Consider the following 70,457-nt stretch of genomic DNA (forward strand, 5'->3'; position numbering starts at 1 on the left):
ATGCACCAAGTCAGTTGTGGCTGGTTCCCAACAGTGTGTCTCCACTTCAGTGCTCTGTCAACTCTGCTATGTCTCCTAGTCTGGATGTTGATGATTTTTGAGAGAAGGGTGAAATACCGCCTGATTTAGAACTCACTATGCTGTCCGCACTTTTGTTCCTCCTGCCTCTGCTTCCCAGGTGCTGGGAGTGGAGACGTTCCTAATATTAAACTTTTTTTCCATTAATTTATTTTTTACATTCCAATCCCAGTTCCCCCTCCCTCCTTTCCTTCACTCCCTCCTCTCCCCCTCCTCCCATCTGCTCCATGGAGAGGGTGAGGCCTCCCCTAGGAAGTCTACTAAGTCTGTCCCATTATCTAGTTGAGGCAGACCAAGGCACCTCTCCACCCCACACCCCTGTCTAGGCTGGGCAAGGTATCTCTCCGTATAGAATGGGTTCCACTGAGTCAGTTTGTGCATTAGAGTTAGATCTTGCACCCACTGCCAGTGGCCTCGTAATGTTAAACATTTTACTGTTCTTAATGTTGTTAGCCCTTCATTCAAAACCCTTTTTTAAATTATTTCTAATTAACATACAATGTATTGGATTTCCATAAGGCTTTTTCATACATCACTAGTTTTGTTAACTCACCCCTACCCCGCCCTCATCCCTACTGAAACCTTTAACTCCCAGTATTCTCCCCTGTGCCACTATCTACTCCCAGTACTGAGGCATCGTTCCCTCCACCTCTAGCCGGAGCTTTCTGGCTTACTGACGTCTACGGACAATCCAAATAAAGACATAAATATATAAGTTTAAAACTCAGATCCACACTGAGAAATAACACGTGGCATTGGTCTCTCTGGGCTTGGGTTACCTCACCTAGCACAATATTGTACTGTTCATTTCCCTACAAATTTTACTTTTCTTTCCAGATGAATAAAATCCCATTGTGTATGTATACCACATTTTCACTGGCCATGCAACAACTGATGGACATCTACTCTGATTCCATTTCCTAGCTACTTTGCGTAGAACCACAGTAAACACAGGAGTGCAAGTGTGTCTGTAGTAGAGTATGGAATCCTTAGGATATATGCCCAGAAATAGTATAGCTGGGTCATACAGTAGTTCTATTTTCAACTTTTTGAGAAACCTCCACACTGCTTTCCACAGTGGGTACACCAGATTACACTCACATCAACAACAGAGAAGGATTCCTTTTTCCACATCCTTGCCAGAATTTGTATTTTGTCTTCTTGGTGAATAGCAACTCTGAGTGGGGTGAAATGGAATCCCAAAGTTGTTTTAATTTTCATTTCCCTGGTGGCTAAGGAGATTAAGCACTTTTCAGAGTATTTATTAACCATTTGTGGGTTTGGTTTTTTGTTTTGGTTTGGTTTGGTTTGGTTTGGTTTGGTTGGTTTGGTTGGTTGGTTTTTCAAGACAGGGTTTCTCTGTGTAGCCCTGGCTGTCCTAGAACTTGCTCTGTGGACCAGGCTGACCTCAAATTCAGAAATTTGCCTGCCTCTGCTTCCTGAATGCTGGGATTAAAGGTGGCCTGGCTCCATTTGTGTCTCTTTAAATTCTCTATAGCCCATGTATTGATTGGGTTGTGTGCTTTCTTTAGTTTATTGAGTTCTTTGTGTTTTCTAGATACTAATCATCTGTCAAATGAATACCTTGCAAGGATTTTCTCCCAATCTATATTCAGTCTCTTAATTTGGTTATCAATTTCCTCTGCTCCTGCTTTTAATTTTATTAAATGGCATTTATTGATAATTGGCCTTCCTGGGCAATCAGAGTCCTGTTCAGAAAGTCCTTGCCTATGCCTATATCTTGAAATGTACTCCCTGATTTCTCAACTATGCATTTCAGAGTTTCAGGTATGATTTTGAGGTTCTTGGTCCATTTGGCATTGTTTTATGCAGGGTGAAAATAAGGATCCAGTTTCATTCTTTTGCATGCAGACATCTATTTTTCTAAGCACCGTTTGTTGAAGAGGCTTTTTTCTCTCCAATGTGTATTTTTTTACATCTTTGTCAAAAATCAGGTAGCTCAGAGTTGCATGGCCTTGTTTGTCTGGCCCACTTCTGGGTGTGAGCACAAAATCCCATCAATCCCTGGGCTTGGCTTGAAATCTCTACCCCGGAAATCTCTACACTGGAAAACTCCTCCCTCCCAAAAAAACCCTATATAAGCCTGCCTCCTGTTAAGTTCTTTGCTGCTTCTCTCCCAAGCAGAAGCAGACACCCTCTTGTGTCTTTTCCAATAACTGTCTTGTGTGAGATTTGTTGTGTGGGGTGACTTTATGGTATTCCTTGGCTCCCAACTGCCAGGATACCTTTTCAGAGTTATAACACATAGGAGAAACCTCTCACCTCAGAGCTGTAACACTTCCATTGGGGAAACATCCCCCTCGTCTCCCCACCCTCCCCCCAGCTGAAACGCTTTCGCTGAGGAAATCTTCCCCCTCAGATGGGTGACACATGCATTGGGGATTTCCCCTCAGAGCTACAATACTCATATTAGGGAAAACTTTCTCCTCAGAGCTGTAAACCTTTACGCTCTATTTTATTCCATTGTTCTACATGCCCAATCTGTGCCAGTAGCATGCTGCCTTTATTATTGTAGCTGTGTAGTATAACTTGAAATCAGGCATAGGGATACTTCTAGAAGTGTTCCTTTTACTCAGAATTTCTTTGGCTACTTAGTCTTTTGTATTTCCATATGAATTTTAAAATCATTTTTTTTTCTATTTCTGTCAAGACCATCCCTAGAATTTTGATTGGGATCACATTAAATCTGTAGACTGTTTTTGGTAGATGGCCATTTTTACAATGCTAATCTCACCAATTCATGAACATGAGAGCTCTTTCTAGTGTCTCCCTCAATTTCCTTAATACAATTTCTGTATATTAAGGTTTTCATTATAGACCTCCTTGGATAGAGTTGCTCCAAGGTGGTTGGTATGGTTTAGTTTGAGACTACTATGAATGAGATTGCTTCCCTGATTTCTTTTTCAGTCTTTGTATATGTCGTGTATATGTATATGTATTTGTCTTTGGTATATGAAAAGGATAATGATTTTAGTGTGTTAATTTTTTACCCCCCATTTTGCTGGAAGTGCTGATCAATCCTGTTTCTTATGTATGGAATCATGATGTGCTCGTGATGAAACTTTGACTTCTTCCTCCCCTATTTGTATCATTTTATTTGCTTCTCATAGGTTACTACTCTAGAAAAGACTCCTAGCTCTGTACTGAGTAAGAGTGGAGAGAGTGGACACCTTTGTCTTGTTCCGGGTGTTGGTAGCAAAGCTTTGAGTTTTCTCTCCTTTATAATACCGGCTATAGATTTTTCATGCTGAGATAATTTCTTTCTATTTTGAATATGTTCAGGACTTTTTTGAGGGGGGGTCATAGAGAAAGGGCTCCTCTGTAGCTTTTGGCCTATCCTGAAACTCACTCTGTAGACCAGGCTGGCCTCATCCACCTGTCTCTGCCTCCCGAGTGCTGGGATTAAGGGTGGGCACCACCATCGCCTGGCTCTTTAGGACTTTTTAACATGAAAGGATGTTGGATTTTGTCAAAAGCCTTTTTCTGTATCAATAGAAGTGACCATGTGATTTCTGTTCTTGAGTTTCATTGTGCAATTTATAACATTTATTGATTTGTATCTATTGAACATCACAAGCTGGTTCAGTCAGGCTATCAACATCAAGGCAAAACTTCCACCAGCAAAAATACCATCACTCGCTGAAGGCAGAGGTAATAGTTAACAAGTTCTTAGTAAAGAATATTTTAATTGAGACATATACAATGTTATTTGACACACAATGCTATTATTCCTGTAACACACAGCACAACTTGTATACGTACTGAAAGCCAAAACAAGTTGTGAGACTTGCTTTCCTGCAATATACACTTTCTTGAAGCAGAATGGTCTGGAACTAAGCCTGCAGTATCTCTGAGGTATGAGTGTTCATGGCATCTGAGAGAGACAATAGGCACACAGTAAGAAAAATAATCCAACTCACAGAGATCTGCCTGCCTTTGCCTCCTGAGTACTGGGATTAAAGGCTGTGCCACCAATTCCCGGCTGCTTGATACATATTTTAAGTCCCAAACAATTATATGGACAAAGTAAGTCCCCATCCATCCTTTTCAGGGTCCTTCCCATCTTCCTGTAGAGGCAGGTTCCAGTCGCATTTAACATTTTCTCTTTTTATTAACTACTTTCCACTACATTGTCATAACTCAGCCAGGTACTAGCAAGCTTAGAAGTCTGTCAGGCATGCATGCATTTTTATAGAGACCATGTAAGACCAAAAATAACTCAAATATAAGATAAATGGGCAACGCCAGAATCAAGTTCACATGCAGGGGAAGAATTTCCATGCAGGTCTCTCCAGTCATACCCATGTTTGCTGATAGCAGTCTTACATTCTGGATGTACCCAGTCCTGCTTTAGGCTGCAGCTAAATTAACAAAGACAAACAGCAAATAATGCCAGGCCTTTTGAGCTTGTAGAAAACTGACAAGGGAGTTTCTGGGTAGGCAAAAGGTACTTAATGGGTCCAGAGGGAAATAATTAAACGGGCTCAGCATAATTACACCCTCTCCAAGAAGATGCTGGAGCAGTGACTTTTCTGCAGAAAGAGAGCCACACAAAAAGTCAACATGACAAATTGGAGTATGAGACCAACCAGAAGATGTAATCCTAACTCTATGTCACTGTATATAAAATTAACACTTTGCTAATCAGAACACTGCACTTGAGTGTGGCCTGCCAGACAAGATCCAACTGCAGTTTCCCTCTAAAACATAGCTAAGTTGATCCAGGAGGTAGGATGATGGACAAAGAGCTATGAAAATGGCCTATTCAGGTAACTGTTAGATGTTCTGTGTATTTAATCCTCATAAAACATTATGAAATAAGAACCATCTGCATTTTGCAAGAACATATATGTTAGGAGTGCTCTCCCTGCAAACAACAGAAAAATTCAACTAGCAGTGGCTTAAGCATAGGTTTTGGCTTTCTTATTACCCTGCAGAAGTGGTAGGCAGCTGCTGGCATTGGTTCCGGGCATTTCTCCATGGTTGCAGGAACAGTCAATGGCTCCAGAAATTATACCCAAATTCAAGGAAGAGAAAAGAAGGGTCAACAATATCAGCTGTCATTTCGCCAACATAGAGTTTCCTAGAAACTTCCCTGGAGCATGGGCTCCATCCTATTGTAACTAAAGGATTTATTGATTAGCTGCTAGCTGGATGAACTGTCTCTGAGCCAAATTTGAGATTGCTGTGAGAAAGGGGTTGAGGAAGGCTTTTAAAAGCCAAAAACTGCAAGAAGACCTTCAGTATCTACACAAGCAAGCAAAAACTAGCCTGTTCTGCCAAGTTAAGAGGTTAAATCAACTCAAAAACAACCCTTGGGTATCTGTATAAGCAAGTCACAGAAGGAAAAAAAAATCACCGTTAGTCGTATGACAAGTAGATAGTCACGGCTATTCATTTTTGGGTGGGGGTCACTGAGTCAGGGTTACTAGGAACTTATTCCAGGGACTGGAGTCAGAGACAAATGGCTGGTGGGTACCAAGACGGATGCCTGGCATAAAATGGAGCTTCTTAAGCCATAACAGTTTTCACTGCGTCACTCACCAGAGCACTGTCACACGGCCTCCTCTAGACACAAAGAACGCTGAGCAAACAAGCTGAAGTTTCCAGGAGATGCTCACAAATGTGTAAGTTTAAAAACAAAACGAGAGGTCCAATCCATAGGGTCTGCCATGTTTCACCCTTGAACTGTATCTGTTCAAGCACACAAGGCCTCCCCATGCCAGTGTTTCACACAGAAAGCATTCACAGACGGCTGAGTAAGCAGCTTATCTAAGCCTCGGCCAGCCGCTGCATCCTGCTCCGTCCGGTGTCTGCAATCATCTCCACAACTCGTTCTCTTTATTCCTTCTGCTTCTCCCTTCCCTTCTTTTCCGTGCTGGGGACCAACCTGGGGATTCACACCTGGGGTTACCTCAGCAGCAGTCCATCCGAGCCACACCCATGCCCCAGAATCTGGTTAACCACCTGCCCTTGAAAACTACTGCAAAGGTACTCTAGGACTCGGAGTTGGAATCACTGTGTGGGTGTGGGTGGGGTGAGTCCTGGAAGCACTGCAGTGACCACTCCAGTGCGCCAGCCCCGTCACTCCTTGCCTGAGCCTTTGTTAAAGTAAGAGAAGGCAGAACGTGTGTCACATGATGCATGAACTAGAAGCTTACAGAAAAATTTTCACTCACACTCGGGCCATTTCAGATTTCAGTGTCTTCCTGCTTGCTGGCAATGTTTCCACCTTCAGCCGGGCTGGTGCTCCACACCTTGAATCCCAGCATGTGAAAGGATCTCTGTGAATTCAAGACCAGCCTGGTCATCGTAATTCCAGGTGAGTTCAGCCAGGACTACAGAGTGAGACCATGTTTTTAAAAAAAAAAAAAAAAAGATTACGCGCACACACACACACACACACACACACACACACACACACACACACACAATCCCTTCCACCCTGAATACTCTCTCCCTCTGAACTCTGGGCAAGGCAAGCATCCTGCCCTCCATAACACCTTTCCTCTCTACCACACCGTAAACAGCTCCAGGCACTTCTGGAGTCTTTAGTCTATAATGTGTACTGTTGCTCTCATTCCTTTAGGTGGCAAACTTCTTGAAAGAATTCTTTGCGAGCTTCTCTCTCCCTACTTATACCCTGAGGGGGACGAACTGATAACACTGCAGCAAAGCCCTGGCCTGTTAGCTCTCACAGAAGGACAGCTACTGGATAAGTTTGCTTCCACAAAGGCAGCCAGTGGTGGTGACACACAACATGTAGTTATAAAAATGTGAGACATGAGTATAAGTTGAGTTTGTTTCTTAAAGCCCCATTGGGAATAGACCTTAAATGCCTGAAATTAGGCCTCGAATATAGTGTTAGCCCTGACTTGTCAATACTACCTACTGACATTTTGCAGTCTGAATTGTCACAGATAGCCATGTTGTCTTGTTTTGAAGGGAATGCTGTGTCCAAGACTGCATGAAATTAACACAGAAAAAGTAAATATATTCCAAAAAGGAAAATCTCTTGCTTTTAACTTATTTGATTCATACATGCACACATCTTACATTATAAATTAAAACCAAAAGTTAAAAATAGCTAATTTCCCTTTTCTTTCTCTGGCTCTTTCCCTTACTTCACAGTCTTAAGGAAGGAAGATAGGAATAGGAAGATAGAAAAGAATTAAGGGGTAGGGCACTGGGAAGACAGCTCCATCAATAAAGTTCTTGAGGATCTGAGTTCAATCCCAGACACCCCATTTAAAAATCTGGGCTTTGTGGAGTGTGCAGTACCTTCAATACCAGTGTAAGGGAGGCAGAGACAGGACGACCCCTGAAGCTTACTGGACTGCCAGTCTAGCCTCAGCAGTGAGGCCCAGGCCAACAAAGGACAAACTAGGTTTGGGGCAGGGAGTCTGGGTGGGAATAGTACAGGTCTTTAATCCCATCTCTAGAGAGGAAAAGGCAGGTGTGTTTCTGAGTTCAAGGTCAGCCAGGGATACACCATAAGACCCTGTCTTTAAATAAAAAATAAAAAAAAAAAACATCTGGATCTGAAGAGATGGCTTGGCAATTAGAAACTCTTACTGTTCCTGCAGAGGACCCAAGTTTCATTTCCAGCACACAACATGGGGCAGCTCACAGCTGCCTGTAACTTCAACTCCAGGGGACCCAATACCCTCTTCTTTGTTTTTTTATTTTTTTAAGATTTATTTATTTTATGTGCATAGGTGTTTTGCCTGCATATATGTCTATGCAAGGGTGTTGGATCCGGAACTGGAGTTGCAGACAGTTGTGAACTGTCATGTGGGTGCTGGGAATTCAACCCAGGTCCTCTGGAAGAGCAGTCAGTGCTCTTAACCCCTGAGCCATCTCTCCAGCCCCACAAAACTTTTTTTTTTGGTGGGGGGGTCGAGACATGATTTCTCTGTGTAATAGTTCTGGAAGTCCTGGAACTCACTTTGTAGACTAGGCCAGCCTTGAACTTACAGAGATCTGCCTGCCTCTGTGTCCCAAGTGCTGAGTGAGATTAAGAGTGTGTACCACCACTGCCCGCCTACCCAATACCCTCTTCTGAATCAAAGGGCACTGCACAAATATGCTCAAACCCACTCTGATATAAACATATACACATAATTAAAATTAAAATAAATTCTTGTTAATTTATTTTTAAAAAAAAAAATAAGCTGGGCATGGTAGCACAGGTCTTTAAACCACTGCTAGAGAAACAGATGCATGCATATCTCTGTGAGTTTCAGGCCCAGTCTGGGTTATATATTGAATTCTAGGCCAGCCAGAGCTATATTGTAGGAAGCCGGTTCCTGCATTATAATGCTGCCTGAAGACACCAAGGTGTGAATTACTTCACAGGCGCCGGGTTATCTCCATTCCTTTGATCTCTGCCTATCCCGTGGCTCATTTTTGCCTGAGGAGCTGAAGCCATTCATAGGGTAATACGTCCCAGGCGGCTGGTCAGCCTTTTATAAGGGATGGTTTTCTTGGTTCAATGTCTCTGCTCAGTCTCTGCTCAGTCTAATGCATTAAAGCTTGTCTGCAGAAGGATCCGAGTGTCCTGCGTGTATTTCTTGCTGGCGAGGAATACAGAGCGGGCGCGGGACATATGGTGCCGAAACCCGGGAATTGTTAACATCTCCAGCACCTCGGAGACCCCTTGGCTACAAGGCGGATTCAGAACTGCAGGATGGTAAATTCGGAGAGGTATGATTTTTCTGGACTTTGGCTACAATCTTAAAGAAGTCCAGAATTACATATCAGAAACCGAATGTAATGAGAAAAATTCGGAGAGGTATGATTTTTCTGGACTTTGGCTTGGGAATGTTGCTATTGTGGGAGGTTAATATAGAGGCTTCTATGCTTTTACTAGGAATCTTAAAGAAGTCCAAAATTACATATCAGAAACCGAATGTAGTGAGAGATGGGGCGCGCCTAACAATAAAATATAAGAAAAAAGGACCTCCCGGGATGTCTAATGACATGGGAGTATATGTAAGAAGAGAAACTACAACATATAAGAAAAAAGGACCTCCCGGGGTGTCTAGTGACAAGGGAGTGTATACAGCAACAAATAAGAAAAAAAGACCTCCTGGAATGTCTACTGACAAGGGAGTGTATAAAGCTTTAAATCTTGATAGCTCTGATGACTCTAAAAGCTCAAGAGATAAAGTTTTAAAAGGAACAGCTCAGCTGGATGAGGGAGAGACAGAGAAGAAGAGAGAAAGAATGGGAAATAACCGGTCACACCCCGATAAATTTAGGAGAGATGAGGAACCTAGCCTCTGCCCTGCAACGAAACTGGAAGCCTTGGAGCTGAACAGCTCAGACTCTGAGATTTTAGACTCTAACAAAAAAGCAGAGCTAGAGGAGGAGCTGCCAAAAGTAAAAACAAATATGAGGCCATCGCCTATTAATTCAGCGGGTGTACTTCTATCAGCACACCCACTATTTGGAACCGACTCCTTCTTACCATCAGAGGAGCGGAGAAAATTACAGATGGCTTTCCCAGTCTTTGATAGGGGAAAAGGCCATGCCTGCTATTCAACACTTCTTAAAGGCCTGGAATGCCTGGGGCTTTAAAGCCTCATTTACATTAACGCTGGGGGCCATACCGAGGCCAAGCGTCTCACCTCAAAAACTAAAAGGCCAAAAGGAAATGGTAAAATGGAAAGATATCTTAACTGATTTTTGGAAAGGCCCGGATCCTATTCTCATAAGATCCAGGGGAGCGATATTGTGTTTTCTCACAGGATGAAGAGAATCCCCTGTGGATCCCAGAAAGATTCAACCTAAAGAGCCTCTACAGACCTTCAAAAGTCGAAACTCCACCCTCTACCCCCGGGAGTTGAGAGCCGCTATTGTTATCCAGATTAACTCCTGCCCTTGGCGGAGCGATTGTCTCTACTTAAGGGGTGGGGGTAATTGTTCGATGCAGCCGTTTACAGATTGCTGTTATTTTTGGCGGGTCTGTGAGAAAAGGGGTGGATATAATTGTTTGATGCAGCCACCTGCGAAATGCTGTTACTTCTTTGGCTGGCATGTAAGCTCCAGGGCTCAAACCAAGAGATCATCCAAGCGCTTATATTTTGGCTAAGCGATAGGCCGCCGGCCAGACAGCTCTTGCACACCCGGAGCCTAGGCTCACTGCACAGGGTAGAGTGTCTGGTTTGTGCAGCCCCAAAGAGGGATGCTGAGCATAGGCATCGCACAGAGTTGCCTATTATACAGGCTTCTCTGGGAGGTACGTTGACCTGCATAAGGGTTACCTGCCCCAGTCCCCCTTTCCCAGAAAAACGGCAGAGGACAGGTCGGGAGTACTTCGGGTCAAACTGACAGCCTGATGGTGACTCTCGTACACAGTCTTAATGTTTGATTTTGGGAAGGTCAACCCCTGCCTCTATCCCTCAACATATGGGTGACCTATTTGCTTGTAATAATATAAAGCCTTTTCATTAATTAATAAAAAAAGGGTGATATGTAGGAAGCCGGTTCCTGCATTATAATGCTGCCTGAAGACACCAAGGTGTGAATTACTTCACAGGCGCCGGGTTATCTCCATTCCTTTGATCTCTGCCTATCCCGTGGCTCATTTTTGCCTGAGGAGCTGAAGCCATTCATAGGGTAATACGTCCCAGGCGGCTGGTCAGCCTTTTATAAGGGATGGTTTTCTTGGTTCAATGTCTCTGCTCAGTCTCTGCTCAGTCTAATGCATTAAAGCTTGTCTGCAGAAGGATCCGAGTGTCCTGCGTGTATTTCTTGCTGGCGAGGAATACAGAGCGGGCGCGGGACACTATATAAGACGTAAGACACAAAGCCTTGTCTCCAATTTTTTTTTAATTAAATAAGTAAAACAAGGTGGAGCTCAGCTGCAAAAGTGTAAGGACCTGAGTTCAAATCCCCAGAATACAAGTAAAAAGCCTGACGTGGTCACCAGTGCTGCCAACTCTGGCACTATCAAGGAGCAGAGAGTGGGCAGTCAGTGGGGCTTGCTAGGAATCTGCCCTATGCTCTGTCTCAAGGCAATAAGGCAGACAGTGATAGAGCAGGACACTCAGAGTCCTCCTGTATCCTCCACACACCAGTGCTCCTGAGCACTCAGACATACATATCACATTCATCACCACACTCGTTACTTACACACACACACACACACACACACACACACACACACACACACACACGTACAAAAAGGAAAACAAGAGCAACCAGGATAGCTATTTAACAATGACATCCAAAGTCAACCTCTAGTCCCCATACACAAACCCACGCACTCTCAAGCGTGACACACCAAAAAGAATTGAGGGCACATGGGAAGGAAAGAGTCCCTCATCTCATCACTGGGACCAGACTTTGGCCTCTGGTGTTTGGAGTTAAAAGTTACAACACAGCCCACAAAAAATTGATATGCCCACAGACACCACTCTCATTTCCTAACAGTATCGCAAACAAGATTATGAAGAACCATGCGTGGAACCAAGATACATGCTTTAATCTCTTTATGTCATGGATGTATAGTCATTTTTTTTATTTTGATACGTGATGTCTCAGTCATGTATCTTTCTCAGGTGTAAACCCACCAGCACCCTTACAAATCACCTTGTGGTTTTATTTATTTAAAAGCAGTTCTTGAGCCGGGCAGTGGTGGCGCACACCTTTAATCCCAGCACTCGGGAGGCAGAGGCAGGATCTCTGTGAGTTCGAGGCCAGCCTGGTCTCCAGAGCGAGTGCCAGGATAGGCTCCAAAGCTACACAGAGAAAGAAACCCTGTCTCGAAAAAACCAAAAAATAAAAATAAAAAATAAAAGCAGTTATTACAATGAGGAAATGAGGGCACCAATACTTCCTTCTCCCTGGATCTCAGCTGTAGAGTGACTAAACAATGTAATTCCGAATTGCTTACAGCTCTGGCTGAGGCGCTTGGGTTCATTTCTGCCCTCCCATCTGCAGCTGGTCCTCTTCAACTGCATCTGCCCTGTTGTGAATCAGTGACCTTCTAACTTTGCTTTACTCTGATTGCCTCCGAGATCTCAGCTGCACACGCACTGAGGTCCCAAGCCATGACCTCAGTCTCACGCGCACAGAGGCCTAAGGCTCAGCAGCTCTGTGAGGAGTCCTCAGGCTTCACAGCTGGCTAGCAATCAACCTTCCCTGTTTCCCATGACCTGTGAGTTTTGAATGACAAACAACTGCCTTCAAAGATTAGTTCATAGCAGATCAAGTTTTGTTATAATTATCAGCATCAAAAAAGTTTCAGTGTTTCAAAAAAAACTTCTAGGCTCTGTAACATGCCCCAGTCAACTGGGTTTCTATGACTATGATTTTTTTAAAAAAGGGGGGGGGGGCTTGGATGAGAGAATTTGGAAAATTCCTTTGAGAAATAAGATTTTATTTATTACATAAAAGACATTACTGACTCTTAAGTTAAACTTAACCATAGTGCCAGGAATGGATTATGTTTAGTTGAGTCATTGGCCAAAGGGGCCCCAGGGGAAACCTCAAATAACCCAGGCTATTCCAAAGGATATTGGTCTCTCCTGAGAAACTGACAGTAGGACCCTGCTGCTGGAGACAACACGTACATACCTCATTGAACACAGAGAAGTAAAGCTGGTGCCTAACTAGAGCCTTCATCCCCAATGACTAGTGTTCATGGTACTGAACGGTACCCTGCATGCTACCAGAGGAGAAAGCTAACCAACCCAGTGGCAAACCCTGTGGTCTCAAAGGTGATCTGCCTGTATGATATGATGGTCCAATAGTGGTATAAATGTTGTGGAAACAGCCAATTACCATCTGGTTGGATTTAAGGCCCATCCCACAAGATGCAATCATTGACTGACACTGCTAAGATGCAAGAACCTGAGATTTAACAGGCCATGGGCCTAGGGTAAAACCCATTACTATTGTTCTGCTAAAGAAACATAGCAATAGCCAGGCATTGGTGGTGCACGCCTTTAATCCCAGCACTCGGGAGGCAGAAGCAGGTGGATCTCTGTGAGTTCGAAGCCATCCTGGTCTACAGAGCAAGTTCCAGGACAGAGAAGCCTGTCTCGAAAAAAGAAAAAAACAAAAAAATAAAAAGAGAAAGAAAGAAGGAAAGAAAGCCGGGTGTTGGCGGTGCATGCCTTTAATCCCAGCACTCGGGAGGCAGAGGCAGGTGGATCTCTGTGAGTTCAAGGCCAGCTTGGTCTCCAGATCGAGTGCCAGGATAGGCTCCAAAGCTACACAGAGAAACCCTGTCTTGAAAAAAAAAGAAAGAAAGAAAGCACTAAAATGGCTTCTAATGAAATTCTGCTACACCCATAGATCAGTGCATAGCTCGGCCATGATCAAAGAAGCTGCCTCTTAAAATAGATGGAAACTAACACAGAGACCCACAACTGGAAGTTTTGGAACACTCAGTCCTAAATGGGATATCTTCATCATACCCTCCCCTCAGGGCTCAGGGAGCTATGCAGAAAAGCAGGCAAAAAGATTGTAAGAACCAGAGGGGATGAATGACGCCAAGTGTTTTCCTGACACAGCAGGACTGAGGCACATATGAACTCACAGAGACTGTGGCAGCATCCACAGGGCCTGCACAAGCCCGAGCTAGACAGGGTCCCAGTGCTGAAAAGGAGATGTGGACAGAGAGTTCCCGTCACTAACCCAGGAGCTATCTCCAATTGACATCCATTTGCAAAGAAATATTAGTTCTCTCCAATGGAGTCTCGTTGGCTACATTAACCATTTTCAGCATTTTTATAGACTTTTTAATCACATATTACTTTGTTTGAGAATTTTTTTGTCTTACTGGACTTTTGCTTGATTTTGTATTTTTATGGATTTTGTGTGTGTGTGTGTCTGTGTGTTTCTTGTGTTCATCCTTTATTTCATTTTTATTATGTTTTGGGTTTTTTGTTTTTGTTTTGCTGTTTGCCTGTTTGTTTTCTAAAGAGAGAGAGAAAGAAAGGGTATGCAGTCAGGTGGAGAGGATCTGTGGGGAGTTGGGGGAGGGAAAACTGTGATCAAAATACATTGTCTGAAAAACTTTTTTCAATAACAAAAAAGCCTTAATCTGTATTTATTAACTTTCTTCGACTCTTGGGATTTTTTAATTTATTTTATGGATGTGGATATTTTGTCTGTATGCATGTCTATGAACCATGTATATGTGTGATTCATGAGGCTGCCAGAAGTGGGTGTTGGATTCCTTGGTACTGGAGTTACAGGTGGTTGTGAACCACCATGTGGGTACTAGGAACACCTCTAAAAGCCTGACTTATTAATTACACAACTATAGCAACACTGAATAATGTCAAGTCATTTATTTTACTTAATTTCTTTTATAGGAATAAAATCTATATCATATTAGAATGCACTTGTTTTCTTGTGTAAAGTAATTTATGTGTTGTAATTTTTCTTGTACTCTAGCAACCTTTGCTTTTTGCATGTTTGGGGAAACTAAATGGCCAATATTGAACTTGAAATTATTATTTCTTCATCCCGCAAATGTCACCATTTACCTGTTTTGGGTCCACAACTATCATCTCCCATGGCCCCCATATCAGATGATAAAATGATGAATGAGCACTGTTGTGTGCTGGGGGTTCGGATCTGGGTGGCACTGCCCAAGTATTAGAGTCTTAAGATATGGAGCCTATGGGGTTGGAGACAACTGGGTCATTGGATTACTGCCCTCAGAAGAAATCAAGGAATTTCTCTTAGGTCCCAGGGAGAATGGCTTGTTATGTAAAAGAGCATGCCCGACACATCCCCACCCCAGCTTCCTGTCTTGCTGTGTGAACTCTTCCGGACACACGTGCTCCTCCCATGGTTCCCTACTTCAGGATGTGGTGCAAGCCAAGGGGGCCCTCACCAGAGACGGCAGGTGCCCTTGAACCTCCAAAACTAGATAGACTTTTCTTTATGAAGTGCCCAGCCTCAAGTATTTTACTACAACAGAAAGTTGTGATGCGCTCTGTAAAGAGGGAAGCAGATGCAGGGGAACAGAGTGACGTGGTGAAGGGTCACAGGTCAGGTGAGGCGGCAGCTGGGGTAGATCCCTGGAGGGAGGAAGAGAGTCAGTCGAGCAACAGGGCTCCCTCCAGCAGACTAACCGGTGCCTCCTTATTCTGCCGATTTTAAACTGAGAGGTCCTCGTGGTTGGAATAGGTGTGAACAAAGAAGAGAACTCGAGCAATGATGTCACAGGGAGAGCAGAGCAGATCTCAGGGCCTGGCAGACCCAGTAGAAGCATGGCATAAGACACAGGTGTCATTTAAATTTTCAAGCAGCCATACTTGAAGAGTAAAAAGAAACAAGTGCAATTTTAATGACATCTTATTTTGTTCTATATAGCCAAGATACCGTCATATCAACATGAAGCAACTTTATATTACATGACAAAACAAGATATTAGTGTGATGATTTACATCTTTGGCTTTCTTGCTAAGTATTTACATTTAGTACGAATTTTAAACTCACAGCACAGCTAAATACAATCTAGCAACATTTCCAAGTTTCCATTAGCCCCAAATAGCTACTAGCTACTTTAACTGACCAGCCAGTTAAACAAAAATTGTGAAGATTTTAAAGGGTTTTGTTTTTGTTTTGTTATATATGTAATATTATTAATTGTTATCATTGAATATTTTATATTAGTAATTATTTTAAATTATTAATTTAAATATATAATTTAAGTGATAAAACCTAACAATATATGAAAACATATTAACTATTTTGAACTCATGTTTCCGTCACCCACTTTCAACAGCTAGCTATATGTCTGGTTAAGCTTAGGTGTGTGTATATCTGTGCGTGCGTGCATATCTGTGTGTATATCTGTGTGTCTGTGTATGACTGTGTGTCTGTGTCTGTCTCTGTGTGACTGTGCCTGTGTGTCTGTGTGTGACTTGTGATATGTAAACATACCACTGTGCCACCCAGACACTGTACAGGTCAGAGACAACTTTTAGGAGTTGGTTCTTTCTTCCAGCAGAGGTTTCAGGAATAGAACTGTGGCCATCAAGTTCACGCTGCAAGGACTTTCACCAGCTGGGCCATCTCTCTAGCCACCATGGCCAGTCTTGATTCATCTATATATTTGCCAAAACCCATGCTATTCTAAAGAAATATACTGGCAAGTTTTGAACAGAGCAGTGCCTTAGCAAAGCTCATTCTACCCCCTAGTGGAGAAATTGTGAAGGACAACCGTGGAGGAAAATCCAGACAAACTGGCAGCTGCGTAGGAAGTAGCTTGGGGTGGCAGCTGTCTGGGTGGTGGCTGTCGGGTGGTGAGAATGGACTGGATCCCTGACAGCAGAAGTTAACAGGAGATAATGATGGGTTGGTTTATGGGATAGGAGAGGAAAGAAACGATGATAAATGCTGTCAGTGTTCTGGCCTGAGCAAAATGGTAATGTTGCCATTTACTAATAGGGTAGATAGCAGGCAACTGCTGAGCAATAGACAGTTTGTGTTTAACACATTAAATTTAAGCCACCCATTCACCAAGTGGGGATGGTAAACTAAAAAGTTGGATATATAGAGCTGTTGTAGCTCAAGGAAGAAGTAGTGGCAGGAGGTAGAAATTTGAGAGTGGTCAGGAAACAGGCAGTAATGGAAACCTTGGGCTGCCCATAATCTATTCCTTGAGAGAGAGGAAGATTTTAAGTTCTATGCCAAGCTAAGATACATTCTTATGTCAAATGGCAGGCAAGACCTGTCTAGTAATGAATGAAGTTGAGAGGAAATGAGAGAGAAAGGGCCTGATGCGGGTCCATATTCACAGCAGCAAGAGGAAAAACGCAAGACCCCAGTGAGTAAGAAAAAATATAAAACACAAAGGAAAGCAATGTCACTGAAGATAAGGAAAAATGTATTTTAGGAAGGGAGAAGGAGCAAAATTCCAACTAAATTTTTAAAAAGAAAGGAAAAACTAATGCACAAAATTAGAAAATAAACTGAAACAAATCAGAAATCAGTATTGGTTTGGTGACAAAATCCAGACAAAGGGTTATTCTACCAGACCTTGAAGCAAAATATTGTCACTTCACATCTCTGAGTGACACTTTCTTGAATCAGAGGAGCAGACTTCAGGTTACCTCCTTTCTTCAGTAGTCTCGGTGTTAACAAGAGCATTGCAGTTATTTTTGAAACATAGGTATTTTTCTATCCTGCTACAAATAAACTGTTAAAGACAGCAAGTCAGAACATCCAGCATAAAAGGATCAGCCAACAGCAACAACAACAATTACGATCCCATGTTGGCCTCTTTGGGAGGGGTTTCACACCTGTAACCCCAGCCAAGGAGTCTGAAGCAGGCAGATGGTAACTATATAGCAGGACTCTGTATCCAAAAGAGAAGTGAGAAAAATAGAACAAAAATATAAAATTCTTCCACTGTAAATATATATTGTAGATAGAATCCTAATACAATTTTTTTTCATTTTAAAAATTACATATTTTTGTCTCTCTGTGCTGACAATGCTCTCACAAATAGCGAATGTTCCTAGAACTCACTGGACTTTCTGGGAGAAATACGGCAATCCCCTACCCTGCAAAGTGACCCAGCACAAGGACCCTCTGTGGGGCAGGGAAAGCAGCATCGTGGCAGGAGTCTTGAGTGTATGGAGCCTAGACCCAGGCTAAAAGAACCTCTGGAGAACATATGAGAAAAGGTCAATGGTCTCAGCATTCTCCGCCAATGCCATTATGAAAAAAAAAAAAAACATGAGCTTATATTGGGGGAAAAGTTGCATATTTTCCAGCTCTATTACCCTGCCCCCTAACAGAAGGTCAGGGTCCAATGGTGATCGCAGAGCACTGTGTGTACTGTGATCCTGAAACACCATTTCTTAAAGGACATTCTTAAAGAATGTCCAGGAAACAATGACTTCAAGAAACATACCATTTGCTCTTGAACCATCTTAATTCTGTCAAAAGACAAAGAGAGCATCACAATTTAATGCTGACTAATTAAAGTCACAAGGAAGAATCACCACACTCCTATCAGAGCAGTCATTATCAGGGCCAAGGAGATAACTGAGCAGGGAAAGGTCCTTTGGAGGCCTCATGGTGGTAGGAGAGAACCAACTCACTCCCAAAAGTTGTCTTTGACCTCTATAAGATTACCGTTGTAGCCAGGTGGTGGTGGCTCATGCCTTTGATCCCAGCACTCAAGAGGCAAAAGCAGGTGGATCTCTGTGAGTTCAAGACCAGCCTGGTCTACAGAGTGAGTTCCAGGAGAGCCAAGGCTACACAGAGAAACCATGGCATACGTATGCACATGTATGCATATGCAGACACACACACAAAAAAAAAAAAAAAAAAAAAAAAAAAAAAAAAAAAAAAAAAAGAAGGAAGGGGAACGGAGAAAGGAGAAGGAAGGGAAGAAGGAAGGAAGAAAGAATGGATGTCATTATTTTTAAAAATGACGCTAAGGGTGGCATGATCAGGATCCTTTGTACACTATGAGAAGAATGCAAATTAGCACAACTACTATAGGAATCAGTATACAGTTTCCCAGAACACTTATAAATAGAAACTACCATGCAATTCTACTACTGGGTTTATATCCCAAGGAAATAAAATCAATGTGTCACATATCTGTGTTCCCATGTCCATTGTCACACCAGCCCAAAACAAGGAATCAATCTGGAGTGTCAATCAATGGATAAACTGATAAGAAATTGTAGTATAAATATAAAATGGAACAGCATTCAGCCTTAGAAAAAAGAAAAAAAAAAACCTGCCATGTGCAATAATACAGGCAAACCTGGAGAGGAAACATTTAATTGGGGCGGCTCACAGGTTGAGAGGTTTCACTCATTGGGGCAGCTCACAGGTTGAGAGGTCTCGTTTATTATCATCATGGCAGGCAGCACACAGACGTGGAGCTGCAGAAGGGCCAGAGAGTTCTACATCTGAATCGGATGGCAGCAAGGAGAGAGAGAGAGAGAGAGAGAGAGAGAGAGAGAGAGAGAGAGAGAGAGAGAGAGAGAGACTGGGTGGAGCTTGAGCATCTCAAAGCCCTCCCCCAGTGACACACTTCCTCCACCACGGCCACACCTCTAATAGTGCCCTCCCTATGAGCCTATGCAGGCCATTTCCATTCAAACCACAAGAGGTAATCAAACAGCAGAAAAAGTTACAACACAAATTCACCAACAAGTGCAGCCTAAAAAATCAAACCCATAAGGGCCTAGGCCTGGCCCAGGATGATGTGGTAGACTTTGGGGAGCCCCTTTTGAGGGCCTTACCCTGCCTGGGGAGTGGAGGGGGGATGGCTAGGGGCAGGTGGGATGTTGGGGGGAGGGGAGGGAGAGGGAGAAGGGATTGACATCTGAAGCAAGCTTGTTCCTAATTTGAACTAATAAAATTAAATTAAATTAAATTAAAAAATATCAAACCCATAGAAGAAAAGAAGAGAGTGGTAAGATGGGAGGTGGACTGGGTAGGGAATAGAGAGATGTTACTGAAAGGGTCTCCACCCTATCCATGAGAACTCCCTCTCTCCTGTCCATTCCTGAGCCCATTCAACTGCTTTCGTCAAGGTTGCCGGTGGCTTCACACTGCCAAACCCGGCAGCCAATTCCCTGCCACTGGCAACCTTGACCAAAGCAGTTGGATGGGCTCAGGAACAGACAGGAGGAAAGGCGTTCTCGTGGGTAGAGGGAGATGGGGCTGGGGCTGGGGCAGGTAGTCTGTAAGTCTTCCCCTCCACCAGGTTCCTACTTCCTATATTTACAGGCTTGTGTAATCATTCTCTTACAGGCCAATAGCATGGTGACATTTAGATGTGGCTTTCTAGATTAGACAGTAAAAGACTTGACTTTGGCTCGGGTGGTAGTGGTGGCACACACCTTTAATCCCAGCATTCCAGAAGCAGAGACAGGCAGATCTTTGTGAGTTCTAGGCCTGGTCTACAGAGCAAGTTCCAGGACAGCCAGGGCTACACAGAGAAACCTTGTCTCTAAATAAATGAATAAATGACAGACTTTTAGCAGATTTCTCAGTTTGATGAAGCAAGCTGCCATGTTAGGAGGCTTGCTATTAAGCAGCCTAGGACAACCTCTGGCCAGCGGCCAGTAAGAAATCAAAGTCCTCCCAGTCCAATAGTCCAAGAGGCCTGACCTGGAGAGGTGCTGCCAACCCTGGCAAGCACCACTTTGTTTAGATGGTTAAAGGAGGCCCAGTTAACTGGTGCCTGCACACTTGATCAGACAGAAACTATGGGAGAACAAATAAGTCTAAAGTGCTCAATTCTTTGGTGATCATTGCTACAAGCAATAGGTAAATAATACAGCATCTATAGTCAAAGTGTACAGGATCCAACAATGGTTAGATTTAGGGAAATTGGTTTTTTTGTTGTTGGTTTGGGCTTTTTTTTTTTTTTCTAGATAGGATTTCTCAGGTTTCAAGACAGAGCCTTGGCTGTTCTGGAACTCACTCTGTAGACCAGACTGACCTCCAATTTATCTGCCGGCCTCTGCCTCCCAAGTGCTGGGATTAAAGGTGTGCAATACCACTGGCCAGCTTTGGTTACTATTTTTAAGGGAAGAATACTGTAAAGTTTGGGGGCTTGGATTTTGTGGTCTGTTTTGGTTTGCTCTAGCTTTTTTGAATGAGGGAGCCCAGGCTGGTGTTGATTCCCAGTCCTCCTGACTCAGTTTAATGTGAGCAGAAGCTGGGATGGAATGGGAGATTACACTGGTCAGAGAGCAAGGGCACTGCTTATAAGGTCACTTAAGGTTAGAAGACAAAAGCTGATGATAAACTTTTAAGAAATGGGTAGGGTGAAATAATATGGTGCAAGTTGGGCCCACAGCGGATCCCATGGCGGAAGACAAAGAGGTCATCAGGCAGAACTTACATGGGAAGGAAATTTTATTAAGAGAAGAGTGGAGGAAGAGAGAGAAAGGAGACAGAGACAGAAAGGCAGAGATCTGTCTGCCTCCTCAGGCAAATGGTGGAGAGAGCAGAAGTAGGTGGAGCTTGTCTCTTAAAGGGACCTTTGCACCTTCGTACAGAGCCAGGGAACTGCCTGCCCTTCGTGCAGAGATGGGTACTCTGCCAGGTCCCCAAGAGGCGGGGCCAGGTGTGCCTGGATTACAACAGAGGGGATGTCTCTAACTGCAGATGACAGATGACAGTTTATCTCAAACCAAAACTCTGGAGAGGAGAAAGGATAACTTTACTTTTATTTATTTTAGTAGTTAAGATTTGTGTGTGTGTGTGTGTGTGTGTGTGTGTGTGTGTGTGTGTGTGTGTACATGTATGTGTACCTATGTGTGTGCCTCTCTCTCTGTGTGTGTGTGTGTGTGTGTGTAGGACAGAAAAGGGTATCATATTCCCTGAACTAAGCTAGAGTCTTAGTTACTTTTATGTTGCTATGATAAAACAACATGACCAAGGCAATTATCAAAGAAAAGCATTTAATTAGGCTTTTGGTTCCTAAGGGATAGAGTCCACGGTGACAGAGTGAAGGCGTGGCAGCAGGAACAGCTGTGAGTTCACGTCTCAAAGAGCGAACAGAAAGCAGAGAGAGCACACTAGGCATGGTGGAAGGCTTTTAAAACTTCAAGCCCACTCCAAGGGACATGCCTCCTTCCACAGGGCCACATCAACTAATCCTTCCCAAACAGCCACCAGCTGGGGACCAAGTTTTCAAATACAGATGAGCCTGGGGCGGGGGAGGGGTATTCTCAGTCAAACCTCCACAGTTGGAGCTACACACAGGTAGTTGTAAATGCTGGGCACCAAATTCAGGTCCTTTGCAAAAGAAGCACTTGCTTTTAACCCCTGAGCTTCTTTCCCGATCCTACCCTCCCTACTCCAAACACAACTCTGCTCACACAGGGGCTTCGTGGTGAATGCTTGGTCCTTTTAGTCCCAAGGCAAAAATATAAGTCAGTCAACCTTAGGTGATCAGCAATGCTCCCGAGATTCCTAGCAGAAAGCAAGTACAAAATCAATGTCAAGGTATTAACTCAATTCAAGCCAGGCAGGATTTCCACCACAAAAGCCACACTGGTCATGAGATTGAAGGGACCAGCTGCCCATTTTGGCAGCCATAACAGCCTATCACGTGCTTGCCTGACCTTGCCTTGGTCACTAGGAGGTCAGATGCCTGCCTCGTGGCAAGGAACCAATGAGAAGTTAGCTGGTGTGTTATGCTTTACGGCTCTGGGTGTGCTTTACAGACAAGTGCACAGCAATGACAGCACAGAGCATAGCAACCACCCTGGGAGTGCCTATGGGCCATAACAACCAGCTGACTAATCAACACAGGGCAAACCCTCCAAGCCTGGAGGCACACCAATCCTGAGGCTGTGCGTACCCCTAGACACTCCCCTTAAGCTGCTCTATAAGATCTCTATGCCGTGGTTTCTCGGCGTCTTTCCTAGCCATCCGCCATGGTGGATGGATGAAAGGCCCAAGTTAACATGGGGTTAGCTCGTTAAACAACTGCAATAAAACCTCTTGCTGTTTGCATCAAGCTTTCGACTCCACCCGGTGACTGGGGTGGCTGAAGTCCTGGGCAGAGATCCTGGGGGCCTGAGCCTCCGGGGCTCTTTCAAGATAACAATTCAACATTACATAATACATAACAAAAACAATCTCTCATGGATGACTATCAGTGTTGAGTAGAAACTATCAAATTAGACCACAAAGAACTTTACTTCACATAATAGGATTTTATTAGCCACGCCTGAAGCCACAAGCTTGTAATCTCAGCTACTCTGGAGATTTGAGTAGGACAGTTTTAAGTGAGACTTGCCTGGGCAATGTAGTGAGACCATCTTTCAAGTTTTAAAACAAATATTGAGAAGGTTGGCGTACTGGTTCCTTTCCCATTGCTGGGATAAACACCACGGTCAAGGCAACTTCCAGGAGAAAAGGTTCACTTTGGGCTTACAGCTCCTGAGGGAGCAGAGTCAATCACCACCAGATGAGCAGCAAGCTCATCGGCAGCAAGCACCAGGCCCTGGCGTAGGAGCTGCAACTGAGAGCTCACATCTCTAACAAACAGTGTTGTGCCCAAATTCTGAACCCCCAAATCACCAAGAGACTGACGCAAAAGCAGAGAGACTTTTATTAACGAGTTAACTACTTTAACTTGGGCCCCTTTGTTCGTTCATCATGGCAGGGGGAGTGAGAAGGACCCAGGGGAACCTCGAGATTGAGGGGGGTGAGGGGTGTTAATGGGGTGTATAAGGGGAGTGTCTAGGGGCATGTAACAGTCTCAGGATTGGTGAGCTTCTGGGATGGGCAACCTGTCCTGTGTTGATTGGTCAACTGGTGGCTATGGCCTATAGGCCCTCCCAGGGCAGTTGCTATCCTCTGCACATCACTGCTACACCACTTTTACCGTAAAGCACCTCCAGAGCCCACCAGCTAACTTATGATTGGTTCCTCGCCACGTGGAGGGTATCTGACCTCCTCCTAGTCAGTCAACGTCAGGAAGCTCAGCACTTGTTTCTGAGTCAGGGGCCTCTGTCTTGCTGGTCTTTTCTGCAGCCTGTCATGCAGCCCAAAGCAGGGGGCTGGGTGAGGGTCTGATCCCTTCAACAGGAAGCAGGGAGGGCAAATCAAGAGGGTGGGAGTCTTTAGTCACTCAGAGTCTTCTTCCAGCAAAACCACACCTCCTATGCCTCTTCAAACATGACCAACTGAGGACTGAGTATTCAAATGCTAGAGAATGGGGTCGTTTATCATTTAAACCACTGTGAGAGCCAAAGTTACATTTTAAGTTTTAATTGCTGTGCCTAAGAGATCCATGAAACAAAAATGCCTTTAACCCCTTGCCCAAGGACAGATACTTCCTGAAATGCTGGAGGTTGTTGCTTATGGGTGATAACAAGTCACATATTCACTCCCCTAAGCAAGTTTGGTTGACCCAACTACACCTGACATGGTTGGTCACCAGTAGGCAGGAACTACACGGGCAGGAAGTACGTCAGGATATATGCTTGCCCCTGATTAGACCTAATGGGAAATATGGTGGGGCCTTATGGAGTTGCCTTTATAAGTCTGGGGTAATGTGGCTCTGAATGGACCTGGCCAGAGTCCACCAACCTGGCCAGTATTTAATTAAAGCATGCTTCAAATTTGGCTTTAAACTGTGGTAGTGGTCTTGTTCTTGACTGGTGGGGTTGACAGTACCACAGCTGGGACTAGACCTTAGTGGTAGAAGCAGAGAAAAGGGAGGTAGAGAGGAAGGAAAGGGTTTTATTGGAGAGCATTTGCTTTTATTGTTTAAAAATGAGGGCTTGTTTGTTTGGTGGTAGAGATGAAACCCAGGGCCTTGTGTGTGATAACACATAAATCACCCAAGTTCTCACCTTAAAAATAAAAATTAAACCAGGCGGTGGTGACACATGCCTTTAATCCTAGCACTCAAGAGGCAGAAGCAGATGGATCCTGAATTCAAGGTCAGCCTGGTCTACAGATGAGTTCTAGGTCCAAAAACCAAAACAAACAAACAAACAAAAATGTGTTTGAAAAGAAGATCCCTATTCTCAGCCAAGATGACAAAATAGGAACCGCATTTGCCTCCTGTGGTTGGCTGAGTAAACAAACCTCAAACCATGGTAATCTGTGGGTATTACCACACAGGGCAAGAGACTTTGCAGATTAAGGATCTTAAGATGGGGAGACTGTTCCCCACACCTGAGGGCACAGAGTGTCACTAACAGTGTTTGTGCCTGAAGGGGGCAGAGGGCACCTGAGAACACTGCCCTGCTGGTTCAGGAATGGAAAGAGGGCGACAAGCCAGGAACACAGGGAATGAAGTCCCAGGAGCTGGACAAAGCAGGGAATGCATTTCCCACCAGGGGCCTCTGCAGGAAGCAGGTCCTGCCAACACCTTGATCTCAGCCAGGATAATGGATTTAAGATTTCTGAACTCCCAAACCACATGGAATAATGTTTTCACCCATCAAATCTGTGATCATTTTTATGACAATCATAGAAAACTAACATACTACCCCCCCCTTAAAACAAAACCAAGGACCAAATATATAAAACAGATTTCAGACAACAGGAAGCACAAAACGTTGGTCCCTGAGAGAAGGAAGGAAATGAGTGCACAGACATACACACACACACACTTACACACACACAGAGACACACACACGGTGTTGCTCTCAATTCATACTATTAGTTTCAAAGCCTTAGCTCAGGAAACATGAACCCAAATTGGGTCAGATGTTCTCCTCAAGTTTAAGATGAAAAGTTGAGAATTCAGAAAGTCTGACACAGCTAGCCCTGATGAAGTAGACACGGTACTGCCACAAAACATGAGACATACAAAACAGTCCCCTCAGATTTGTGCTGCTCAGCGTTTGATTAGAATCTCAGTGGCCACTCCTTTGGAGGTTGCATTCCCTCCTCTTGCCCAGCTTGTTAGATTCTAAGAGGCTGCACTTAAGATGCAGATAACAACAGAATGTGTAGCACCTTCATTCTTTAGTTCCACACAAGGCAAGTAAAATATCACATGGCTAAACTTCCTTAAAAATTATGAGGGTGATCATGCCTGACTGTAATTTAAACACTGAGGTAAGACAGGATTGCCATGAGTTGAAGGCTAGCCAAGGCTACACAGTCAAATCCTATTTCACAATACAAATTAACAGGAGAACAGGTTTTCTGTTTTTTTATTTTAATTTTTTAAATGTTTTTTTTTTAAATAAACTACAAGAACAGCCCAAGGAGGTAAAGTTCAACCACAGTGTCCTATCCAGAGAGGAAGTGTAAAACGCACACCTTGAATGATGAGTCCACTCAGCAGAGCCTTTTACCCTTAGACTGCCTTCTTTATAAACACCCTTTGCACACCTGAGATCTCCAACATGGAGCTTAGAGGAAAATAATCAGTTCATCTTTTCAGGACAATGGCCCTTGAATAAATCTGATTTTTGTTTCTCCTCCTCCTCCTCCTCTTCCTCCTCTCATTTTCCAAGTATTGGCTTTGAGAGGTAAGCAGGCCTGGGAACAATTAGCATAGCACATGTTTGTACAGGACATGTGTGTCTGCCAGGAGCCTTTGAAGACACAACACTAGAACTCTTCACACACTGCTGTTGGAAATGTGAAATGGTACAGCCACTCTGGAAAAGCACAGTGCAGTGTGAGCTTATTCAATTCAATGACACTACTACTGAACATTCTTCAAGAAAAATAATAAACATATATAAACACAGAGACCTACACACCGAATTTGTATTAACCTTGCTGATAAGCCTCAGAAACTAGAACCAGAACAAATACCTACTGAAGGGACACTAGCCCACTTGAGCATGTGACTCTGGCAGGCCTTGCCCTTCTCCTCAATTCCCTCTGCCTTGCAAAAACAAAACAAAACAAACAAACAAGCAAAACCAACAAGAAAAGTTATATTACATTCCTAAAGCTAACCACCAAGGTCTATTCCCTTCTTTGCCACTTCTTCCTACTGAGGCTGACTACCAAAGTCCAGCAATCAGAAGCCCCTTTGGTAAGATGCCAGTTAAAATTAAACAGCTCAACCTAACATGGGTTTCCCATATTTACCTTTATAAACCACAATTTGCCTATGTGCCATGTCTGTCTCCTCTCTGTCCTAACCAGAAACAGTCTTTTGTCCCTGCCCCCTTTCGCTTGTCTCCTTCACCTTCTCCCTCACTCCACCCCTTTACCCCACCCCTTTACCACCTCACCCCTTTACCACACATCCTAGCCCATCCTAACACAGACCTCCCCTTCTCCTCTTAAGAATGACACCTGCAGGGTCATTTGCTGCTGTTTTTCTGCCTGAGTCAGAAAGCAGCCATGTTAACTTTTCTTCCCTGCTTAATAAAGGACCTCTCTGTGAAAACAGGTGTTTGGGTGTGGTTTGGGCCTAATCTGGGGTCTGGAAGGTTGTCCCCACTATGTGGGAATTCCCTTCACCTATTAAAACAAACGAATGAACTAGTAAATATGTTATATCTATACAGTGAAATAATATTCAGCAATGAGAAAATCCTGATCCATACTATAAGAAGGATACATCTCAAGAGCATTATTCAAACTGTAGAAAGTCAAACACAAAGAAACTACATAAAGGGTTTGAAAGGTAACTCAGTTGGTCATGCTTGCAAATCAAACACAAGAGCACGAATTTGAGGGGGTGGAGAGGTGGCTCAGTGATGAAGAGCACTGACTGTTCTTCCAGAGGACCCGGGTTCAATTCCCAGCACCTACATGGCAGCTCAACTGTTTGTAATTCCAGTTCTAGGGGACTGACACCAATGCACATAAAATAAATAAATAACAAGAAAAGCTAGTTATATTTAAAAAAAAAATAAAAGAAGAAGAAGAACACGAATTTGGTCACCAGAACTCACATTTAAAAAAAAAAAAAAAAGTATAGGTATGAAGATGTATGCTTGTGATTCCAGCCATGAGAAGGCTGAAGATAGGAGGATCCCTGGGGTCACTAGGCAGCCAGTATCACCTACTTGAGAGAGGTCCAGGCTAGTAAGAGACAGTGTGGGGGCCAGGGAAAGAGGTAATAACGGGCACACAGACACACAGGAAAGCTGGGCTTAGGAGGACCAGGCTCGCTGATAGAGAAGCCTCAGCACCCCACAAGATGAGCATGTTTATTCCATACAGCCGAACAATGGGGTGGGGTTACTGCAGACAGATAACAAGGAGGTGGGGTTAGCTAATCTCAGTAGGAGTGTCTTACTGCTGAGACACCTAGGCAACTCTTAAGGAAAACATTTAATTGGGGTGGCTTACATTTTCAGAGGTTTAGTTCATTATCATCATTGAGTGACATGGTGGAGTGCAGGCAGATACGGTCCTGGAGAATTAGCCCAGTTTCCTAATCTTGATTTGCAGGCAACAGGACATGGTGTGTCTCACCGGGCATGAATTGAGCATATATGAGACCTCAAAGCCCAACTCCACAGTGACACACTTCCTCTAACAAGACCACACCTATTTCAACAAGGCCACACCTCCTCCTAATATGCAACTTACTTTGGGGCCATTTTCTTTCAAACCACCACAAGGGTAAATCCCTGTAAAGAAACCGTCTTTAGGCTGTAGACACCCAGGGAAAGAAGGACGGGGAAGGCTTTGCCATCCCTCTGAGCCTCACCTGAGAGGAACGCTTTGCCATTTTCCCATGGGACTGAGGATTGGAGTCCTTGGCACAGCTGTGCAAATGTCAATAGCAGGCATACACTCAGGACTTCATTCACTCCAGGCTTCTCCATCCCCTATATCCTGGCACTAGAGTGGCCTCCAGCAAGGCTTTGTGCTAGGAACTTGAGGCAGCAACCTAATTCTTCTGTAAGAACTAAAAGGTAGCCCAGAGATGGTGGCACACGCCTTTAATCCCAGTGGAGGCAGAGGCAGGAGGATCTCTGTGAGTTAGAGACCAGCCTGGTCTATAGAGCAAGTTCTAGGACAGGCAAGGATACACACAGAGAAACCTGTCTTGAAACCCACCCACCCCCCACAAAAAAGAAAAAAAAGAACAAAACAAACCAAATGTATTAGACATACTATGCATACCTGGCAGAACTCCGACACAGTCACAAGTCACAGAGACTATCAGTTTTTGGAATTAGTAGCTCTATCAGTTTTTTTTTTCTGTTGTGATAAAATACCATGACCAAGGCAACTTACAGAGAGTAGAGTTTATTTTGGATCCTGTTCCATGGCAGGAAGCAATGCAGCAAGTGGCAGGAGCAGAGAGAGCACCTCTTTTACCACATAATCTCCCAGTCTGCCCCCAGTGGTGTACCTCCTAAATCTCCAAAACAGCACCACCAACTGGGGACCAAGTGTTAAGTACCTGAGCCCATTGGGGACATTTCCTATGCAAACTACCATAGAGACATAGTTTTAAAAGTGCATATTTACCAATGCCAAATTAAAAATATACATTAAGCATTCTTTGAAGGATTCTGAGTTAAACCTAACCTAATATTACCTATAAATCCCCATACCAGAGTTCACTATGCTTGCTTCTCCCAACACCCGAGCCTTGACTTCATACCAACCCTTCCTCCTCTAGATGTCTCAGATCCACAGTTCATTTCTTTGTCTGAAAAATCATAACTTGGCATAAGCTTGGATCATCCAGAAAGAGGGACCCTCAATTGAGAAAATGCTCTGGGGCATTTTTTTAGTTGGTTAATGATTAGTGTGGGAGAGCCCAGCTCGATGTGGGCGGTACCACCTCTGGGCAGGTGGTCCTGGGTTGTCCCAGAAAGCAGGCTGAGCAAGCCATGGGGAGCACGCCAGGAAGAAGCACCCCTCTATGGGTTCTGCTTCAATTCCTGCCTCCAGGATCCAGGTTGGGTTCCTGTCCTGACTTCCCTCAATGATGGATTGGTCTTTGTTTTTAAAGATTTATTTTGTGTGAATGAGTGTTTTTTGCCAGCATGTGTGTCTGTGCACCACATATGTACCTGGTTCCCGAGGAAATGGTGAGCCTCCATGTGGTTGCTGAAAATCAAACCTAGGTCCTTTGCAACAACAACAAATGCTCTTAACCACTAAGTCATCTCTCCAGCCCTCAATGATGGGTTGTAATGCAGAACTGTATGCCAAATAAACCCTTTCCTCCCCAAGTTGGTTTTAGTCAGTGTTTTATCACAGCAACAGAAAGGCAAACTAAAACAGTAAAGAAAAAACAGATAAATTAAGTACCAAAAAGAATAAGAAATTATATATATAATATATATATATAATATATATATATATATATATATTAGATATTTTGCCTGTATATCTCTGCATGTGTGTGAAGTACCCACGGTGGCCAGAGAGGGCATTGGATCCCCTGGAACTTGCCTGCCCAACGGGTGTTGGGAATCCACCCCAGGTCTTCTAGAAAATCGGCTGGTGCTCTTAACTCCTAAGCCATCTCTTCAGACCCCTATAGAGTGGTTTTTAAAGATGTTGTTAACCTAAGTACAAAAGGGATGTGAAGATACATTTGACCTACCAAGGACTTAGTAAGGTCCTAAACTCCTTCTAAAAGGATACTTGAAAGACGCTGGTACTACTGGTCAAATTTAAAAAGCAATAAAGTTTTAAAAATCTTCACAGCTTAGTGCTAAGTGCACACTACTACTGCATTATTTGGACCAAAAGTTATAAAATTGCATATACTTAGCATGTATGAGTCCCTGGGTTCAATCTCTAGCCACTCCCATACTCCCAACACAAATAAAAACAAAACAACTCATAAAAACTATAAAATTGGGGCTGGAGAGATGGCTCAGCAGTTAAGAGCACTGGCTGCTCTTCCAAAGGACCTGGATTCAATTCCCAGCACCCACATGGCAGCTCACAACTGTCTGTAACTCCTGTTCCAGGATACCCAACACCCTCACACAGACATATATGCAAGCAAAACCCAATGTACATGAAATACAAATAAATAATTTTAAAAAACTATAAAATTACAAACTCCTTCTGAGTAATACAAGCATAACCCTCCTCAGTCACTCAGTCTGGACTCGGCACTGTATAAATACCCCATCTTCTCCCTTCATCCTTTAGTCTCTGCTCATGATGCTTCTGACTGCCTGGCTGGGGTCCTTTTGCTCTAGAGAAGTCAAGGTGGGCAAGCAGCTTAATGCCACTCTCTAGCATTTGTATCCCTGCAGCAGGGAGCAGCGGCAGGCAGCACTCTCCTAGGTAGACAGTGTAACCTAGGTAATCATGCCAGCCTAGGACTGTAGAACTCTTAGCTCTCCAAGTGTCTCCACTCTGTGTAAGCCTAAGGAGTTGAGTCTCCTTAAACCAGTGGAAGTAGCCAGTATTATAACTCTTGGGTCTAGGAGTCTGAGAGCCTTGGCCTTCTGGAACTCTCTCAGCAAGCAAAGCCTGCAGGATCTCTTCTCTGGCTCCTCCCAGCTTCCCATTGCAGTGAGATACTTTGTTTGTGTTCTGACAAATAAAGCTTCCTGGAGATCAGAGGACTGAGCTCGCCATTAGTTAACCATAAAATCTGGGCAGGCGTCACAAAACTTTAATCCCAGCATTTGTGGCTCACACCTTTAATCCCAGCCCTGGGGAGGTGGAGACAGGAAGTGATAAAGTAGGGGTGGAGACAGGGTCTGCAGTTCTTTGGTTGCAGGAAGGAGATAGATAGGAAGCAACTGGCAGCTGCTCCCGGTTTTTTAAATTAAGATTAATTAGAGTAATGCTTCATCCTATCTTACTTCTGTCTCAGTTCTCCACGTTTTCTTGACACCCCCGCCCGTTCCTGCCCTCGCCACTCTCTGGGATTGTTCAGCTGCCCATTGTTGCTATCGCTGCCATCAGGCATGCTGCTATTTGGGAGGCAGCTGCTGCCACTTTTTAATTACTGCTCCCACTGCTGCCACTGGCCACAAGTTCCGTCTCTTCCGTTATCAATGAGCCACAGCTTTGCTTCTACAGCTTAGAGTGTGCCAGCTGCTCTACTGTCACTGCTGCTTGCTTCTGGTGCTTCCTGGGTGTCACCAGCTCAACTCACAATACCAAAAGCCCACCAAAAAAGTCTACCCAGAGAAGTCTTTTAGTGTGCCTACTGTTGCAAAACCAGATATATTAGTTACCTTACTCACTACTGGGACAAAACAGCTGACAAACAAAACTTAAGGAAGGATGGGTTTCTTTTGACTCACAGAGTACAGTCCATCATCGCAGTAGGAGCAGGAGGCAGCTGGTCACACAGTGTCTGCAGTCAGGAAGTAAAGAGAGAGGAATGCTGGTTTTTGGCTTATTTCTCCTTATTTCTCCTTTTTATTCCATCTAAGACTGTCCAAGCCACGAATTGGCGCCACACATTCAGAGCTGTTCTTACTCCCTCAAACTTTTCTGGAAGCACCCTCATAGGCACAGAGGTATGTTTCTTTACTGATTTTAAAGCCAGTCAAACTAACAGTTGTGGCAGTTTGAATGAGATGACCCAGATCAACCTCAGGCATTTGAATATCTGGTACCCAGGTGGTGGCTGTTTGGGAAGAATAGGAGGTGGGGCCTTGCTGGAGGAAGTGTGTCACTGGATTTCAAAAGAGGCTGGGCGGTGTTGGCTCACACCTTTAGTCCCAACACTCAGAAGGCAGAGGCAGGCGGATCTCTGTGACTTCGAGACCACCCTGGTCTACAAGAGCTAGTTCCGGGACAGCTTCCAAAGCCCTGTCTCGAAAGAGAGAGAGAGAGAGAGAGAGAGAGAGAGAGAGAGAGAGAGAGAGAGAGAGAGAGATTTTGAAAGAGTTACACCATTTGGAATTATCCTTCTGAATTTCCTGATCAGGATAAGAGCTCTCTGCTGCTGCTCCAGCACCATGCCTGCCACGCTCTTTGCCTTGACTGACTCTCATCCATCTGGAACCATAAGCTCATAACTAAGATAGTAAAATTAGCCATCATACATGGGAGGCAGCATTGGAAGGTGTCTACCATCTGACTTACCCGGTGAGCTGAACAGCAAATCTCATGTGCAATGAAGGTTTTTGTCTACACTAATAACAGAAGACTTTGATGGCTTATATTTATACCGATCACAACAGTCCCTCTTTGTGACTCCTCAGTGACTCCTCTGACCTATGTTCATCTAAAGTTCAGTGAGGTTTGGGATAACAAAATGTCTGGTACAGTTTGAAACAGTCTTGGCTGACATTGTGCCTTCTGCCATTTTAGATGATGAAGGGAACACAGAAAAACTTGAATAATATACCGATAAGATGGCAATCATTGTGTAATTTCTTTCAGGTTATCAGTGGAATGTTCAAATGCCAGTATTGGTATACAGGTAATCCAGCTGACAGCTTGACTAACAGCTCTTTTGCTCACAGCAAACAGGGCAGCCAGAGCTGAGCAGCACCTAAGGAATGATTCCTGAAGTTGTGCTGTGATGTACACACACATACATATACACAATATATGTAGGATGGAGAGACAGCTCGGGGGTACATTGTGTGCCTAGCATTCTATAGTCCTTGGCACTACAGAACACGTGTAGAATAGTTGAGTGACCTGATGTTTAAAGATGTTACCAGATGCCTGATAAAAGCCACAGTGCTGTGGATGTCCATGTCATAGCAGTGAACCACATGAAGTCCTCACTTCTAAAATGTTTCATAAAAAATGAGAAAGTTAATACACTATTTTTTTTTTCAGTTTTTAGAGACAAGGTTTCTCTGTGTAGCTTTGGAGCCTATCCTGGCACTCACTCTGTAGACCAGGCTGGCCTCGAACTCACAGAGATCCGCCTGCCTCTGCCTCTCGAGTGCTGGGATTAAAGGCGTGCGCCACCATGCCTGTTTTATGTCATGCTGGGAACTGAACCCAGGACTTCCATCTTTTCATGATGAACTATGATGTGGAAAAGTTAGGCAAATAAACCCTTTCCTCCCCAAGCTGCTTTGGGCATGGCGTTTCACCACAGCAAAAGTAACCGTAACTAGGACACCCAGTGCTGAGATTATAGGCATGTGCCACCATGCCTGTTTTATGTCATGCTGGGAACTGAACCCAGGACTTCCTGCATATTAGGCAAGTACTCTACCAATTGAGCTACATCCCTAGCCCAAGTTAGGGCTTTAAAAGTGACATAATAATGCTACATTTTAAGTGTAGTGCTGGAGATAAAACTTGGAAATAAAAGACTCACCCACCATGCACAAAGGCTACGGACTTGATGCCCAGCATTAGGGGGGGGAAATCTAGACTTTTTTTTTTTTTTGCAGATTTTTTTTATTTGAATTAGAAACAAGATTGTTTTACATGACAATCCCAGTTCCCTCTCCCTCCCCTCCTCCCCTACCCCCCCAACTAAAACCCTACCTATCACATATCCTTTCTGCTCCCCCTGGATGGTGAGGCCTTCCATAGGGTGTCATCAGAGTCTATCATATCCTTTGGGATAGGGCCTAGGCCCACCCCCATGTGTCTTGGCTCAGGGAGTATTCCTCTATGTGGAATGGGCTCCCAAAGTCCACACCTATGCTAGGGATAAGTACTGAACTGCTACAGGAGGTCCCATAGATTTCTGAAGTTTCCTCACTGAAACCCATGTTCCTGGGGTCTGGATCAGTCCCATGCTGGTATCTCAGCTATCAGTCTGGTAGACTTTAAGTGTGTCTTAATAAGGGTTCCTAAAAACACCATGTTCAAAAAGCAAATTGGGGAAGAAAGGGTTCATTTGGCTTACACCTTCATATCATTGTTCATCACCAAAGGAAGTCAGGACAGAAATTATAACAGGGCAGGAACCCGGAGGCAGGAGCTGATGCAGAGGCTATGGAGGGGAGCTGCTTACTGGCTTGTTCCCCGTAACTTGCTCAGCCTTTCTTATAGAACCCGGGTCTACCAGTCCAGGGGTGGCACCATCCACCATGGGCTGGGCCCTCCCCATCAATCACTAATTTAAAAAATGCCCTATAGCTGGATCTTATGGAGACATTTTCTTAACTGAGGTTCCCTCCTTTCAGATGACTCTAGCTTATGTCAAGTTGACGTAAGACTAGCCAGGACAAAGTAGAAATGGAAATCAACAGAGAATACAGACATGGAAGACTGACTGATGATCCTAGGCTATGGCCTTGAGCATACAAGGTAAATTCTACCACTGAGCTATATTGCCAGCCTAGAGATTCCAATTATATACTAAAGTGTCAACATTAGTTATCCCCGTTAGAAAAGTTTTAGGTTTTCTTCTCATTTTGCATATGAATATACATATGTGTGGGGATAGACATATATATACATATATTTTTTTTTCATCACCTAACCAATGTTCTTGAGAATCATTCATGCCAGGTGATGGTGGTGCACACCTTTAATCCCAGCACCTGTGAAGCAGAGGCAGGCTTATCTCTTCAAGTTCTAGACCAAGTTCTAGGAGAGGCTCCAAAGCTACAGAGAAACCCTGTCTCAAAAAACAAAACCAAAAAACAATCATTCACTCATAGCTGGGCTTACAGGCATGCACCATCACACTGGTTTATGGAGATGGGAATGGAACCAGGACTCCAAGCGTACTAGGTAGTCACACTACTAACTAGTCACATCTCCAGCCCCTTGGGTTTTCTTGTTGTTTTGTAATTTTTTGTAAAAGTTATTTGGAGTTGATATAACACCCACACTTAATGTTAAGATTATCTTTAGTCATTAATATTAAGGGCTGTGAATGAAACTCAGTGTAGAGAATGACTTTGCATGTGCAAAGCTCTAGATTCCATCCCCAGCACTTGAAGAAAAAGACCAAATCATTTACCATTTATCAAATACATGGCTGCTATTTAAAACACATGGAACATCTATGTGAGTTCAAGGCCAGCCTGGTCTACAGAGCGAGTTCCAAGACAGGCTCCAAAGCAATACAGAGAAACCCTGTCTCAAAAAACCAAAATAAACAAAACAAAACAAAAAACACACACATGGAACAATTATAAATACAAACAATATATTTTATTTCATCCCTGAAAACAATGACAAAACCAGAAATGTTCACAACTCCTCTGAGACTTAACAAGTGCTTCAGACTTCACCTAGCAATGAAACAAAATTTCTTCACATAAAGTACAGGGAAGACATTTCAGAAAGCTATCTTTCATGAAACAATATATTCTTATACTTATTTTAACAAAATATTTAATCACTGTTACTGTTTGTGGTGGCATGTTATAATAATGAACAATATCGAAAACTAAGTTCAATTTAGTCTAAATCTAGAGGCTAGCTCCACATCAGCAGCCATTATATAGAATAAATACTACGAAATATAGAATACTATATAGCAATTGGATTTGCTACAAAATATATTTAAATAAAGACGTGTTTTGATCTATACTGGAATCAACCAAGTTAAGATTTCTTGTGCTGTATATAGTAGCTGTTTCCCTAAAAAGATAATCATCCTCATAATTTATATTTTAATGTTCTTAATTTTGTAAAGTGGTCATTTATGTAAAATGAGTAGCTAATTGGAGATCTCCTAACACCAGATACTCTTACATAACACCAACTAACATTAACATTTTCCAAGCAGTTTTGTGCAGCACAAATACATTTATTATATACATCTGGCTAATGCCCTCAAGTCCCTTCCTTCCTCCACCATCATAACCAAAGCAACATTTACCAAAACATGGAAATAATGATAGCAGAAACAGTCAATGAGCTAAATATTTTCCTTTTCCTTTTTTTTAGATAGCGTCTGCTCTGTTGCCCAGGCTGGCAGTGAACTTGCAGGCCTTGGCCTCCTGAGTATCCATGTCTACAAGCTTATGACACTGGAATTTACTTTCAAATCAACAATCATGATTGTGAAAAATCACGCATTTTATTTTTCATCTCATCATAAAAATATGTATTATTATGCAGAATATATGTAAGAAATTTTTAAGCAGGAGATTAGAGACTACTCTCCTTTCTATTAAGTAGTCCCCAATGGTCAGGCTATGGACAGTGGCTGCTACCCATTTCAAAAGTATACTCTTACAAATGCTAGTTTTAAAAATATACAATTAACCTTCAGTTATTTTGAAGGATAGTGCAAATGAAAACATTCTTTGGGTCTATTTCAAAACATGATTTTCAGCATGACACTTCCTTTTCCTGCTCATATTCTGAGTAACAAAATATAGTACTGAAACTAAGCATGTTTTCTACTCACAGGGATATCATGAGGGCAGATGACAGAATGACTCAGTAACATTATTGTCCACTTACCTGAAAACCATGTTATACACTTAAATAAATATTTTATAGAAAGGACCCAATGTCTTTCTAGTGTTTTTGTTTTCTCTTGATCTCGAATACTAAACATGTCTACAAAGATGGCCTCCCGGCTTACCACATCCAATGTCTTACAAACTCCCATTCAGCATACAGAACAGCACTGAAGAGCTTTGTGTGAAAGCAAACTAATAACGCCTGCAAGTTTATATACAGAATTAGCATCCTATGAATCCAGCGAGCTCCTTGGCAATGTGGAGGGCTTCTATGGTCAAGTATGACTCTGTCCTAGGCAGCAGTTTAAGAGGTGTCCTGCGATGGATGGATTCCACAGTGGTGTAGCCCTGCAAGGTGGCCTTCACTGCTATCTGACACTGCCCGATGCACTCGTCCTTTTGTTGGTGGTTACCGGCACCAAGTTCCCACTGGTGCCATTGGTCGTATTGGTTGCTGAACCATTCACAACAATATAGTCGACCTTGTTCTCCAGTTTCACCAAGCGTTGCAAAATGTCATCTAAGAGGACTGCAATCGTTCTCTTCAGATCCGCTAAGGGGAAAAATGAAAATACATCATATTAAATAGCAGTAGAGCACTTATTATTTGTGTCTTTGCAGCTTAAGGGAGAGAGGTAAACAATTATCAGGACATCTGAGAGGAAATATGCTAGCGAGAATGCACTCAGACCCAGACAGGGAAAGCTGGATCACTTTCATCACTAGCTCCACACCCAAAGCAAGAGAGTTACAACACAACAGGAACTCGCCCTTCTGAGAGCAGTGCATCATCATCAGCCCTCTGTAAGGTGGGCTCTCACCAGCTATGTTAGCATCTCTTGACATGCTATGCTGTTTCTTGAGCAGTGTATACACAAGGCTTGGACCAGCAGGTAAAGTATTGGTAGAGGCAGGTAAAGAGAGCTATGTAAGCAATCCAACCAAACACAAGCAAGACACCTGGACCATTCAGACTGGAGCAGGAGTGGGAAGCCAAGGCACAGGGTGACCTTCTCTGAGGACTGCTATGCTCTAAGTTATTCTAGAGTTTGAAACTACTTTCAGGCTTGGCCTGGGTGACTCCAGGTTACCAAGCAGCCCTTGACTCCATATTGAGGACAAATGCAGAGGCTTCTGATTTTGCATCTTGTTTGTGTGCAGACAATACCACAGAACAACACTAACCATGAGGCATTAACTGTCAACTTCTCAATATGAGCAAAGAAGTGCACACCAGACCCAAAAGGATGCAACACCCTCACCTGGATGCCATAAAAAGAGAGATACCAGGGGGCTGGAGAGATTGCTGCTCTTCCAGAGGACCAGGGTTCAATTCCCAGCACCCACATGGCAGCGCACAACTGTCTGTAACTCCAGTTCCAGAAGATCCAACACCCTCACACATGCAGGCAAAACACTAATCACCACTCATAAAATTTAAAAATTATAGCCGGGCGGTGGTGGCGCATGCCTTTAATCCCAGCACTCAGGAGGCAGAGGCAGGAGGATCTCTGTGAGTTTGAGACCACCCTGGTCTACAAGCGCTAGTTCCAGGACAGCCTCCAAAGCCACAGAGAAACTCTGTCTCAAAAAAAAAAAAAAAATTAAAAAATATGTAAAAAAAGACAGCTAACACTGAGATGATGCACGCAGGGCACCACACACACACAGACACACACACACACACACACACACACACACACACACACACACAGACACACACAGACACACACACACACACACACATACACACACAGAGACACACACTCACACACACACACACACACACATACATACACACGGTGATACACACAAACACATATCTGAGAGTTATTAGCAATTAAATTGAAATAAAATATCTCATGTCCTCACTGTGAGGACAACTAGAACCATCTGGAAAACTGCAGTCAATGAAACCAATAAAGCTTGTAAATTTACTGTCATTGCATTAATTCTGACCTTGTGGTAAGACAAACTGGATGCACACACAGGAGACCTAGCCAGGGCAACAGGCATGCCACCTAGTTCTAACTTTAATTTCTTCCGGAAAAATGACAGTTACTCTAGTTCTTAACCTCTGTGACAGGTTAAGGGGCTTAATTAGACTGTTCCTAGCTAGAAAAAAAAAAAAATGGATTGTTCTTTTTGGAAATAGTCCCTTCAGGTTTTTCACTGGCATTTCACAGATATTAGGTAGTCAATAGTGGCAACTGATATTGTTATTTTTTATCGATCCTGGACCAAAAAGGAAAGCATCTAACACCAGCTGACAAAGCTGCTTGCAGCTGTGCTACTACCAGAAAAGGTATGAGATAAAAGGGAAAAAAAAGGAGTAAGCTGGACTCCATAAAAACTAAAACCTTTGCAACACCAAAAGATGAAGAGTCAGCAAGACATCTCAACAGGTGAAGGCAGTTGCTACCCAACAATGCAAACCTAACAAACTGAGTGTGATCCTTGGAATATACACAAAGGTGGAAACAGTGAAATGACTCCAGAGAGCTGCTCTCTGACCTCACACATGTGCCTGCTGTAGCATATACCATCCCCCCCTTCAAAAAATTAAATAAATAAAATAAAAAGTAAAAAGGAAAGCAAGAGGACAATCCTACAGAACGGGAGACCATTGTTGCAAATCATATATCTTGTGGTGATACATTGTTTATCATCTAATAAAGCCACTAGACATCAGTTTGAAAGATGAGCCACATTAGTTAGCTGTAGAAACCAGCCCGTGGTGGCCACTGGGGGAGGGAGGGGCATCTCTCTGAGTTCAAGGCCACCCTGGCCTACACAAGAGTGAAGAGTAATAGAGCTCACACCTTTGATCCCAGCACTAGGGAGGTGGAGACAGGAGTGATATGACTGGGCAGAGAAAGGAATACAAGGAGGAGACAGGAACTGAGAGCTTTTGCCTCTGAGGATCCTGGAGACAGGACTGCCATTTCAGCTGGGTAGAGTTAAGATCTACTGGCTTGGCTGCTTTGCTTCTCTGATCTTCAGCTTGAAGCTTGAACCCCAATATCAGTCTCTGGGTCATTTAATTTTTCGTAATCCTCAAATTCAAGAACAAAAAGACAATCCAAATTAAAAACAGGCAAAGATTCTTGCTTCTAATCAGAGTGTGGGGATGGGGAGATAATTGTGCCAAGCAAAGAGAAAATCAGGTTTCTCCAATCCACATGCCACTGGGTCTACCAACCATAATCTAGGGCAGGCCCCATACCCAGGAGTAGTATAGAGCAACAGAAAACAAATTCAATGGTATTTTCGTAGACCCTTTGTTTTATTTTGCTTTGTTTGGCCTTTTTCTTTCTTTGTTTCTTTCTTTCTTTCTTTCTTTCTTTCTTTCTTTCTTTCTTTCTTTCTTTTTTGTCTTAATTTTGATGGTCATTTGGTCATTTTTGTGGGGTTTTTTGTTTTGTTTTGTTTTTTGGAGGGGTTATTGCTTTTGTTTGCTTTTCTTTTCTTTTTTTTTTTTTGAAATCAAGAAAATGAAATGGCATGAAGTTGGTAGGGAGGGAAATAGAGGAAGACCTGGGAAATTCTTAATAAAAAGATGGAAAAAATAGTTGGGCCAAGGAGCCACGTCCAGATGCAGCCCGCCTGCTGCAGCTCTACCAGGCCCGCCCCTGGGACATGCTGATAGCAGCATTACACGGTAGAGGCCAAGGCTACCAGGAACATGCATCAGAGGAGGGCAGAGTTTGTTTGCAACCCATCAAGCAGGCAACGGTCCAGATGCCTGTGCAAACTCCACACGAGCCGTTCATAAGAGTGGGCAGTGAGGCTGGGCAGTGGTGGCACACGCCTCTAGTCCCAGCACTCGGGAGGCAGATGCAGGTGGATCTCTGTGAGTTTGAGACCAGCCTGGTCTACAGAGTGAGCGCCAGGACAGGCTCCAAATCCAAAGAGAAACCCTGTCTCAAAAAACAAAACAAACAAACAAACAACAAACAAAAAGTGGGGAGTGGGTGAGTGTGAGAGACTGACCCAGAAGGACCTTAACATAGGCCTGTTACTGCTCCACCAAGGAGCTCCCTTTAAGACACTGAGATGGCAAATACATACAAAGTATATATATTTTTAAAATGAGCAAAGGAAGGGCTAGGGAGATGGCTCAATGGTTACGGGCACTGGCTACTGTTGCAGAGAATCCAGGTTCATTTCCCACATGATGGCTCACAGTCATGACTGGATGAGGACCTGACACTCTCTGTGGGCACTGGCATGCAGGTGACACACAGATATACATGCAGGTAAAACACTCAAGCTCATCTAAAAAAGTAAATCTGAAAAAAAAAAAAAATGAGCAGAGGACTTGAACAGACACTTCTCCAAAAAAGATACTGGAATGACCAACAAGCACAGGAGGAAATGCCCAACACCACTGCCCATTAGGGAAATTCACAATGAACCACAAGTCTCCAGCTGGCACCTGCAGGACAGCCATTACCAAGGCAGGAGGGTATCTGCAAAGATGGAGGAGGACCGAAAACTTCATACATCCCCAGCGGGAATATAAAATGGTGTAACTGCTACAGAAAAAGAGTTTGGCAATTTTTCAAAATAGGTAAATATAACTCAAGAATTTCACTCCTAGGAATAACACACTGGAAATTTAAAGGAATCAAAGAAAGATTAAATACCAATGTTGACTGCAGCCTTACCCACAAGAGACAAAAAACGTGGAAACAAATCAAATACCTATCAGAGGATGAATGGACAAACAGATGTGTTACATACACACAGCAGAACATTATCCGGCCATAAAAAGGAATGATGGCCTGATTCGGGGTACAACATAAAAATATTGTTACCTTGGAAATATTATGCCAAGGGAAATAAGCCATACACAACAAGTAAAATACCATGATTCTACTTTCATGAGATTATCTAAAATAGGCAAGTTCACACAGACAGAAAACAAGCTAGAGGTTACCAAGGGATGAGCAAAAATCAAAATTTACTAGTATTCAGGTCCCTTCAAGGATACCTAAAAAGGTACTGCTCGACAGTTTCTAGATGGGAGTCATGTGAGTTTTGGGAAGAGTGTGAGACCTAGGCAATGTGGGACTGGCATGACAAATGTTGCTCAAACTTCCCTGTGTTGAGTGACTGCTGTCCCACTGTGGTGGTTTCTCCTGGGGAAGGTGACAGAAGCCTTAGGAGGCGCAGCCTGGGAGAGGAGGTCCATCACTGGAGGTGGACCCACACCTCCCCCTTTCCTGGAGGTTGATGAGATTGTGATGGCCAATTTCCAGCCCCTTTTGGAAAGCCTTCCTTGCCTGTTGCCATGCCTTCCTAGCAGTTATGGACTCCATCCCTCTGGAAATGTAAGTAAGCCAAAATAAACACTTTCTCCCCAAAGTCACTTTTTGTCAGGGTATTCTCCTACAGCAACAGAAAGTAACCAATACATACATCTCTGTGAACGTAATTAGCACCAAGGAATGATATGTACTTAAAATAAATGTGATAGTTTGAATATAATTGGCCTTATAACGTCATAGGGAATGGGATGTGTGGCCTGGTGGAGTGGGCATGGCCTTGTAGGAGGAAGTGTGTCACTGTGGCTGGGCTTTGAGGTTTCCTATGCTAAGGACACCGCCCAGTGTATCAGTCAACTTCCTGTTGCCTGCAAGATGTAGGACTCTCAGCTACTCCTCCAGCCGCTTCTGCCTTCATGCTACCATCTCCCCGCCATGATGATAATGGACTGAACTTCTGAAACTGTAAGTGAGCTGCAATTAATAAGTGTTGCCATGGGGGCTGGAGGCAGAGGCAGGCTGATCTCTGTGAGTTCGAGGCCAGCCTGGTCTCCAGAGCGAGTGCCAGGATAGGCTCCAAAGCTACACAGAGAAACCCTGTCTCGGGAAAAAAAAAAAAAGAACAAGCTGGGCTGTGGTAGTGCACACCTTTAATCCCAGCAGAGGCAGAGACAGGAGGATCTCGGAGGATCTCTGTGAACTGAGGCCAGCGGTCAACAGAGCCAGTCCAGGACAGCAGGGCTACACAGAGAAACCCTGGCTCAGTGGAGGAAAAAAAGAAAACAAACTTAAAACAAGCCAGTTGTGGTGCTGCACACCTTTAATCCCAGCAATCAAGAAACAGAGGCAGGTGGATCTCTGAGTCAAGGACAGCTTGGTCTACAGAGTGAGTTCCAGGACAGCCATGTAGAAAGATCTTGTCGCAAAAACAAAACAAAACAAAACAAAACAACAACAGGAACATAAGATTTAACATGGAGATTTGCAATAAGCAATGCTGGGACTATAGGAAATCCTGTTTCTTGGAACTTAATTGATATTGTCCATTTGCCGTTTTATATTGAGAAATCAAAAAGAAAAATCAAGGAAATGCATATACATATATATAAAAAACAATTGCACTGTATTAAATACTCATTCTAAAATGTACATAATATACCTTATATGTACATATTTTAAAGAGATGGATACGTAGTGAAATGTCACAATTTCTATAACGTCCTTAAACTATAATAGATGTGAACTATTAATAACAAATCTATGTGAGGACTATATGAGTACTGTCTTCCTACTTTACATTTGAAAATATACATGTGTAGTTTCTAAGAAATCAGTTTATAGAAAGCACACATGGATGCTGAGCTCATTCCTGGGACTATCTAGATGAACCCATGAATGGGCTGGAAAGGAGAAGACGAAGACGTGCCTCGGTTCTTACCGTAGCCGGCCATGGATGCCCCACTGTCTACATCCACCATGCTCTTGCTCTCCTCTGCCAGGGCTTTCACGTATCTCTTGCTTAAATCTAGGATTTGCTCCCGTAACTTGACGCTGCTCTGGTGTCTTGGCTGTTGAAAAGTATAGTGAAGTAACATCAGCCCCCAGATGAGTCCGAACACCAGCAACAGGAAACTCAGTTTCTGGGACATATTTTTTCTTGAGATTGTAAAGCTCATTTCTGATGAAGTAAACAGACTTGATTGAGAAGCAACAACTGGAAAGGAGACACCAGATAATCAAGGCTTTTGAGAAGGAAGAAGAGCTCTCTAGTGCTGTGTGTCCATATTCAGCATGGTGGCCTCCGCTTTGACATAACTGTAAACAAAGAAAAAAGGGGTCACTGTCACCTATATTGGTATTAGGATAAATAGTGAAAGTTCTAGAGTTCTGGTTTGTTACCATGCCATCTTCCCTGAGAACTTTCTCTGTCATATAACAAGCTTCCTGATCACCTGTCAGTTCCATTTGCAAACATTTTTTTCAAAATTAAACTAGAAATAAATATAAATTTGTTGGCGAATATCTGAAAATTATGCCACCTTAGTCATAAAATTTTGAATGACTTCTCATCTGTCTCACAGTAAAGCCATTGATAGATAAGTTTTACAGATAATAGATTTCCAAGATCTGTCTGTTCAAACACACCCACCAATGCAAACACAAAGGTAATTCCTAAAGTAAGCAAAAACAGGAATGTCAAAATAAAAGTTAGAAATGATGAAAAAGCAAATACAGAAAATCAAAATGCCAGCCGGGCGTTGGTGGCGCACGCCTTTAATCCCAGAACTTGGGAGGCAGAGGCAGGCAGATCTCTGTGAGTTCGAGGCCAGCCTGGTCTACAGAGCGAGTGCCAGGATAGGCTCCAAAGCTACAGAGATGTAGCTGTCTCAAAAAAAAGAAAGAAAAAAAGAAAGAAAGAAAGAAAGAAAGAAAGAAAGAAAGAAAGAAAGAAAGAAAATAAAAATGAAAATGCCTATCTAACAAAAATTTCTATAATTAAATAGGTACCAACATTCGACATGTCACTAGAAGGTGTCACTAATGAGAATGCATTAACCCTACAAAGCATCCAACACAACATGGAAAGCAATCAAGGGAAAGGTTATCAAAACCAATCATGGAAGTTGGAAAGACCTAAAATTTAAAAATAATATTTTTAGACCACCAAAATATGCAGGGAAGAAAGGTCTGGTTCCATCACCCAAAAGGGAAAATGTAATTGAAGTAAAAATCTATGGTGCATTTCCCATGACTGCTTCATAGCTTACTAAAAACAATCTTTTGGGATGCTTTAATTTCTGCAATGAGAACAAATGAACTCAATTTTACTCCATTTACTAAGGAATGACAAAACTAAATATAACCTACTTTGAGAACATGACTAAAGGTGAACACAGTACAATAATGTACAGTACCCAGCAGTATGCAGAGGCACACATCTGCAAATCCCAGCACACCGGAGGGACACGGATCGTGGCAAGCCCAGGATAACCTAGGCTGCACGTATGGGAGTGTCAAGTCAGTCTCAGCCACACAGCAGGACAAACACCCAGTCCACAGAACAATAAATAGCTTTCATTCTGCACACTGAGTTAGGTATGAGGGATGCTCTATAGTTCTACCCTAGAAATTTGCTTTCTAGCGTAGATGCTTTCCATTTTTTGTTTTACTTGAGACAAGCTCTCATTATGTGGCCCTGGATGGCCTGGGACTCACTATGTCCTTCAGGCTGTCCTCAAATTCACACAGATCCCTCTGCCTCGCATATCAGTGTAAACGGGCTCTTGTGTGTCTTCAAATACAAGCTACAGATTATACTATGTGTCTTAGCACCCCATGACAAAGAACACTTGGACTCTCCTGAATTGGTCAGTTAGTTCAAAAGTGGGCAAGACTGCAACTCCAGAAACGTGAGAGAACTGAGAACACAGACAGCTAGGTGAAGATTTAAATGACAGCTGAGAAAGAGAACGGAACAGCAGGAGAGGGAAAGCACATCCAATGTATTCTAACATGACACATACATGCTGAAACATGGGAAAGGAGGCCTTTGTTTGCCATAAGTCAACTGGAAGGGCAGAAAGGCTGTGTGTATGGCGAAAACACTGCAATTTATAACGTAACAGTCCTGACCATGAGCAATGTGTTTAAAACAGCACGAGGCATGCACAGTGCAGCATGGCATGCTGTGTGTTCACAACCAAGGCTACATGTGCAACCTGGACCAACACTGCCACAAACACCTTGGGTTCACTGCACATTTGGTTTTAAATTCACTTCTGGCTGTTGCACATTTGGAAATCTTTTACTGTTGCTCAATTTTAAAAATTCAATAAATTACTCAATCCCAGACGAAATAATTGTTCAGTGTAAGACACTGGACTCTGACCGATAAGATCTGACTATACCATCAGTCAGAAAAAGAGATCTTCATAAAGGCAAGAACATCCCAACATGGACCTAGAGAGTATATCTGCTCAATACTGATATGGGGGGAATCCAGGTCTCCTCTTGGGATTTTTTTTTTTCACTGTGCAGCACTGGCTGTCCTGAAACTAGCTCTGTAGACCAGACTGGCCTTGAATTCACAAAGATCTGCCTGCCTCTGCCTCCTCGGTGTTGGGATTAAAGGCACCACCACTGCCCAGCAGAGTTCTTAATCTTATTAATAAAAAGATTTTAAGAATAGACACAAAGCACAGCCCAAGGAAATTTTTACTACTGTTAAACAGGAAAACCCCAGGGCAGGCAAACAGTAAATCTCAAAAGATTGGAAGTGAGACACGTAACTGACAAGCAGCAACATGGTTGGGCGGGGAGCTTAAAGAAAACGCAAGCACAAAATATCGGGGAAATGAAAGGCACTAAGAAAAGCATGCTTAGAAAAAAGAGAACTAAAAAGAGAAGTGATACTTGACTAACAGCCAGCAGGCTCATCTTCAGGCAGCAGTGGCCTGGTAAGCTCTAGGGGTGGGACCAGGAAGGAAGGACTAATTATCACACCTATCTCTTTAGCGTGGCTTACTGGGGCAGTTCTTAGATCAAGGGCTTGGCCATGCCCAACTGGAAGGTTAGGTCTCCATGCAGGCCAGATTCCCTTTCCTTGACCATGAGTTTCTTCTACTCTTAACAACACTCACTCAGCCTTCCACAAAATAAAATGCCTACTTACAAAACGCCCACCTCTGCAGGAAGTCAGGGTCTTGGACAGACATAAACATAACAAGGAATATATGTTTTGAAATTTGGCAGTGTCTGCTACATGATTTCTCATGGTAATGAGACATTTATTATGAAAGGGTTTTGCCAATGTGGTATATACACACAATAGAGGTTTTATTCAGCCACAATGAAAAACAAACTTACAGGAAAATAGACAGAACTGGAAATCATCTATAAACGGAACAGGCTAGTCTCACAAAGTGCCATGTTTTCTCTCACAGATGTCAGTTAACTTTAAAAGAAGGAAATGAAAGGAGGAACAATTTGGAGTATAAAAGAAAAAGAAGACAAAGAAGGTAACAGACGGGGTGAATATTATAAAAGAATGTTCTATGCGTGTATGAAAATATCAACGAAACCCATTGCTTTGTACAGCTAATAAGAGAAATGTAAAATAAAAAGAAAAGGGTTGTCTTGAATATCAAAGGTTTGAGGGGCTGGGAGCACCTGATCCCACTCTACAGTGGGGCACTCTGAAAGGACATCAAAGAATAAAGTAGGCATGGATGACAGACGGAAAAAAGAACACTCTAGAACTTTCCCAAGTTAAAAAGATGTCCAGGAGCCAGCGTATGTCTGACAAAGGGCTGAAAAGTTCCAAAGTTCAAGAGGATTCCCTGAAGCACCTAAGAATTAGTGTGAGAATCACACAAGCAATTCCAAGCAACACAGGCAGAAGTTACTGAGGTTTTTAAAGGTTCACAGCTGCCTTTGGTCTTTCTCAGGTAATGTTTTACATTAAATGACCTGGCCAGATTTTTTATAACCCCAGTACCAAATCACACCCTATATCAAATAAATTAGAGTGGGGAGCCTCATCTTTGTTTTTGTTTTGCTTTTTAATGATGTGTAGTGAGCCTTGTGCATGGCGGACAAATGTTTTCCCTACTACTGAGCTATGCTCTTAGCCAGCATCAGTATTTAAAATTGCCACTGCTTTGAAACAAAGGTCATAATTTGCACCTCAGGCTGGCCTCTGTCATTTTACTTCAGCCTTTACAAGTGCTGGATTACAGATGTGTGCTGCCTATCATGCCTGCTGCTACCAATATTTTTAAAAAGAACACTAGTTAGTCCTCAATGTACAGCAAAGACAGAGAAGAACACTGCCCAAAATGTCAGACCTTTTCACAAAGTGGAGCAGCACCAACAGCTGCAGGAAAGGTGTGTATATTCCAAGTTAAAATCAGTTCATTTGCTGTGACATCAGAACCCTGCTGCTTGGACCTGGGTATGGGAGGTAGAAAACCAGTGACCTTTACTGGAACACAGGTTGTTAAGGCAGGGCTGGCCAAGTCCCCATTTCTTACTAGGCAAGCGTGAAGGAGAAAAGCCAACTCCACTGAATGAACCAATCCATGTCAACATGAACACATGACCCTGATCTCTGGGATTTACATCTATGTTTTCAATAGGAAGGTGACAGACAAGGAATTTGAACTTTCAGCAACTAATGGTAATTTACTTAAATACTTTTAGTGATTGGAGAAGAAATAATTGTTAGCTTTAATTAGGAAAAAGAGAGGACTCAGTGTGTTTTTCTGTATAATGTTCAAGCTTCAAATGACAGCAAAGCCTCCACTTTAAACACCCCATTTTCTTTGTGTTTCAAATACTGCCCTGGAACTTGGAAAACCATGTTACAGCACTCAGAAACCTGACATGCCAACAACATCACTAAGCGGTTCTGGGTCACCACCATTATAATAGCCTTTCCCTGACCCAAATGGACAGCAATCTAAAAATTATATTTTTTCTAGTGCTGGCGACTGAACCCAGGACCTTTCCACTGTGATACAGCCCCCGATCCTAAAACACTCTTCAATCTTATTACACTTTCTAAAGTCTACTAATGACTTTAGAAAGTAAAACACAACTATATCCCCAAGTAATACCCAGAATTTTTAAGGTAAAATGTGATTATCGTCACCATTTCCATCATTATCATTTTGATCTAGGATAGCTGCTTAAACATTCCTAGGGGAAAATTTCCACCTGCAGAAAATAAAAAAAGGAAACCATCTTTCCAGCATGTGGTAAATTGAATGAGATTGGCCCCATAGATTCATATATCTGAATAACTGGCCTCTAGCTGGTGGAACTGTTTGGAAAGAGTTAGGAGGCGTGGCTTTGGAGGGGGGAGGGGGCAGGGTTTGAGCTTTCAAAACAACTCACAGCATTCCCGGTGTGCTCTTCCTGCCCCTCTCTTGTGGATCAAGATGTGAGCTCTCAGCTGTACTTGCCACTAGCCATGTCTTTGTTCCACCACCATGAACCCTAACCCTCTGAAACCCCAAGTCTGATTAAATACTTTTTATTATAAGTTGCCTTGGGGGGCTGGAGAGAAGGCTCAGCAGTTAACAGCACTGACTGTTCTTCCAGAGGACCTGAGTTCAATTCCCAGCAACCACATGGTGGCTCACAACCATCTGTAATGTGATCTGGTGCCCTCTCCTGGCATTCAAGTGTACATGCCAGAGGAATACTGTATACATAATAAATAGATTAAAAAAAAACTTGTGTTGCCACAGCATCTAAAAAGTATCTGAGACAAGACACAAGGTAAAAGAAGAGAGGAGGTGATGAAGAGGAGAGATGATGGGTCTGGGTTTCTTTCTGGGCTCTTCTGCAACCCCACTTCAATCCATTACCCTCTAAGAAGTCAAAATACCTTTTAAAAACAAAGCTTGAGAGGGCTGAGCGATGTCTCAGAGGTTAGGAGCACTGTAGAATCATGAGGCCAAAGCTCAGATCCTAGCATCCACGTAACAGGCCAGGCATCCAGTGCACTCCTGCATCCTCAGGTGGCTCCAAGGGGCTAGAAACTGGAGGATAGACAGGGCTTGCCGGCTTCTAACCAAACTGAGAAAAATTCAAGCCCACATTGCTTTTCTATAGCCGGGATGAAATACCATCGCTGAGGTAACTTGTAGGAGTTTATTGGGCTTATGATTCCACAGGTTTAAGAGTCCACTGTGGCAGGAGAGTGTGGCAGCGAGCAGCAGGAAGCTTAAAGGCTAACAGCTTCAACCTCGTCACTCAGAAGAGAAAGCAAATTAGCAATGGTGTGAGTCTTTAACCTCCCAAGTGACACACTGCTTCCAACAAGGTCACACCTCCCAAGGCTCTCCACAGTACCACAGTGTTCAATGCCCAAGGCTATGGGAGACATCTCATTCAAGCCACCCACTGCACGTCTTCCAAAAGGAAGAAGATAAAATATCTGGGGTTGTTTCCTCGTTTGAATGTGGGGGGTGTTTTTGGGGTGGGGTGCTGTTTGTGGAGTTTTTTGTATGTTTGTCTTTTTAAGACAGGGTCTCATTTGGAACCTTAAACACAGAGATTCACCTGCCTCTGCTTCCTGAATGCTAGAACTAGGTGTGTACCACCACACCTGGCTATCTGTTTGGGTGTTCTTGCTTTTGTTTTTTGAGACAGAATCTTGCTTAGCCTAACAGGCCTGGAACGTACTATGTAGCCTGGACTTACCTCAAACTCACACCAATTCTCCTTGGCCTCGTGAATGTTGAGATTACAGGCATGAGCCACCACATATGGTAAAGTATGTGTTCAAATGCTACCTCCACTAATGGATTTCCAAAGCTCATTTCCTCCATTCTAGTCCACGCTGGTCCTCTAATTCCCACAACACATCACTCTGTACCAAGTAATCCTAGTATTGTCCAGTCATGCCTTTCTCCATGATTCCACCCACACCCCTAACTCACCTTGGACTCTGTCACATGTTCTACAGAGCGTAACAACAATCAGCAGTCACCGAGAAGCCTCATTGCTTTAAACATGTCCCTGGATCTCAGTCTGCATTCTCCCAAGCAGTAGAAAGGCAGAAAATGAAATTTGGAGGTAAAATTAAAGTATCTTCAATTACCTCTCAGTGAATTAGACGAACCAAGGAGAAATCCCCTTATACTTTTGATTAAAAAAAAAAAAAAAAAAAAAAAAGGCAGAGACACAAAGTGTCTTTCCCACAATGACACAACAGTTAGTGGCAGAAGCTTTTGGCTCAGAATATGGGCCCAGGTTCTCTAGGCTACACTACTCCCTCACTTCCACTGTGAAGACTATAGGACCAAACCTGACATGACCAATACCATACATGTCAGGGCCCATAGAAGTGGCTCTGTTCTATACTGTCTTAAGGTCAGAGAGTTCAAACCTATCCTTGCTCTTTCAAGGTTAAAGGCCTAAGACCTAAAGATCTAAGGTGAAGGATGTTTGGCCTAAGGTGTGGTCGCTGGATGTCTTGCCTAGGTAACAGGAGGTTTGATCTAAGGTAATGGTTACTAGATGTTTTACCTCAAGGCCAAATAAATGGTAGGATGTTTAGCAAAGGGTATAGTTACTGGATGCTTTGAGAATTCAGGAAGTAATTCCGTCTGTTCCTTGCGTCATTGGTATCATTGGTAAGGAAGTCCTTTTGCATGAGGACCCAAGTTCAAATCCCCACTATCTGTGTAAAAAAAGCCAGGCATGGCTTTGCAAGTGACCCCAGCATGGGGTGGGGGTGACAGCCCAATCCTGAGAACTTGCTAGCTACCCAGCATAACCATAAACAACAAGCATCCAGTTGAGTGAGTCTATCCCAAGAGAACAAGGCAGACAGCTATATAGGTAGAAATCTGATACACCCGCTTCCACACACACACACAGAGTAGAAAAACACACGAAGTAAAGCAAAGACATAATCTTCAAGAAGTAGATTCCCTTCACCAAGATCAGCAAACATATCAATGTATTTCTAGAAAAAAAAGTGGAAGAAAATGCCTTATTATATGCAGTTTCATTTAATGTATGAATGTAGCTTATTCATTCATTTATTCACATTATCTATTAAAACACCTACTATGCCAGGTGGTGGTGATGCACACCTTTAGTTCCAGCACTCGGGAGGTGAGGCAGACAAATCTCTGTGAGTTCCAGACCAGTCTGGTCTACAAGAGCTAGTTCCAGGCCAGCCTCCAAAGCCACAGAGAAACCCTGTCTCAAAAAACCAAAAGAAAAGTAAAATACCTACTATGTGTAATGAATTAGCAATGTGAAAATAGGATTACTGTTTTCTTAATAATTATACCTTAGGACAGCAATTCTCAACCCGTGGGCAGTGACCCATTCGGGGGTCAAAGAACCCTTTCACAGGGGTTACCTAAGACCATTGAAAAATACAGATATCAGGCTGGAGAGATGGCTCAGAGGTTAAGAGCACTGACTGCTCTACCAGAGGTCCTGAGTTCGATTCCCAGCAACCACATGGTGGCTCACAACCATCTGTAAAAAGATCTGGTGCCCTCTTCTGGCCTGCAGGCACACATCCAGACAGAACACTGTATGTATAATAAATGAATAAATCTTAAAAAAAAAAAAAAGAAAAATACAGATATCCACGTCACGATTCATAACAGTAGCAAAATTACAGTTAAGAAGTAGTAGTGAAAATAATTTTATGGTTGGAGTCATCCCAAGAGGAACTGTATCTAAGGGAGGCAGCATTAGGAAGGCTGAGAACCACGGCCTTAGCAGAAGTGGGACAGCTAATGAGTAACTCAGAAACAAGCTAATTCCACATTATAAGGCAATACACTGAGTAAATGGAAGCAGCCTATGTCTACAAAAGTCTACATGAGATATGGGCTAAGGTGATCCCTCTGAGGAGGTAACAACTGATCTGCCAAAGCACAAAGCCTGATACCAATTTCCTGCTGACTAAAACCACTAACATTTCCTTCTGACCACAATTTTGGAGGCGGGAGGAAACTGCCTCTTCTTTTTTTTTTTTTTTTTGGTTTTTCGAGACAGGGTTTCTCTGTGTAGCTTTGTAGCCTCTTCTGGCACTCGCTCTGGAGACCAGGCTGGTCTCGAACTCACAGATATCCGCCTTGTCTCTGCCTCCCAAGTGCTGGGACTAAAGGCATGCGCCACCAATGCCCAGAAGCCTCTTCTTACTCTTAATACAAGCAAATAGCAGGGCTGGGAGATGGCTCAATGGCTAAGAGCACTTGCTGCTCTTTCAGAGGACAGTTCAGTACCCAGCATCCATGTTTGGGTGGCTCACTACCTATAATTCTAGCTCCAGAGAATCTGAAGCCCTCTTCTGGCCACCATGGACATGGGCAGGTGGACGGATGGACACACACACACACACACACACACACACACACACACACACACACACACAACGCAGAAGAGGGTTCACAAGGCTGGTCTGGAAAGCCAAAATGAGTGAGTTAAAAATGAAGACTACCCATATCCCACAAGTAAACACAGGAACAAAGGGAAAGCAGCTTGACAAAGCAATTCCTTCCTGCAAAAAGGATGCACTAAGACCCAAACCAAGCTAGCAAGCACATGTTTTTATTCTAACACTGGTGGTGACCGTGTCTTCTCCAGATCGGCTGAGGTCTGATCTCACAGTCATTCCCAATTGGCTAGTTATAAAAGTATCATGCAGAGAAAATGAAGGCAAGGAGAAGTCTGCCACCAAACATGGGGAAAACAAAAGAGTTGCATAAAAGTTTTACAAGGTGGTGGAGAGGCCTGGGAGATGTGCCGAACTTGGGCCCTCAGCAGCTGTCTACCTTTGATGGAAAAAGATGTTCTCCCCTCACAAACAGCAGGAAACCCCAGACACAGAAAGCCCTGATGACCCTTTCTTAGGAACTTGCCAGTCGATCTGGTAACATACAAGGTTGGTCATAATTGTAGGAACTCAGAGTTGGCTCAGGACACCCCAAGACAAAGTTCTCAGCACAAAGATTTATTTGCCCCAAAGGGGGACAGAGGACAGGGATTAGGGGCAAAGACAGAAGATAGACAAAGAGGGAGAAGGGGAAGGGAGTAAGGAAGAGAGGAAGGCAGAGGGACAAAGGACTGTCATTGGATAGAGAGGGGGCAGACATGGCCCATAGGCAAATGGCAGTTCATAAAGGTAAAATGGGAAACCACATGTTAGAATGAGGTGTTTAATTTTAATTGGGCATGTTAATTAGGTGAAGCAAAGAAGCCTTTTTGTTTTGGTTTTTGGGATTTTTTGTTTTTGTTTTTGTTTTTGTTTTTTTTGGTTTTTTGAGACAGAGTTTCTCTGTGTAGTTTTGTAGACCAGGCTGGCCTCGAACTCACAGAGATCGCCTGTCTCTGCCTCCCAAGTGTTGGGATTAAAGGCGTGCACCACCACCACCAGCTTGCAACAAGGGCTTTTGATTACTGGATTTCAGTATTTTGATAGGTGGACCTTGGCAGAAAGCTTTAGGGAGAGGAAGTGGCAAAAATAAAGAAACAGACCTCGGTATCTAGCTTTAAGAATGTAATCCAAGGGAATGGGGCAAAAGGGCAAGGCCTGCCAGAGCCAATGCTAGTGTCCCTCCAGTAACAATCGGACATGATGGTCTGTACGCACACAAAAATACTCTTACTCTGTGATTTCTTTTCTTTTTCTTTTTTTTTTTTTAAGATTTTATTTATTATGTATACAGTGTTCTGCCTGCATGTCTGCCTGCAGGCCAGAAGAGGGCACCAGATCTCATTATTGATGGTTGTGAGCCACCATGTGGGTGCTGGGAATTGAACTCAGGACCTCTGGAAGAACAGTCAGTGCTCTTAACCGCTGAGCCATATCTCCAGCCCCTACTTTGTGTTTTCTAATAGGAAGAGGGTAATAGAATGAAAACAGAACAAAGTATACTTAGCAATTCCCAAAAAGTTAACAGAAAACTATATTTTAAACACAATGTGTCCAATTCTAAAACATTACCTAAGGAGCACAAGAGTCAAACAGCAAATACTGGCAGAAGTTTTTCTAAATTTCTGTATTTGTTTTAGGCTTTAATATCCCCACCTTGATTTATAAAATCTTTACAGGAAGTAGGGTCTAGTGATACATGCTTATAGCTCCATGCTTAAGGCACAGAAACAGAAAGACTTGAGATCACAGCCAGCCAGGGCTACAAAGTGACAGCCTGTCTTTAAAAAAAAAAAAAAAAAAGAAGAAGCAGCAGTAGTTCTTAGCCTTCCCAATGCTGCAACCCTCCCTCGTGTTGTAGCAACCCCCCCATACTTCATTGCTGCAATTTTGCTGTTATGAATTATAACGCAAATATTTGATATACTAGTCAATTGCTCTTGGGGTCAAGGTCCACACATTGAAGACCACTGCTTTAAAGGAAAGCACTGTTCAAAGCTCTCATACTCCTCTTGCCAAACAGTATTCACCATGCAAAAAAGCCAAGGAGTTAAGCAACATTTCAGTGGTTTCTCCCTAGCTCCAAACCAAAAGATAAATACGTTAGGCCAGCATTATTACTAGAAAAAAAGAAAGATAACGAATCATGAAATATTTAAAGTAGAATTGTAAAGGAAAGAAAGGAGAGCACCAAGGGAACAAGGCCCACCCAACAACATCAGAGGAAGAGTGAAAACTTCAGACACCCAAACTATCAACTCAGGACACCACTGCTTTTCAAACACAGGGACCAAAGTGGATTATTTGTAACCGGCAATGTTTTGAAGAACAGAACAGAAATCAGAGAAAAATGAATACACTATAAATTTTCTCAGGAAATTTGTTTTTACATACAGACATGCATGCAGTTATAAATCTATGAAATCTAAAGATTTCTTGCTGTGTTGTAGTTTTAAAAGCTATTTTAAAAAAATCGAGCATTTTAAACTGCCTTTCATGAAGTATTTCCATGTATTTTTATGCAAACATGATAATAGCACCATTGAAAACATTAACAGATGGCTAATCCGACCTTAAAACCTCTCATTCAAAGCTCATTTTGCCTTGCTTCAGTGCTCTGTTCTGTGCTGTTATGAATATTATTTCACAGCAGCAGCAGCAGCAGCAGCCCTCACTTGTACTAGGGTGCTCTAAGAATCACTCCTGCCTGTCAGTCTCCAAATGACTTTACAGCCAGAGAGGTACATGTGGATTATAAAAAAGACATGGTATGCTCCCCAGCACTCAAAGGTGCACACAGCGCTCTCCAAGACAAGATACAGAACTAAGCCCTTAGACAGACAGACAGACAGACAGACAGACACACACACACACACACACACACACACACACACACACACCCCCCACCCACCCTGGACTAGGTCCTGGAATGGAATTTCTGGAAAAAAGGTCCATTCCTAAAATATTTTTCTTTACACAATACTGCCTGAAGCAAATATCTGGTGGGAAAACACACACACACACACACACACACACACACACACACACACAGGTGACAGCTATCTACTGTATAATTAGGTCTAAACTTGAAGAAGCCTTAGGCCTGGGGGTATGTAGCTACTGGGTCCAATCCACACTGCCAAGAAATAAAGATAAAAACATAAAGTGCACTGCCTTGAACAAAGTTACACTGAGTTCCTGCTAAGTTAACACACAGATATCTTATCATTTCTAGATGGCATTTTTGGGAAGGGAGAAGACAGAATCAATAAAAATTACAAAAATAGGCTGGGCGGTGGTGGCACATGCCTCTAATCCCAGCACTCAGGAGGCAGAGGCAGGCAGATATCTGTTGAGTTTGTGGCCAGCCTGGTCTACAGAGTAAGTTTGAGGAAAGCCAGGGCCACACAAAGAAACTCTGTCTCAAACAAACAAACAAAATACAAAAATAGATTTTTTAAAAAAGAATAAAATACCGTAAAGTACCCTTACATACATGCCTTTAATTCCAGCACTAGGGGGACAGAGACAAGTATATCTCTGAGTTGGAGACTAGTTTGATCTATACATCAAGTTCCAGCCCAGCCACAGATCTATGGTGAGACCTTGTCTCATAAATAAATAAATAGACCCAAAGAGGGGTGCAGGTAAAGTAAGGCCGATACAAAAACAGGAAACTCTACAGCAAAAAAACCACATCATCTCTGTGCTATAGTGAGTGTTTAATCTAAAATATCTTATGCAGCATAAGTCCCAGTCTGACCTGTTCCTGCCTTAGTCAAGCGTAGCTTGTATCCCATGGCCCTTTCCACAGCTAACTAGACTAGCATGGGGCACCCAGCCAGAGGCCAGAGAGAAAACAGCTGAAGAAGAGAAATCCAGGAAGAACAAAAAGGAAAATGGGTTAGGAAAGTGAGAATAAAAGTTATTCAGAAGAGCAGGTACCTAGGGCCACCAGCAAAAGCAAGGAGGATGAAACATTGCACAGAAAGAGCTGCTCAGTGGCAATTGATGGAGATTCCTGCAGCTTTGCGGCCCTTTCATGAGAATCCCTTTTTACCAGGGAGGATGGAGAGAACTATATAACCAGAGGGCAGGGAACAAGGACACAAATAAATGAGTAAAGGAGCTTACATCTTATTCTGCAACATTTAAATGGATGCTTCGAAATCCTTAGCATTGACAGTCTGAGATAGAAGAGTCCCAGGGACTGATCAATTCACTATTTTAGACACAAGGAAAGGAAAACTGCAGTGGCAGCAGAGCTAAGGTCATACAGACGGTGGCAGAGCAGGACAAGAACCAAGGTCTCCTTCTCTCTCTGTAGTCATTACTGTCTCCTCTACTATACTCAGTAACATCAGTAGAAACATTTTCTTCAAAATGAGTGCTTCTGCTACACATTGTAAGGCTAATCAGAAATGTTTACACGCATGTGCCTTCTTCCACAAATTCCATTCATTAACTATGTTACTCCTCTAACAATCATTAGAAGTCTTCCTTTCTCCTAAAGACATTACATAGTCAATTCATCAGGCCCACCAAGCTCCACTGCCCCACTACAACTGTACATCCAAAACAATATTCAATTATTTCACATACTTCACAAGAGTGTCTCCACTCAAAATAGTCCATACAGAGCAGACATCTTAAATGAAAAAAAAAAAAAAAAGGCAATCCAGTTAAAGATTTATAAAGATTTCCTTGGAAAGCAATCACCAGTGTCAATGGAATTGAGAAAGCTGTGCAGAACAGCGGACACTGCAGGACTGGCTTGGATGAGCTAGGGGCTCCCATCAGATTTACTGCACTCATTCAGTGTGTCTCAAGAACAAAAACTACATCTTGGAAACAGAAATCCTGAATGGGGTAAAGACTGTGAACCAGTGACAAATAGTTCAGAAAGTTGACCCAGGGGCATGCTGCAAAGGGCTTAGAGAGCGGCTGACAAAGCCTTTAATCTCCTTTTAAGGGTTTCCCACAGAACAAGGCTGGAGAGGTGGGGGAGGTGAGCTAGTCCTTGTACAGTATCTCCAGAGCTGATCCCCAGGAAAGCAGAGTCATCAATTTCCTTAGAACACTCTCAGCCATCTTAAAAGGGCGGAAATTAGGAAGCCAGCATATTTTAAGGCAGTGGCTCTTATCCTTCCTTAAGACGGTCCCTCATGTTGTAGTGACCCCCCAACCATAAAATTATTTTCTTTGCTACTTCATAACTGTAATGTTGCTACTGTTATGAATATGTAAATATTTCATATGCAACCTGGGCAACCCCTATGAAAGGGTCCTTGGACCCCCAGGTTGAGAACCGCTGTCTTAAGGAATTCTTTGCATGTAAGGTGAGTGAAACAAAGTCAACACACAACTTAGATTACCAATGATTGCACAAAAGAACGAACACACACACACACACACACACACACACACACACGAGTGCATGCCACTCCGTATCACATCAAATGAAGAGCTCATGGTGTAACAGTGTATTATTCATAAATCTAACAACTTAAAACTGTGTGTGATCTTCATCTGCTGGATGAAACAAATCGGGCTTGGAGCCTTCGATTAGCCTGATGGAAGCTGCACCGAGGGTTCGAATCCGGGCAGCCTGACCACTCAAACACCGCCTGCAGCAGACGGCAAATAAAGTTCCTCCCCCACCAGCCTCCCAGGAGAAGAGTTTGGCAGGTTTAAAGGGCATTTTATGATCCTTCTCCCGACGGGGAAACTGAGCTGCCGAGAGCCGAGCACGAGTGAGCCGGCGGCCGCACATCCCCATGGAGAGCCCGGCCCGGGAGTCTCGGCTGTCACGGCGGCGAAACCCGGGCCGCGAGGACACCGCCTCCCGCCTCCCCTGCGCGTTACCTGGCCCGCGGGCTTCCCGTCAATCACGCGGGCCGCCGCCGCGGGGCTCGGGAAGTGGAGCAGCGGCCACAGCTCGCCGCGGGTGTCAGCGGCACCGCAGCAGCCTCCGGGCCGGGATGCAGGCAGGACGGAGAGCGCTCGGCGCCCGGGTCCCCGGCTCCCCGTTTCCGCTGCTCCGCCTCCCGGCCGCCCTTCCCCCGCTCCGGGGGCAGGGTCCGCTGCGCGCGCGCCGCATTGTGGGGGATGTAGTCCGTGCTTGCGTAGAAGGGGCACGTGCTCTTCGCCCAGGGGCTCCGGCTGACGCCGTTGCTTGGCAACCAAGAGGCGCGGCGGCGGCAGCACTGCTAGAAAAGACTCAGCGTCCTGATTGTGAACTGAAGTCTCCGCGTCCTACTACCGACCTTCCACCAGAAAACCAACCCTCCAGATGCTCTGGGCTGACGCTGGACATCCTACTGTTGCAGACTAGAGATTAATAGAAATAAAGTATCCTTTTCTCGTGACTGAAGACCTGGCTCAGCAGTTCAGTTTGCTGAGGACCAGGATGCCAGAGTTTGATTCCCAGCTCCCACATCAAGAGGTTCATAACCTCCTGGAATCCAGTTCCAGGAGATCTCAGCCTCTTTCGGCCACTGAAGACCAGCACACACATAATACATATAGAGTACATAATATAAATACATAATACAAATAGAGTATTTTCATAAATACAAATAGAGTATTCTAAAGATAGTCTTTTCACGGTACGATATAATTATGTATGCACACGGCAACTTGTAGCCGGGTGTTGGTGGCGCATGCCTTTTATCCCAGCACTAGGGAGGCAGAGGCAGGCGGATCTCTGTGAGTTGGAGGCCAGCCTGGTCTACAAGAGCTAGTTCCAGTACAGGCATCGGGGGGGGGGGAGGGGGTATTACAATTAAGAAGAGTTCAACAAAGTTAAATTTAAAAAAAAAAATCAAGAAATTTCAGGTTTGGGAATGCAGCTCAGTGGTAGAATACTTGCCTAGCAAGCATATGAGCCTAGATTAAATGTCCAGCAAATATAAAAAGTACACATTAAAAAGTCAAATATAAGGCTGGAAAGATGGCTTAGTGGTTAAGAGTACTTGTTCTTGCAAAGCACTCAGGTTCAGTTCCCAGTGCCTACAATGGTGGCTCAGAGCCATCTGTAACCCCAGTTCTAGATATCTGACAATCATCTTTTAGCCTCACCAGGAATGCAGGCGGTATGCTGATGTGCAGGCTGGCAAAACACCCACACTCATAAAGTCTGTCTGTCTCTGTCTCTGTCTCTCTCTGTTCTCTGTCTCTGTCTGTCTCTGTCTGTCTCTCTATCTCTCTCTCTATCTCTCTCTCTCTCTCTCTCTCTCTCTCTCACACACACACACACACACACACACACACACACACACCCCTCAGGAGGATCTGGAGATCAAAGCCCGCCTGGAAAGATGCAGTTTCAACAACACAAACAACAGACAAGCCTTAGAGTGGAGTAAGACCACTGCAATATGTATAAACACCAAAGGCCTTGTGCTCAGAATATATATAAAGAATTTTAATCACAAGAAAAAGAGGCCAAAAAAAATAGTTCAGTGGTAGAATAGCAGCATGTGTGAGGGTGAAACAGTTTGATCTTCAGAAGTGCAGGAGAAGGGAGAAGAGAAGGGATCCAAATAACCAGTGTTTACTGTCATGAAAGGGGGCCAACCTCATGTGGAAAATGGGAAAATTCAAACCAGGATAAGAAAATCCTGCAACAGCTAAAACAAAAAGGCTGGCAACTCTAAGTGTTGACAAGTGTTTCAGGATTCTCATATGTCACTGCAAGGGGACTAAAATACAGCAAGTTGGGAAAAGGAGCAAACTGCATGCAGCAATACAGAAGAACTTAAATGCATTGCACTAGAAAAATGAGCCCTCTGGAGTTAAAAGGATGGCTCTGGGGATAAAGGCACTTACCACCAAGCTTACACATGGTGCAAGGAGAGGATCGATTCCTACAAGTTGTCCTCCTCTGGCCTTCACACGCCTGCTGTAGCACATGCAAAACCACATGTTCACACACAACCACATGGGTGCAAAATAAGCAAATAAATGTTCAGAAAAAACTATAGAGAAAAATAGAGGGAAATGCACATCTAAGTGATAAAACAAAAAGGAACTCAAAGGCCAGGAAGATGTGGCAGCCAGAAAAAATACACAGGCCTGATGAACGGACATCAGAGCCCAAGGTGGAAGAAAATGTCTGAAAACTGTCCTCTGACTCCACACATGTGCAGTGACAGCCATGCCTACACTCACACACACATAACACCCACTCACAATAATAAATAAATCTAAATTTTTAAAAGCTACTTTTTAAAGATTTTATTTATTTATTGTGTATACAGTTATCTGCATGCGTGCACACCAGAAGAGGGCACCAGATCTCATTACAGATGGTTGTGAGCCACCATGTGGTTGCTGGGAATTGAACTCTGGTCCTCTAGAAGAGCAGTCGGTGCTCTTAACCTCTGAGTCATCTCTCCAGCCCCCTAAAAGCTTTTTTAAAACAAAAGCTGAGGAACTGGCTACCATAGAGGGTGACTAATGCTGCCTGCAGAATCCCTACACAAGGGGAGTTAAGGTTGCCAACAGGTAGGCCAGAATTCTACATACCTCCTATCTCTTAGTGTGGACACTGTAGGCTTTATAATTTTCCAGACAAGTATATATTTATTGCTTATACATTTTCCACATATATGTTGTGCCTACCGAGTCAAAAAATCAAAGATCATAGATCCAGAATCAGAGCACCTTCATTGAACTGTGGATCCTCCCTACCATGTATGACTTTAAGAGAACTCCACAAGAGCACAAGCCCCAGCTTTCCAATCTCTAAAACATCAGTCATAGAAGTTGTCCCATCCCTCGGGTCAGTCATTCAGGGTTCCGGAGGGAGGCTGCCTGAAAAAGTCATGGGCGGGAGAAGAAAGGAAGCCAAGTGGCGCAAAAGAAAGAGGACCAGAGTCCGTCTATGCAATGTCAAGGCTTCCATTTATTGGGGTTCAGACTGGGCTTATATAGCCCTGCAACAAGGAAATTAGGCAGGAGGGGATAACAGGAAGGAGCCGGAGCATTCTTCTTATCAGCCGGAATATCTTGTGATCTTCCCCAGAACAGCGAACAGGAAAGCCCCAGGCCCTTTCTCGGAACAGAAGCAATTAGCAGTTCCGTGTGGCCAAACCATCTAATTACAGGTTACAGGAGGCTCATAGAAGGGTTTACAGAGATGGGCTTTAAAACCCATAGTTTAGGGCCCATGGCCCTTAACAAGAAGTGAGTCATAAGGATACTGTGAATTAAGTTGAGAGCATGCGCTAAGATGTATGAAGATTTTCATAGCACGCCGGGCATGACAAGTCCTTGGAAATGTTGACCGTGTAGCATCACTTCCACACTGAAGCATGGAAGACACTGTCATAAGTAAGCCTGCGACGGCTCCTTGCTGTACAAAGGGCGGAGGTGAAGATAAATAGACAAACAGTCGACCTGGTAGGCAGCCATATAGAAAAATAAACACCATCATCCATGTGCACAAAATGGAATGATTTGTTGTAGACTTACTTTCTTTCTTTTTTTTTTTTTTTTTTTTTTTGGTTTTCTGAGATAGGGTTTCTCTGTGGCTTTGGAGGCTGTCCTGGAACTAGCTCTTGTAGACCAGGCTGGTCTCGAACTCACAGAGATCTACCTGCTTCTGCCTCCCGAGTGCTGGGATTAAAGGCGTGAGCCACCAATGCCCAGCTGGATGTGGACTTTCTGTACTTCGTAATGATGTTAGCCATGTGTGACCCTTGAAGACTTGTCTGAATCAGGATGTGCTGTAACAGCAAGCTACCACATACTGAAGATTTGCTGCCTAAGCAAGAATGTAGACTGTCACCGGGGTTTTAAACTTTTGACTATAAATGGTAAATGCTACATACATACATATATATTTAACTAAGTAAATATATTGATAAGATATCATTTGTTTGTTTAGATGTTCTGGAACTCACTCTGTAGGGGAGGCTGGCTTGGACTCACAGAGATCCTCCTGCCTCTGCCTCCTGGGTGCTGGGATTAAAAGCATGTGCCACCACCACCCAGCTAATTTATCCTTTTTTTTTTTAAATGCTCACCCTGCAATAAAACCTTTATCGACATTTTTAACAGAGATTCAGCTATTACTGAAATCCATAATTTCTAAATTTAAGTCGGGGCAAATTGCTGCCCACAGGAAATGCAGACTGATGAATTAATAGCCACCCCTCAGGCAGAGGACAGTTAGAGTCAGCCAGAAGAATGTGGCCATCTTCCGGCTGCTTGCCTGTAGAAACGAGCCTCGGCTGATCTAGGGGGTTGTGTTCCTTATCCTGGCTCTGGGATTGTTAGCATTGTTTTTAAGATTCTCCCTGTATAGCCATGGCTGGAATGGAACTCATATAGACTCCTGAGAGCTGTGGTGGAAGGCAAATGCCACCACACCCAACTAGCCATCTCATTCCTTGATAGTGTTGAAGGACTACCTCCAAGATGATGATGGTCTTACCAGACAAGCTCTTCACAAAGATTTGTGTTTTCACCTTTTAACAGATGTGATGAAACCACAAATCACCAATCACATCGAAAACACCAAGACAACAGCAATATAGCACCTGACAAAGCCATTCACCATTGCAATTTACCAGTTGTTTTAAAAAAAAAAAAAGAAAAGAAAAGAAAAAAGGTTTTTAAGTAGAACTGCAACTACATGGCATATACCTATAATCACAGCATTTGAGAGGTGGACATAGGAGGATCAGAATTCAATGTTTTTCTCAGCTACATATTGAGTTCAAAGCCATACTAGGCTACAGGAGATCCTGTCTCAAGTGTGTGTGTGTGTTTGTGTGTGTGTGTACAATCATATATATGTATTGAAAGACCCCTGCCCCTTAGCCCTTTCTTTCTCAAGTTTGTCTCCTCTTCCTCCTGTTGGCGGCTTCCCCGATCCCCACCCCCGGCGGCCTTCCCCCGCCACCCGCCGCATGCCCGGCCCGAGAACAAGCACCAGGTGGGCCGGCCCGAGAACGAGCACCAGGTGGGCCGGCCCGAGAACGAGCACCGGGTGGGCCGGCACGAGGGCGAGCACCAGGTGGGTCGGCACGAGAACAAACACCAAGTGAGCCGGCCTGGAGCCCTGCCCCTGAGCCCCCGCCCGAAGAGAAACATTCCGTCCCAAGGTCTCCGCCCCCAAGGTCAGCCATCAGGAAGCGGAGGGGGGGGAATTGAGTCTGCTGTACCAGACACCAGACCTTGAGAATATGCTGATCTGGAATGGCTCTGTGTCTCATTTGAACCATCCAATAGAAATGATTCTGTATTTCGCCTCATTTGAAAGACTCTATGTTTCACCTCATTTGAATAACTCTGTACTTTGCCTCATTTGAATAACCCTGTATAGCGCCTCATATACATTGACCAATGGGAATAGCTCTGTATAATGCCTCATTAGAATTATCCAATAGAATCCCTGCTCCTAGCTTGCGCCTTTTTCCCTATATAAGGACCCCTTTCCCTTGGCTCGGGGCGCTTAGCCACACAGAAGCTAAGTCGCCCCGGGTACCCGCGTCTCCAATAAAGCCTCTTGTTTTTGCATCCAAGTTCGTGGCCTCGCTGATTCCTGGGTGTGGGTCTCCCTCTATGAAAGTACCTCTTCGGGGGTCTTTCAGTATGGTATATTTACTATCATATATATGGTACTTAGCATACGTAGTGTAAAATAAATACAAGCAAAAATGAAAATGCAGTTTGCATTACATTTCTGTTGAACAATGTTGCTATAGAGATAACATGAAAAACTAAAAATGTAGGTAAGAACAAAATTTGTAGGGCCTTATAATATGTATAACAAAAAAGAGCCATATATAGACTATGTAAAGAACTACAATCCAGGGCTGGAGAGATGGCTCCTCGGCTAGGAGAACTGCCTGTTCTTGCAGAGGACCCAGTTTCAATTCCAAGCACCCACATGGTGGCTCATTACATCCATACTTCCAGTTCCATGGGATCCAACATCTTCTTCTGAATTCCACAGGCACCAGGCACATACATAGACTCAGGCAAAACACTCATACACATAAAATAAAACAAATCTTCAAAAAAAAAAAAAAAAGAACTAGAATCCTAAGAAAAAGATTGAAGAAAAAGGGAAAAGATCCAAGCAGGTACAACACTAAAGAAAAAATAGCTGTTGTATACTGGTTATGAAAGGTGTCAACCTAAGGAATTTCTATTTAATTTGAAGAGTATTAAAAAGTGTTAAAATGGCCAGGTGGTGGTGGCGCACACCTTTAGTCCCAGCACTCAGGAGGTAAAGGCAGGAAGATCTCTGTGAGTTTGAGACCAGCCTGGTCTACAAGAGCTAGTTCCAGGCCGGGCATTGGTGGCGCATGCCTTTAATCCCAGCATTCGGGAGGCAGAGGCAGGCGGATCTCTGTGAGTTCGAGGCCAGACTGGTCTCCAGAGTGAGTGCCAGGATAGGCTCCAAAAGCTACACAGAGAAACCCTGTCTCAAAAACCCAAAAAACAGGCTGGAGAGATGACTCAGAGGTTAAGAACACTGACTGCTCTTCCAGAGGACCTGAGTTCAATTCCCAGCAACCACATGGTGGCTCATAACCATCTGTTATGAGATCTGGTGCCCTCTTCTGGTGTGCAGAAATACATGGAAGCAGAATGTTGTATACGTAATAAATAAATAAAATCTTAAAAAAAAAAAAAAGAGCTAGTTCCAGGACAGCCTCCAAAGCCACAGACAAATCCTGTCTCGAAACCCACACACACAAAAGTGTTAAAATGATGGTTCTTATTCATCTGAAACTCTATTACCTAATATTTATGTACACTAATTTCCCATATTTGTAAATTATGGCCATTTGAATGAGACTGGCCCCCACAGGGTCATATGTGTGAATACTTGGTCCCCAGTTGGAAGAGCTGTTTGGAAAGAATTAAGAGGCATGACCCTGTTGGCAGAGATGTGTCGCTGGTGTGGACTTTAAGGTTTCAAATGCCTCACACCATATGCAGTGTGTTCTTTGCCTCCTACTTGCAGTTCCAGATATGAGTTCTCAGCTGCCACACCTTCACCCCACTCCCCCCCCACACCCCACTCCATAATGGATACAACCCTCTGGAACCACAGGCCAAATTAAACATCTTTCTTTATAAATTGCCTTGGTCATTGTGGTGTTTTGAATGTGAATGCTCCCCATAAACTCACATGTTTGAGTATTTGGTCCCCAGTTTGTAAAACTATTTGAGAAGGATTAGGTGCTGAGGCTTGTTAGAGGAAGTGTGTCACTATAGATGGGATTTGGGGGTTTCAAAAGGCCGTGCCATTCCCAGTTTGCTATCTTTCTGTATTATGGTTGTTGTCTCAGGACGCAAGCTCTCACAGCAATACAAAGGTAACTAAGCCAGAGATATGACCAAGACAACTTACGGAAAAAGAGTTTATAGTTTTAAGGGTGAGTCTTTGATCATCATGGTAGGAGGCAGGGCAGCAGGCAGGCATGGTGCTGGAACAGGAGCTGAGAGCAATACAAACCCTGATTAAAGCTGGGTGCTGGTGGCGCACGCCTTTAATCCCAGCACTCGAGGCAGAGGCAGGTGAATCTCTGTGAGTTCAAGGCCAGCCTGGTCTGCAGAGTGAGTGCCAAGACAACCAGAGCTACACAGAGAAACACTGTCTGGGAAAAAAAAAAAGACAATCAAACAAAGAAACTCTGATTAATACAAACAATTATAGTAGGAATTTTCTTTTTTGTTTGTTTGGGTTTTTTTGTTTGTTTGTTTGTTTGGTTGGTTGGTTGGTTTTTCAAGACAGGGTTTCTCTGTATTGGTTTGGAGGTTATCCTGGAACTCGCTATGTAGACCAGGCTGGCCTTGAACTCACAGAGATCCTCCTGCCTCTGCCTCCTGAGTATTGGGATTAAAGGTGTGTGCCACCAACACCGGCAATAGTAGGAATTTTCAATGGCCACATGGGAAATGGATAAATCTTTCTCCTGACCCCAGCTCACTGATCTCTGAACACTGCAGATATTTAATAAGTTCTGTTTGCCTCTGAGGGCTTCCTGTAGTCTGTGTAGGGATTCATTGCATGCTATTTTTTTTTCTTCCTTCCTTCCTTCCTTCCTTCCTTCCTTCCTTTCTTTCTTTCTTTCTTTGATTTTTCCTTTCTTATTATGTATATCTCTGTGTAGGTATGTGCACATGAATACTGGTAACCACTGAGGCTGGAAGAGACAGATCCCCCTGGAGCTGGAGTTACCGGCGGTTTTGAGCCACCCAAGAGTGCTGGGAACCAAAGTTGGGTCCTCTGGAAGAGTTGTATGTGCTCTTAACTGCTGAACCATTTCTCCAGCCCCTACTATACGCTATTTTCAATAGCCCCTGTCACCTCCATTCATTCCTACAACCTGGCAGACAAAAACTAAATTAGTTTGGAAGATTCAAGAGATTAAAAATAATAACTGCTATCTTTTATTGCACTTTTCAGCTTAGAAACTATTTTCTTAGAACTCATGGAATGTATTGCCAAACTCATCCTGCTCATCTGTCAAAGACACTCTAAAATCAAAAGGAAAGCAATTAGCTGCTCAAGTGGATTTCATCAGAGTGGAAGCCATGCCTTTCCAGAATCCAAGATTAGAATTACAGTCAATTAGAATCAGAGTCCTGTAAGGAAGTGCCACTTCCTTACATCAATATCACAATATCACACCAGTAAGAAAAGCAGCCACTTGTGCGTTTAATCATGTGGTCTCTGAGGAAAAGAGCTAGGAAGATGACTGGGAAAGGAGGTAAAGTTGGAGTTTTACTTCCATTCTTGTCTAGTTTATTTGTTTGGAATTGAGTAGCCCAGGTTGACCTCAGATTTGCTATGTAGTTGATGATAACCCAAGAGCTGGGATTACCGGTATGCACTAGCAGGTTTTTGTTGCATTTGGTACTAAGGACTAAATTCAGGTTTCATGCATGCTAGGCAAGCACTCAACCAACTGAGCTATATCCTCAACACTGTTCTTGCCCCTAAGGCAAAGCATGATGCTCTGCCATGCCTCTCAGATTTGTAGATGCTGGGCAAAGGACTTGGGACGAAACATGTAGGGCATCTGTGGCTCTATCCTGAGGGTAGCAGTGGCTCGGCTGTCCTGGAACTAGCTCTTGTAGTCCAGGCTGGTCTCGAACTCACAGAGATCCACCTGCCTCTGCCTCCCGAGTGCTGGGATTAAAGGCGTGCACCACCACCGCCCGGCACAGTGCCTCTTTTCTGAAAGGTTAAAGTGGAGAATCATGTGGTTGCCAAGAGACAGAGAAGCCAGTGGTGAAGTCAGGCTGTGAGTGACTGTACAGACCTGTAATCCAAGGACTCAGAAGACTCAGACTGGAAGACCACAAGTTTGAGAACTACCATTGTTTCAGAGTGATTTCAAGTCTGACCTGAGGGATTTAGTAAGACCCTATCGCCCAAAAAAATTAAAAGAGGGCTGGGGATATCACTCAGTGGTAGAATACTTGTCTAGCATATGCAAGGCCCTCGCTTCAATCCCACACCAGAAATGAAGTGAGACACCCCGGCAAGGTCTCGATGGAGTTTGAGAAGGCTGAAAGGTTGAAACCTGGACCACTGAGCCGAAGGCCCAGTAAGTGTGTGCCATTTTCCCCATAGCGATTTCATCACAGGAGTCTGACAGACTAGAATGGAAGGGGCCTGGCCATCCCCTTTTTGAGAATCCTGGATATGAAAAGTACCTGTTATCTATGAAAAGACTGTTAAAAACAGATGCAGTTTTTATTGTATTTGATAAATCCCAAGGATTAGTTTGTACATTTACAATAGAACTTATAAAGTCTGGAGATATAGCTCAGTGGCTGAGAGCACATTCCAGGTGACCAGAGTTCAAGTCCCAGCACCCACATCAGGTGACTTATAACTACCTGCTGCAACTCTAGCTCTAGGGAAATCTGATGCCTCTAACCTCCAAGAGCACCTGCACTCACAGACACATATCCCACCACACACATACCACACACACACACACACACTTTAAAAATAAAAATAAATCTTTTTTTAGTAAATTCTATTTGAATTCTGGCATTCCGATGCACTCCCCACTGTACTTAGTTAATCCTGAAGCAGAGTACATAGTTTCTTAGCAGAACAGATAGAGGCAGCCTGGAAACCCAAGTCCCTGTCGACCCCATCTATTCCTACCCACACCATAACAGCAGCTCTCTTGGATTCCACAAAAAGTGTGGGGGGGGATAAGGAGAAGGAGAAGGAGAAGGAAGAAGGAGAAGGAGAAGAAGAAAGTTGGCTGGTAATGACTTCATGATCTCTTCATTTGGCTGAGGACAAACAGGATTCAGACTCTAGGGTTTTCATACAAATAACTTCCTCTATTCAAACAGTGGATTGAATGTTTCCAGAGCACCAACTGCCCAGTTTTATGCTGGTGCCTCAAGAACTTATGGCAAGCACAAACAGGCCCACACTTCATGACTTTTCCAAGGAGGCCAAGATTACATGCCCAACAAGAAAATCAAATGACAAAAATACAAAATATTTTTGTATGCAGTGTAGATGTAGATGTAAAAATTCAAGGTTGTGGAATGTTTAGAACATAACAGCAGGTGTTAAAGTTCAGTTATAGCAAGAACACTGTTAAGTCAGGGATCTGCTGTTACTTAATATGATTGAGGGAAACTTTTGTCAGTCAGGGTTCTCTAGAGAAATAGAATTAATAAAATGGATCTATTTACATAAAAACAGGATTTGGGGATTTTTTAAATTTTTTTTAATTATATAGTGTTCCTCTTGTATGTACATCCACATGCCAGAAGAGGGCACCAGATCTCATTACAGAGAATTGAACTCAGGACCTCTGGAAGAGCAGCCACCAAGCCATCTCTCCAGCCCTTATTTTGTTTTGGTTTGGTTTGGTTTTTCGAAACAGGGTTTCTCTGTGTAGTTTTGTAGACTAGGCAGACCTTGAACTCAGATATCTGTCTGCCTCTGCCTCCTGGGTGCTGGGATTAGAGGGGTGCACCACCACCCAGTGGCTAAAAGCAGGATTTATTCCAGTGGTTATCTGACTATTCCAACATTGACTGAAATACAAGGCAGGATATCTCAACTGGTCTTCAGTTCACATCAGAATCCTGAGGAAGAAAGCGCTAATGCCAGTGAAAGAATTAAACTACCAGCAAGGAGGAGAGCAAACCAGCAAAAATCAAGTGTTTCCGTCTTCCATGTCCCAGAGTTACTGTGGATAATCCCACCTCAGAACACCCAGATGTAGGATTAGTCTCTGCACCTCAAATAATTCAGTTCAGTTTTAGTTAATTCCAGTTGTAGTCCAATCAACAGCCAAAAAGAGCGGTCACAGAACTCATAATCAAAGTGTTTCAAGCAACCATTAGAAACTATAGGATCTAGAGAAATACATAGTGACCTCATTTGTATAGATTTTTGTGGTAATGCACTATTCTGAAAATATATCTTGCATTCTAAGAGACTGGAAC

At 43.5% G+C, this 70,457-nt stretch overlaps 1 protein-coding gene across 2 annotated transcripts; it reads right to left on the bottom strand.

Annotated features, from left to right (window-relative positions):
* Positions 1-35,519: 35,519 nt before the first annotated feature.
* Ccdc126 (coiled-coil domain containing 126) lies at positions 35,520-59,031 on the bottom strand. 2 transcript variants are annotated; one of them, XM_027429584.2, is made up of 3 exons: positions 58,857-59,031; positions 43,503-43,891; positions 35,520-37,359 (listed from the first exon to the last, which is right to left on the bottom strand). In XM_027429584.2, exons 2-3 carry the CDS (start codon positions 43,750-43,752, stop codon positions 37,175-37,177), a joined length of 435 nt encoding a protein of 144 aa, XP_027285385.1. In that variant the 5' UTR covers positions 43,753-43,891; positions 58,857-59,031; the 3' UTR covers positions 35,520-37,174. The 2 variants fall into 2 exon arrangements, with proteins under 2 accessions (XP_027285385.1, XP_027285386.1); XM_027429585.2 differs by having other exon boundaries at positions 43,515-43,891; positions 58,857-59,026.
* Between the last annotated feature and the right edge of the window lie 11,426 nt (positions 59,032-70,457).

The sequence above is a fragment of the Cricetulus griseus genome, chromosome 8 (genome assembly GCF_003668045.3).
Source record: "Cricetulus griseus strain 17A/GY chromosome 8, alternate assembly CriGri-PICRH-1.0, whole genome shotgun sequence".
In the NCBI taxonomy this organism is placed as follows: Eukaryota; Metazoa; Chordata; class Mammalia; order Rodentia; family Cricetidae; genus Cricetulus; species Cricetulus griseus.

Coding starts and splice junctions, on each gene's coding strand:
- Ccdc126 (XM_027429584.2), bottom strand. CDS start 43,752: ATGAGCTTTACAATCTCAAGAAAAAATATGTCCCAGAAACTGAGTTTC. Junction 37,360..43,502: donor CGGCTACGGTAAGAACCGAG/GCACGTCTTCGT, acceptor TTTTCCCCTTAG/CGGATCTGAAGAGAACGATT.